We start from the raw sequence: 72,089 nt of genomic DNA on the forward strand, positions 1-72,089 counted from the left end.
AAAAACACCTCTCATTGCAGCTTATGAAATAAAAACACAAACCCGCCACTCACTAAAAACCAGTAATCGGGGGGGGGGGGTTGTTGGCATCCATTTGTCTTGGGAGACAATGGAGGAGTGTGCTTATGGAAAGGTTGCAGCACCTGTTGTGGCTGTAGAGACCGATGCAGGAGAGACAAGCTCTGTTGCAGCTGGGGCAGATGAAGGAGTCCAGTTGTGCTCCTGCAGATGCACCATGGTGTTTCTTCTTTCCACACTCCTCCCAGTGGTTATTCCTTCTACGGTCACTGCTATGGATACATGACCTGACTGTTTCCAGGCTGTGATGGCCTGGGAATCTGATTCAGAGGCTGAATCGGAGGAATCCCAGCCTGCACAGGAGTCCCCGCCTCCAGGGCCGGCTGAACTGGGGCAGGGCCTTGATTCTGAAGTGCCTGCACCTGTGCCGGATCCTCAGGAGCAGGCACCAGGTGAATCCACTCTGGCTCCAGAGGTGGTTGAGGACTCAGTGCCTACAGGTGAGTCTCCCCCTGGGCCCAGTAACCCTTCAGCCTCTCCTGAACTGCAGAGGCTCAGGGCAAAGAGGCGAAGGGAACTGGTTTCTCCCAGGAGGAGTGCTCGCCTTAAGGCCAGGAGAGGCGGGTCTCCTGGGGGCCGGGACCACCCCTGGCCTCAGAGAAGATAAAGGCGAGTCAGCCCAGTCCCAGGTTGCGGGAGCAACGTCGTTGTTGAGTACCTGTTCCTGCCCGGACCCAGACCTGACCCTCCAGTGTTCCTGCCGCCGCCCGGCTTCCGGCTTCGGACCTCGCCCCACTCCTTGTGAACTGTTTCCAGGCTAGTGACCCAGGACCGGACTTTGACTACGCCAACGGTAACCTTCCCCCCGGGACCAGCACACAGGCACTGCAATCACCATTTAGCCCATGAGTATTAGAACCAAACAGAACAGGGTGGGGAACCTTTGGCCCTCCAGAGGTTGCTTAAGTTACAGCACCCATCAACCCTAACAAGAAATACCAATGGACAGAGATAATAGAAGCTGCGGCTCAGCCATATCTGGAGGTCCAAAAGTTCCCTACACCTGCAATGCAAGATAATTAGGCAGCCATGCAATAAAACAACAAGAGATAGCTGCAGAAGGCAAATGGGCCCTGACGGTTTTCCTAAAGGGCTGTAACAACAGTCTCCAACAGACCCTGGGTTCATTCCAATGATGTGGGACCACTGCAGAAAACACACTGTTCCTAGGACCTGGAATCAATTCATCAATGGAATCTGAAAGCCTGTTCACGACAGAGCTAGACAGTACAAGAAATAAAAAGATGCTACCATTATATAATTTGTGCCCCTTCTCCCCAGTAGCATATTTCATAGCACCACACTGTGAGAGTGTCACGTCACATGCTGTGTTATACTATATGATCTTGGGAAGAACTGTGAGGCAGAAGCAACTGTCATGTTTCTGGTAACCTAATTTTATGGTTAGAATTACAGGCCATCGTGGTAGCCACTACAAAATTTTAATGTAAAACAGTTATCATGAAAGGAAGGATTCATAAAAGTGAGAGCAGGAGGATACAACTTCAGCGGAGAACCCTAAAGTGATTATTTGTAGATACTCAGAGTATCTCATTTTTACCATCCATCTTCATTGTGATAAAAACATATGAAGAACCCTGATAGATCATGCCAAATTCCTAGCTAGTCCAGCAGCCTCCTCTCACAGTAGCAGAATACAGCGGTACTATGACTTCCCTTGATCTAGACATTATACTTTTGTGGATACATTCTTCTGATCTACCAAACTTGTAACTCCACCAAAAAATGAAATGAAATTCATCTGATATAACTTGTTTTTGAAAAACCCATCCTGGATCTTGATATTCAACGCATCTAAGTGCTTACAAACTGGCGGTTTAATTACCTGCTCTAGAACCTTTCCTGATATCAACATCAAGCTGACCAGTCGGTAGTTGCCTGGGTCTTCTTCTTTTTCGCTTTTTGAAAATGGAGACCACATTCACCTGCCTCCGGTCTGCAGGCACCTCCCCTGTAGTCCAAGAATTATCAAAGATTATAGACAGTGGTTCTGAGTTTGCATCCACAAGCTCCTTCAGTGCCATTGGGTGAAGCTCATCAGGACATAGAGATTTGAATTCCTTTAAAGAAGTTAGGTGTTTCCTTGCCACATGTTTTCCTATCTTGGGCTGCAGATAGGTTGGATCACTGCTTTCTTTTGGTTGAAGACAGAGACAATGTGACCCTCTTAGGTCATTTGGTACGAGGAAAACACCAATTTTAACAGTTTGAAAATGGTGTTGTGTTTATTCTAGTCCAAAATAGCTCTCTCCCCAATGTTTTCTGTTTCCCATAATAGTCTCACTAATGGAGGTGCTACATCTATATATAGCAGTCTTTGGGAGTGTACCTATGTCTAAGCCAGATGACAGTTTGTGGAATTCAATGTGCTGTATATTCTATGAATGTTAGATACTCTCATAAACTGAGACACAATATGTGGATTTTAACAAATCCCTGTTCTGTGTGTGAAACTCATAGAACTGGCATGGTAATACTTAGGTATATCACTATTCATAAATTAAAAATAATCTTAGCTATATTTAAATATTTTTGTTTCTACTTTTGTAAGCTGCTGATCAAGGGAAAAAATATGTATATTTCATATAATCAGGCTTTGCTTATTGGTCTTTCTGGCTAAGATGAGATCTCTCTCTCTCTCTCTCTCTCTCTCTCTCTTGCCTTAAAAATATATCATCCGTCCACATGCCCTTTTGAGATATAGCTTGATATTTAATAATTAATGCAAGGCTGCCATCAGCTCCCTCTTCAAAACATGTTTTACATTGGGATTTTACCTCTCCATCAGTGGTTATCAAAAGGTCATTAGCCTTATTGTACTTCAGCTATTTAAGTGTCCTTTTGAACTACATCCTTGAATTTCAGGTCAATTATTCATTGTGCTCAGTGAATGTATAAAATGTTTCAAAATTTGGTCTCTCCATCTTAGGTCAGCAATACAGCATAGTGCATTCCCATTAGATTTCAATAACATCAAGAGCTTTCTCAGACAAAAGATTTAAGCAAATACCACTTTCAAATGCAATCTAAAAGTATCTAAAAGTATCGTAACTGTTGGCAGTTTTTTAGGAGGCATCATTCCTTCCAAAGAAATTCAAGGCAGAAAACAAAACAAGATGGAATATATATATTTACAGCTAAAATTTTCAGGGTTCCATGAACAACGTATTTTAATCACCAAATACCTGGAACAACAAGAAAGTTAAGAATAACCCAAATGTTAAAAATGAAGGAAACGGAAAACCTTCATTTCTACAGGAATTCCCTAAGTGGGGGACCACTACAAAGAAGGCCTTGCCAGAGTTCAGTTCCATCCAGAAAGTGTACAGTGGTGGCATTGCTAATAAAGTTTCTGTTACTGATTGCAAGGCCTGTGATGAATAATGGGAGTTCCTGCTTCATGAAGGTACTTTTTTGTGGAAAAAAGAAACTTGCAGTTGTGCTGTGTATATGCTCCCCAAGGCCCAGGAGTGGGGAATCCTGACCCATGGTCTCCATCTCTTGGCTCCAGCCATTGTGCAGCCATTTGACTTTTAAAAGCTTCCATTGTTAGCGATGATAGCTTTTTTTTACACACACATAATTGCTGTATTTTCTGGGGGTGGAAGGAGAGTTAAGGTCTAGGCTTTGTCTTCTGAGCTTTCTCAGAAATTGCTAAGACTGGCACCATATTTGCCAAGAGTTTGCTGAGAAAAACCTGAACTAATTATAAGGTAAGCTTAGGAAAATGTGTCCATCGTGAGTTCAGATAATAATGATTTGCATTTTAGAACCATATTCTAGGCTGAATGTCTTAAACAAAGGAGCTAACTATCTAAAACTACCATTTATTTACAAATTTCCTTGACAAGCTCCTTAAAAAAAATGAAAAAATGAAACATTTCTTTAAAATAATTCAATCGGAATTACTTTCTTGTGCTGAATAGGATTATAAAGCACATCAAACTGCTTTGCTTGGGAATTTAAATTGTATATTCAATGTCATTGTTAACTGTAAGTGGAAGATTTTATCCTCAAAATAGAATTATTGAAATTATAATAATGCAGTCTGGTCCAGGTGAATGGCCTTTTGTTGGTCTGTTGCTAAGGATACCATTTCAAGTAGAGGGGAACAATATTTTGGCATCTTTTCCAGTGTTTAAAATAGTTGCCCAATGAGATCAGAGGGTGGGGGAACTAACCAAACACATACATTAAAAAAAGTATTTTTTTAGTAAGGGGTTTAGCTTGTTTGGGAAAGGAAGGAAGGAAGGAAGGAAGGAAGGAAGGAAGGAAGGAAGGAAGGAAGGAAGGAAATAGCCCACTCTGTACCTTGGTTAGTAAGTTTTAACATTTGTGAAAATCAGTTAAGTCCTTTGAAGCCTCACTGGCTCAATGGGAGGAATTTAAGCATACATATATCTTCGACTGAAAACTCAAAAATTTCAAAGTAGTTTACTGTGATTGGGTTCTGTATCAATTTTAATGGTATCCGTGGTGCTGTGGGTTAAACCACAGAGCCTAGGACTTGCTGATCAGAAGGTCAGCAGTTCGAATCCCCGCGACGGGGTGAGTTCTCGTTGCTCGGTCCCTGCTCCTGCCAACCTAGCAGTTCAAAAGCATGTTAAAGTGCAAGTAGATAAATAGGTACCGCTCTGGCGGGAAGGTAAACGGTGTTTCCGTGCACTGATCTGGTTTGCCAGAAGCGGCTTAGTCATGCTGGCCACATGACCCGGAAGCTGTACGCCGGCTCCCTCGGCCAATAAAGAGAGATGAGCGCCGCAACCCCAGAGTCGACCACAACTGGACCTAATGGTCACGGGTCCTTTTACCTTTACCTAGTAGTAGTGGTAGTAGTAGTAGTAGTAGTAGTAGTAGTATTTCAATTCTGCCCTTCCTCCTATAGAAACCCAGGTTGGTTCACATCACATTTACTGTGGTAAAACATGACAATCACAAAACAGCAATTAAAACATCTGAAACTACATATCTAAAACCAAAGTGCCCAGGAAAGCAGATAATGCTGCTAAAATTGTTGGACTTCAGCTTCAGTGTATGCCCTCAATGCCCAAGGAAACAGATGCTGCATCTTTAGTTGAGGCCAAAAGGATGCACTTTCCTGAGGAAGTTCCATAACTGAAGCATCACTACTAAGAAGGCCTATTATTTTGATCAAATCTCCAAGATTCCTGAATAAAGCAATCATATTTAGCAGCACAACCAAACATTTCTAGCATGTAGCTAGAAATCTCACAGGTACCCTTCTACAGCAATGGATTAATCATTTACAAACGCAGTGAACAATTACAAGTAGAAGTACAGCAAGGACTTTTAAAAAGGAAAGGAATTCAAACTAAGGGATGCTATAAAACCATGGTTATTATCTTTTATAGAGAGAGCGATATGTTCAAGCTTCTAACTACATTGCTTTTGCAGTGGACAGATCCAAAACAATGCTCCTGAGCTTGTTTGTGGATGGAAAAACAGCTGCCAGTTGGATTACAATCTTCTCTAGATGTTCCAATGCATTTTCAGTATGCAAAAAAATGTGCACAAGAATTTGTATTTTACAGTGTGAAGGCCACTTCCTGCAAGGCCCTTTCCACCTGGCCTAGGGGGCGGGGCCCACACTCACCAGCCCTACAAAAGAGGCTCCTCATGAGGCCGGAGGAACATCGCCCAGCTGTGAGGCGTAAAGGTCACTCGCTGCCAAACCCTTTCCACCTGGAGGAATATCGCCCGGGTATTGTTTTATTTATTTATTGACTTAATATGCTTTAAACCACTTTGAGATTTTTATTAAAAATAAAATAAAATAAATAAAAATAAAAATGAAATGAAATGAACCTGAGTACGTACTATGTATTTTACTGGTGAATGCATTTAAAAGGCACATGCATTGCTCCTGTTTAGCCATATACTACGTGAACTTCTAAGTTAGGGCACTTGTTAAACATTTATAAATGCAAGATAGGCTGCCAAATGTTACACTGTGGAAACAGAAGTGCACCTGCACAAACAGGCTGGAAGCATTATTAGTGTGTGAACTTGACCCTGGAGTAAATGAAACAGCACCACTAATTTATTTTTAAAAATGTGAAAAATGGCTGAAATGTCTGTTCAGTGATCTGCAATTTATTGATGGAAAAACACATCTGTCCTTTTAATATTCATGACTGTTGCCACGTAGATTACATGTCCATGGAGGTTATTTATCTCCAAAGATAAGAGATCCAGAAAAGGACATCACGCTTTCCTTTATGGATTAGTAGGACTGCTCCCCCCCCCCTGCAATATCAAAGTTATATTCTATATAAAAAGCATTTGAATTGTTGAATTTTGGGCACAGATCATTGTTCCATTAAAGGGGAAAAAATAATTAATGTACATAAGCTTTTGATGAGAACACTTGTAAAAGTGATTTCCCCTTGACTTCATTGAGATTTGGCTTTGGCTTTTAGTTTGCTGTTTTTTTTTATTGTTGTTATGTTTTTAATTTGTGATTGTGAGTTATTCCAGAGGCTGCATGAGACCAAAAGGCAGCTGGTCCATAATTCATAAAAGGGATTGGGTAAGTCATAAATTATTATTATTATTATAGCTCGGGTAGCAACAAACAAGGGACGCGGGTGGCGCTGTTGTCTAAACTACTGAGCCTCTTGGGCTTGCTAATCAGAAGGTCAGCGGTTCGAATCCCCACGATGGAGTGAACTCCTGTTGCTTGGTCCCAGCTCCTGTCAACCTAGCAGTTCGAAAGCATGCCAAAAAAGTGCAAGTAGATAAATAGGTACCGCTCCGGCAGGAAGATAAACGGTGTTTCCATGAACTGCTCTGGTTTCGGTGTTCCATTGCACCAGAAACGGCTTAGTCATGCTGGTCACATGACCCGGAAAAACTGTCTGTGGACAAACACTGGCTCCCTCGGCCTGTAAAATGAGATGAGCGCCACCACCCCAGAGTCGTCTGCAACTGGACTTAACTGTCAGGGGTCCTTTACCTTTACCTTTTTTAGCAAGAAACAAACAAACAAACAAACAAAATGCCAAGAGTTTCTCCTTAAAACCAATGCAATCCACACTAGGGATGCAAGAAGGCATTCTTTTCTGTTTCACCCCATCCTCATTACATGCAAATGTGGCTCTGGCCAACTCCCAAGATACTGGGTTTGGGATGGGCCACACCTGGCGGATCCATTCCATCAACCTGGGGTTTGTGGAATAATGAACTGACCCTGGGACCCAATGCCATGCCAGCCCTTGCCCTGCCTGCTGCTGTCAATAAAGATTTGGCTTGATTTTATCCCAGCACCATGGTACAGTCTGGTTATTTTGCTACTGTCATGGTTCACATATTGCGCCTGCTTGGGCAAACATTTTTGCAAGCAATTTTCCCTAATGTGATGAATTTTATGTTATTTTGCACTAATATATGCATTTAATGGACACTCCCCTCCCCATTTTTGTACATGTTATCTGGTTGGGGAATCGCATCATAACGCTTGGAGAATTGCAAATTCTGAAGGCTAGCAGGGTTACAGTTTGCATATTGCTGCAGAAACTGAAAATTAGATAGCTTTGAATTTCTCCCCCATTTCTAAACTGAAGCATCAATTTCGGTCTCCTTCTTCCTATATGTAACTTTTTGTTTCTTGCTTACTATCTTCATGTTAGACTTTTCAAAAAAAAAAGTTACATTTAGGCACAAATAGTCACCGACACTATCTATTCTGTTTCTTGGCAATGGAACCTCAGCAACCATTTCCCCAAATTTTTCTAGAGCAGGCATCTCCAACCTGCAGCCCTCCAGGTGTTTTTACTGCAGCCCTCCTACAACTCCCATGATCCCTAGCTAACAGGACCAGTGGTCAGGGATGATGTGAATTGTAGTCCAAAACATCTGGAGGGCCAAAGGTTGGGGATGCCTGCTCTAGAGGAAAGATATCCATACAGTTCCTTGAGGTGGAGCTCACCATTAGCAAATAAAGCAACAGTTTCCTTCTCTCTCTCTCTCCCCTTCCCGATTTACTAAGCAGCAGCAACTGTGTGACAACCTAGCCTCCATTTTGTGTTCTCCACAATGCCCCGGGTATAGCTATCAATTGTAAATATTGTTTTTACGCTTTTTATAATGCTGCTGCTGATGTGGATTCTCATCTTGCAATACATTTCCCCTCTGAGATTTCCCATAGTGAGATCTTCTAGTTGGTGAAGAAACTATATTTTGTTGTTGTCAGAATCGGCTAATGATTAGCTGAGAGAATTTTAGTCACACTTTCATGCTTTTGAGACACCTGACGTATGGTGCAAACAGAAGCTTATAACTAATTTCCTGCCTTAAGATGTTAATTTGCCATGCATATAGAAGGCTGATTCTGATGCCAAGTGTGTATTATATTTCTTCTAACACTGCCTTACTTCCAACATGTGTTTCATACAAGCTGGGATATCTGAGTATTGACAGAATTGAGGCTAGAGGCGGCGGCATGACATTCAAAATAACTGCCAATATCATAATGTGGCTATACAGCTCTGTGCACGGTTCTGGTTGCCTCAATTCAAAAAGGATATTGTAGAGCTGGAAAAGTTTTAGAAAAGGAAACAAATTCTAGAGCCCTCTGAGGGAAACAACATTTGGGAATTTTTAGTTTTTTAAAAAGGTGAGAGGTGATAAAATTATGCCTGCTGTGGATAGACCTCTCAAATGATGCTAGAACACAGGGCCAAACATTGGTCTTCACCTGGCTCACAGCTTGATGCAAGGTGGGTCACGATAGGAGCATTACCACAATGAAAATATATAGTAAAAGATTAAGAAATGGATCCTCAAATGAATGGTTGAGTTAAAATGAGTTCTGAGTCTGAAAAGATTAAAGATACATACAATAAACTATTTTCCTTTTCCAGGTTGACACTTGTTATCCCAGGGATCTGTACTCTTCTGTTATGATCTGTTCTTTGGGGTTTCCAAAGGAACTTCTTCAACGTTATCTGTAATAACCATTAGCATCCAAAATCAGTGAAATTTCAATATATAGGCTATCTGAACTCCACTTTTGGTAGGAAACAAAATTATTCTCTCTCTCTCTCTCTCTCTCTCTCTCTCTCTGCTTTGCAACACTGCAACAAGAGAAAGGGGGGGGGATACCTTCAACAAGAAAGAACACTATCGTATCTTGTGTGACCTAGTTTTATGTAATGAATTTCAATTTGTCTATTTTCTTTAATTAGGCTGTAGGAAAAAAGTCTCTTACCTTGAAGATGAATTTCCTTAATCTTTTAATGTGACATGTGGAACTTTCATTGATTAGTAATAGTCTGACTTCTTATCATTTGCTAATGATATGTTGCAAATTTTCTCAGACTTAGAGACTTTGGATTGGATACAGACTAATAGTTAGCTGAACATAGTTCCCACAGAAATCAATGGGATAATGAAATTTTCATATTCATTTTAAGGGTATCTAAGTCCAACTAACAGACTGAATCCAATCCAATATGTAAATTACACATAACAAATTGAGGTGTCTTTAAGTTCTCAACAAATTAATGAAATGGCGAGAACAACTCAAAGATTAATTAGCCCTGAAATAGACATATGTTGTCCTTAAATAATAATAAAAAGTAGCAAGGACAATTTCTCGATTCTACTGCTCGCATACACAATGCTGGTAACAGATTTTGACTTTCTATGAGATTTCAGCTCACATTTGGGATGGGGAAAAAAGAAATCAGGACAAGGACAAGGTGATGGTGTGTACCTACTTACCTCAGATCACTCAGCTTGAAACCTGAGTGCCTTTCCCCAATGGCTTTTTAATTTTGTTAGGTGAAAAGCACTCCTAAGCAAGTTCACATGGAAGTGAGCCCCATAGGGTTCAATAGGACTTAGTTCCTCACAACCATGCTTAGATATGTGACCTTAGTAATGTAAATTACTGGTAACAGTGGCCCAATTCTGATGCAATAAGCTCAGTCTGATCAACCACAGTTTATCATACCAATAGCCAGCACTGTTCCTGCATGCTCTTTTTTCACATCTCCCTTCTTTCCTTCTTCCCCTTGTGTATCAGACATCAGTGCTTTTTTGAAGTGGGAACTGGATTCAAAGTTGTGCAATAAACAAACAAACAAAAACAAATGGCTCCCTGCAATTCAACTAGGCTGGCTGTGAAGACTTTGCTCGATGTCTCCTGCAGCTTCCAACTGTTTCTTCTGCCCTGGGGAAGAATTTTTAGCTCAGTGGTCTGCAAAGATGGTCAAAGGATGGTCAAATAGTGAACAAGGTTAGGGAAAATTATTTGGGCAACTCTATTGTAGTCTATTTGCCAATAATGCATCATTATTGTGTCAAGAGCATGTTGAAGTCTGGGATCTTATTACTCACATGCCCATACATACCTAAAAATACGAGCCTCTCAACTGAGGATGATACTTTGATGCTTTGGCTACAATAAATAAACATAGCTACCCTACTGGAAACTGAATGCTACTTTGTAGGTTAAATGTGCCAAAAGAACCTGGTAGTGTCAACTTTAAATGGTTACATTCCATTTAGCATTCCAGGAAAATAACAAATACCTTGGTGGTACCATAGAAATGTTTATCAGAGTCAGATTTAGGGGAGCACAACTGGTTTGCCCACACTGGGCACTAAACTAAGAGGGTGCCACCGATGATGTCACAACAATGACAAACAATATGAGAGGCAGGTGGGGTGCTGAAGTTTAGCAGAGCACAGGGGTGCCACTGAAATTTCAAAGCCCAAAATTTAAAGCTCCACTGTGATTATGATCACTTATTGGTTGTACATAGAAATTAAAGGATAGCTATGTTGTGCTGTTTCTGTAGATTTTCCTGTACTATATAAAGTATATTTTAGAGACTAATCTGAGCTCCTGTTGACATCCACACAGTGATGATTCCAGCAATGCCATAGTAGTCCATGTTTCTAAAGAGGCAGAAGCCTTATGAAACCCAGAAAGTGAAGTTTTGGATCATAGTGATGTAAAGAAAATAGAATGTTAGCCTCTTTCTAATAAGGAGTTTGATCTTATGCTTTAGAAAATTAGATCTATAAAGGAGTCTGAGAAGAAACTAATGTTCATTTGTCTGCTTTAGCTACATAGCTTAGCATATTCAAATCAAAGGTACAGCTTAGATTGGAGCCTTTCTGAATAGCTTAAGAAAATGTTAGTTCAACAACTTTCTTCTTCTTTTGTAGTCTCAAGCATTTTCAAAGACCAATTTGTCAGATGTAGAGATCAATAGGCTCATGTGGATGGCTTTCCTTATCCTCCTCACCCTGTGTGCTATATGCTCTGGTATTTTTTACAAAGTATCTGTTTATCTGTTATTGAAGCAAGAGTATTATTTTTCCTTTTCTTGCTCGGTGTGGACATATTTAGAATCACAACAAAAGGTTTAAGTTGTTTGCAGTTATGATCTACAGCAATGGGCATAAATCCTCACGGTATTGATTAGGCTCTCAGAGTGGATTTAGCTTCAATGGAAAAGCAAGCTTGAAAAAGAGTTGGAATCAACTCTCAAGATAATGCCATAATTACTAGGTATGCAGTCAGATTTCGAAAACCTGATTTTGAAAACAAAAATATATATGGGATAAAGAGAACGAACGACTGAACAAAGAAAGAAAGGTGGCCATCAATAAAATACTATTAGTACATGGAACAGGATTTTCTATTTCTGCTGTGTTAACAAGCTTCATTATAACAAATGAACATAGGCATCTTATCTACACCTCCTGCAGCATATTTTATTCTTTGTCAATATATACCTTTGCTACAGTAGTAACCTGCACACATTTTAGACAAGGCTTATTTATCCTAAACTTCAGAACCTGTTCCACATTTTTTATTTTATAGATTAGTATTAATCTCTGCTTCTCTTATTATGTAGTGGCCATTCTTGCTGCTGCATGCATTAGTGCCAGAGTCTTCTAGGAAGGCCCTTTGTGCCATCAGAAAGGCTGAACAGCGTTCTAGTCCTCAGTGCATCAATTGGTTACTCTTGCCTTCATATCAAAGGTCAGTGTGCATAGAAAATTACATCACAGAAGACCTGAAAGGGAAACAAAAGACTTACTACTCTGCTCTAAACAAGAATATCCTACTGTCTAGACTCTTAAGACAAAATATTAACCAAATGTTCCACTGAATTTAATTGGGCTTACTCCAAGGTAAGTGGGGTTAGAATTGCAGGAAGTTAAATAGGAAAGAGTATTATAGTGATTATGTGCCCCTTTTGTTCTTCCTATCAAATCAATTTCACATGCAAAGAGGAGATTCTGTACTTCTTACACATTGGATTAGTTTGTAGGAGGAATGTCGGAGAATTCCATTGGAATTGAAAAGCGGAAGCTGCCACTGTTCACACTTTTGACCCAGTTCTGCAAAGGAAATCAATTCAGCTAATCCATTTGGTATTTGATCACAATGTGCTTTTGAAAGAAAAGAGGGAGGAAGTGCTTGCAACCGATGCATAATAAATGACTTATTTTAAAAATCATTTTAATGTTCCCTTCAAATGGAAATAAGTGGTATAGGAATAGTTACATCATTATTTACATTCATAACTCACATAAATAATTATGTAGTGGACAGTGAGATGACTTATTTAGTATTTGGGGGGAACTGAACTGCAGTAGAATGGAAGCAACATGGCCTGTGGCTAAGCCAAGTAATAATGAAAATAGCATTTAATACTTTTCTTTTTCTAATAAGCATTTATTATTGTCTCCAGGCATTTAGAGGTTTCAACATCAACATCGACTTCCTGATGGTAGCAATTGATTACATTTCACAGACATGTGTAAAAAGGTAATTATTAAATCAACTCTCATTAGTTATAGGATGCACTGAACCAAGTTCTAATGAGAACATAGAATTTGATGTAAATGAAATTTGATTAGGATCACTTTATTAATAGTAACAGAACAGAAAATTCAAACAAACTAACTGTAGTGATGAAAACTTGGCATTCCCATTTGGATTCCTATATTTAAAATGGGTCTGCACTAGGGACAACATCATGTGAGCTCAGCAATTGCTATTACTGACTAGCACCTGCTTTCAGCCCTCACAATCATTTGATGCCTACAAGCTGTGTCACCAAGTTGGGTCTTTGGATTTTTGCCATTGGGAAATCTGACAATGTTCTTTGAACAGCAGATCCCCTGCCATTTTATAAAGCACTTTTTAGACTCCATTGAGTTTCAGAATTAAGCATATAAGTCCAAAGTCTTCTGGTGCAAGCAGAATGGTCACATGGTTCTGCGGTGTCCTATGTTTGCAAACATGAATGGACACTTCAGAAGCTGTGGTCATTTTGTGATCTAGAGAATCACGAGACAATAAAATTTAAATTTGAGAACAACAATAAATAGGATGTTTATACCATTCCTCAAATCATTATTTGAACAAGTCCAATCTCTGACACATGCCACCAAAAAAATGAAATTCCCCTAAGGCAGGCATCCTCAACCTGCGGCCCTCCAGATGTTTTGGCCTACAACTCCCATGATCCCTAGCTAACAGGAACAGTGATCAGGGATGATGGGAATCATAGTCCAAAACATCTGGAGGGCTGAAGGTTGGGGATGCCTGCCCTAAGGCTTATCTGAAGCCCCAGACTGCAATATCAGATCTGATATTTTGGTCCAATGCATGTCTACATTTTAGCTTATATTAGATATTTTTATTCAGTTCTTTTCATAATGTATGTGATGAATACGAATCCACACATAGACTAAACATAGGTATCTATAAACAGAATTCTGAATTTTTTGTTCTGTTACTATTAATAAAGTGATGCTAATCAAATTTCATTTCCATCAAATTCCATGTCCTCATTATAACTTGGTTGTGAATCCTATAACTAATGAGAGTTGATTTAATAATTACATTTTTTTTACACATCTGTGAAATGTGCTTTTACATAAAGTGTAAAAAACACACCAACCTGTGTATATTAGGGAAAACTGAGAACAAATATGCATCTGTCGGTGGAAATAACATACAAAAATGCATTCTGTTAAGGAGAAAATGCTCACAGCAGTATGTTCAATTGACAAAATAATGTATATAATCTATATATTTATAGATTAAAATGTTTACTTTTTTACTTTCGGTTAAATTGCAGGTTGAGGTGACAATGTGCAGTGAACTTAAATTTGGGAAAATGTGAAACAGAGAGAAACTGAAATTGACAGATGCAACCATCTCTGTTTTTGTTATCTTGGTCTGATTTTAGGGACCACTTTTCAAAACCGCAGACATTTCCACAATTTCCTGAAATTCCCCTCCAACGCTAATTCCGTCATTGGAATCCCAAATATATCTGAGAAAATCCGGATATATGCCAACACTAATACTAAGGACAGTCAGATTCTACTGCTCACTTTAAGGATTTTAAATTATGGAGGGCAATACAAGATATAGGGCACAGTGTTTTCTTTTTATTGTAATTTCATGAGTTTTACAAAATTAAGCACTGGAATCTGAAACTGCTTTTGAAGATATGCTTCAGTTCTACTGGTTTCTAGATGTGAACCGTTCTTATAACTATAAATATGAACATGTTCTTGATTCTTGATGACATTTTCAAATACTAATACATCTCACTTCACAGTCTAAAAAGTTAATCTCCCATTCATAGAATACATTCTTTTGACTCCAGATAGCAATACTACCAGGGGTGTAATATACAGTGTTCCTGAAGACTATATATTTTTCAAAAGGTAGTAAATGCAGCAGTTTAACGAGAGTTCAGTTGATTTGGTGTGTGTTATACAGTACCGCAAATTATATACTTTACAAAGGAATAAAGCAAGCCATCAAAATAAAACTGAAAATCGTTATGTTTTTATTTTTATTGTTTTTTATATAATTTCATTATTTATAACTTTATACATTTTATTTTCAGAGAACAAATGAGCTGCATAACATTCTAGACTTAATTATGCTAATATATGTAAATAGTGCAGGAAACAATAGAGCTTTGAATTCAGATAGAATTATAATGGCTCTAAAAGCTTTCTTAAATAATATAACAATGCACACACTTAAATGCAATTAAATATGTCATGGAACCATTGCAAATTAGGATCTCTCTGTCACACCCCACCCTCTAGACTAGGAGTGTGCACTGATCACAAGATTTGATTTCAATCTGTACTTTTCACTTCAGTAAGGAGCCTGATCTGTTTTGAGTTGCTCTGTGGTCAGTCGGATTCAACTTCTGCCCTCTTTCTTTAACAGGATGTTCCTTTACACTTGTAGGCCTCAAATGGCAGACAGCATCAGCAACTCTCAGTGGTCTGGAGGGCAGTTGTGTATGAAGTCCTCTCCTCACCCCTCTTTCTGTTTCACCATTTTTACCTGCTCTCCAACATGTTGTTGGGAGTCCCCAAACCAGGCTGCATGTCTTCCCGTCCATGCTCCCACACATGTCATGTGACAAGATCATGGCGCTTAAAATACATGATTTTTTTCCTTTAAAGCACATGATGGCAAAGTTCTGCTAACTGAACTCAATGTGTATTTTCTGGGGATTCAGTTGGGAAATGGGAGCTTACACTGCTATTAGCTACAGATGGGAAATACTTTTATTGGAAAAACAGGCTTTTGTAGCAAATTCACAGCTCTCTATAAAGAAGCTGTCCAGCTATTCTATGAATTGTTAAAGATTCCCTGTTGGGAGTGGCAGCAAGAACTTGCTGAAGCTGCCACTAAACTGAAATAACTGTGAGGAAGCTTTCCCAGATGGAGATAAACCTTTCTAGCTTGACATTAACACATTTCTAAATCTAATTCTGTGAATATGGTGTGGAATGGAGAAACTGCACAGTTAAGTGGGACAAAGAATGTGGCTCAAGAGGCATCCACAAAAATAGGAAGTAAAATGATACACAACTAGGCATTCTGCATTCAAGGAAATGCTGTCCAGTGAAGGCCAAATAGATGATGAGATATGATATATTGATAGGAGTTGCCATATGCTCAGGGACAAAGAAGATCTAACCTTATAGCCATTGCTGCAAAAAGGAAACACACTGATATTTGGGCAGCCAAGCTCTGATGGATGTACAGAGATAATAGCAGAGATAATATTTGCAAAGGCCAGAGGATTAAACATATTCCATATATCAGGATAGGTCTTGGTTTTGATTTACATTTTTTTTAGGGATTGTGTGAGTTTTGGGATGTGGAAAGACAACAAATTTATGATAACTGATGGTGACAGAAAGCATATAGACATGTGGAAATGTCTAGATGATTTGTCAAAGTCCTTTGATAGAATTGACCTAAAAAGGTTTATCTAAAGAAAGGGGTTTTTTTTGCAAATGGTAAAACAACCAGGCAAATGATTTATATGAAGCAGAAGTTTGTTGTTCACATCCTTGGTCATTTTTAACAGACTTGGATGCCCATTGATGCCCATCAAAGTACTTGCAAGGGGTCAGTACTGCAGCATGTACAGTGCTACCTTGGGTTACATACGCTTCAGGGTACAGACTCCACTAACCCAGAAATAGTGCTTCAGGTTAAGAAATTTGCTTCAGGGTGAGAACTGAAAATGTGCTCCGGCAGCAGGGCAGCAGCAGGAGGCCCCATTAGCTAAAGTGGTGCTTCAGGTTAAGAACAGTTTCAGGTTAAGTACGGACCTTCAGAACGAATTAACTACTTAACCCGAGGTACCACTGTATAAAGTTTACAAGCCATTCAGAATAATGAGCAGGAATTAGGACAACTCTGGGAACTGACAGAAAACCAGAAGGTAAAATGAGAGGAGCAGAGGATGGACAACAGAGGTCAAAGAGACAAATGGGCTGCTAGTCTGAATGAGAAATGAACTTGCCTGATCATATTAATCAGTCTGTGCTGTGTCAGACGAAACAGGACATACAGGTGTGCCTTTATCTAGAGCCGAGATGGGGGACCTCAGGCCTAGGGGCAAATTCAGCTCTCTAGGCCTCTTTATCCAGCCCCTGAGACTCTTTCCAGATCATGCCTTCTCCCCTTATTGTCTCTACTATGCAGCCTTCTCTAGTGATTTTACCATGCTAGAATTTGTCCTTGAACTGTGATAATTCCTCTTGCTTGCCTACATTGAGGATGGAGAGTCTTGCTAATTCCAGTTTTGTGACACCCAGGGCTCTTTTTCAGCTGGAACTCACCAGAACTCAGTTCTGGCACCTCCAGGTGGGCACCATTGCCATTAAAAGAAAAAAGGGGAAGCTGTTCATGGTGAGTTCTGCCATCTCTTTTTCTAGAAAAGTATCTCTGGGAACACCCAGCACTGTATAGCTTAAAAGGTTGGCTATGAGGGAATGCAGCCCAAATCCTGATCTAGAGAGAAATTTTGTAAAAATGAGATAGTAAATACTATTGGCCTGTGATAACTGTGGAGTGTGTTGTTGTTTTTCATTGAAACAAGGCATTTTCTACAAAACACATGACAGTGTAGAAACTGCCCATTTGCATTTCCCTGACATTTCCTTACCTGATACTTTTTTCATATTTTTTTCATGATCTTTCCCATGATGTAAAATCCACTTTTGGAAATCTAGCAGGACTTTTAGTGCTCATTTCTGTGCTGCCTGCTTTCAGGAAAAAAAATCAGCTTGCAACACCGTTAACCTGGAAAATTGTGGGATTAAATCTGGGGTGGTATTCTGGTGGTATTTCTCGCCATTTTCATGGGGGAATCATGGGGAGACAGAAGCCCACACGCACATGAATTTTATATATTCATTCGAAAATTTATAACCAGCTGTCATAACATATAGCAAGGTGGGTTACGCCATATAAAACATAGTACAATAAAATGATTATATAAGTGGTTGTAAGACATAAGTAAAAATATTAATATATATTGGTTAGTTTAAATAATAATAATAATAACTATGTGATGCCCTGTCAAAACAGTACAGTTTTCAGAAGACATTTGAAATAATAATAGGGGTGTCATGTCAGAAAAATCTGCTGTTCTGTCACACAACCGGAAGTGAAAACCACAAAGTTCTGGAGATATTAAAGGAAAGCATGAAAAGCCATTTTTACACTTTGCTTTCATTGTTCTCCACCCTCAATACAGTCTGATTTTTGTCACCACAGATTAGGTGGGGGTGTGTGTGATAAAATGATTGAATGCTCTCTCTGGGATCATAGCTCACCAATGCAAACAACCATATTCAAATGGTCAATATTGTTCATCATTCATCTGAACATTAGTAAACAGATGGGATTTGTTCAGCATGTTGGTGGGGAAGATAGGTGAGAATTGCTATATTGTGGGGTCTGCTCTCCCCTCCCCATCTATAACTGGCTGTATATTTTCATCCTCAGATTACCAGAATTCCACTGAAGGTAACAGTATATCTGTATTTAGGGGGCTGTACTCTGCAATTTTTGAAGTGATGCCAATTCTTTTTATGATAGGCTTTACTGTGCTATTGTGTGGGTTAATCTTCTAGGGTTGTTTGCTTCTGTAAGGTATTGTTATTCTGCCAAGGATAGTGCTAGATGAACTTCATGTTGCTCTGAGTCCTTTACAATTGTGAAACTATGACTTTGTGAACTGCACATTATAAATGATTTCCCAGGAAACGCATCACTTTAAATGCGCATATACTTCTGTAATTGTCAAGTTCATTTTTTCTGGTTCCTCCTTTTTTTGATGGGGGAGTGTCTGTTTTTAATTTGTTATTTCATTAATTATAGTTACTTTTACACATTTTAAAGACAGCTACAAAGTGCACCTAACTGGCAAAGGAAGCATAAAAGCAATGTTTGGATTAATGATTTCAAAGGGGATTCAGCAAGGATTTGAGAAGCCATTCACAATACCAAATCGAGATAATAGCGACTTAATGGACTTAATGGCATGTGAACAAAGTGCTTGAAAACAGCACACTTTGGGTTTGTCACAGTCAATTTCATTTAAAACAAAATATGTTCTATTTTTACATTTTACATTTAAAGCTATTCTGCCTTAGGTTTTTATTACAAACGTCAGCTTATTTGCTTCTTCTGGTTTTGTATATATTACTGTGACTATTCATAACAATATCAGTGCTTAAAATCTATACATTGTGGCAGGGTGGTGATAAAATTCACTGTTCCTTCCTAATTTGGAAGGAAGAAAACAAACATTGACACCATAAATCTGTACTGACCCATCATATCTGAAAGTCACTGTCACAATTCATTGTCCTGACATTGACTAAATAAAAGGGAAGGATTGTGTTGTGCATGAGAGGAATTTTTGTCACAGGTTACTTCCTTTTATGAACCAAGGTGGGACAAAATGTTGGCTCTCAGTTTGCTACCCCATTCACATGTGGTGTGAATTATGGATATAAATGAGATGAGGAATATTGTTGAAATCTGCACTGCACAGAATAAATTTGGAGGGGGTGGGCTTACCATTTTTGTGCACACAGATATTTGGTCTCCTTGTTTTTAAAAGCGCTCTCTCTCACATCCTGTTCTCACAGTGGCCATCCATACTATGGGAAGCCCATAATTAGAACAGGCTGGTGCTGAGCCCACAACTGCCCTCTCCCTACACATGATCCCCATCAACTGATATTCAGATGCATATTGCCTCTGACAGTGGAGACCATCTCTACCTCTTGTGGGAGCAGATTCCATATTTTAACTAGGTGCTGTGTGAAGATGTATTTTCTTTGTTATTAACAGGGGTGTCATCTTGAATAAAATATTGGGGAGCAGGTAAGCCCTGCCCTGCATAATCAATCACAAAACTTGGTGTACACACACACACACACACACACACACACACACACACTATTTAAATGGCAATAGCCATCAGCTTTGTGGAGGGCAATGAGACCTCAGCCCCTAGGAGTTGGCTCCTACAGTCCTGAATATTCCAACATTTAGCTTCATTGGATGGTCCTGGGTTCTAGAACTGGAAGGGAGACTTAACATCTACTTTCTCCTCGCCCTGCATAATTTTATAAATCTCTAACATGTAACACCCCTTACTCATCTTCCCCCTTCAAAATAAAAAAGCGTCAAATAGTATAACCTGTCTACATAGGATAGTTGTTCAATTTCCTTGATCATTTTGGTTGCCTTTTCTCTGAACTTTCCAAGCTATATGACATCCTTTTTGAGGTGAGGCAACCAGAACTATACACGCTATTCCTAGTGTGGTCACACCATATATCTGTATCCATTATGATATTGACAGTTTTATTTTTGATCTCTTTCTTAATGATCCATAATGTGGAATCCACCTTTTTCATAGCTGTTGCAAACTGGTTGAACATCTTCATTAAACCTAAAGTATTGTTTCTGGTCAATCACCACCAGTTCAGATCCCATAGGCGTATATATGAATTTAGAGGGGGTTTTTGCCGGGAAATGCATTACTTTACACTTGCATACATTGCATTCATTTGCCATTTTACTGTTCATTTGCTCAGTTTGGAAACATTGCAATCACAGAGAAACCCCAGAGCAAACCAGATGAGCAGTAAAGAAATGAAATGGGAGAAATCCCCTTGTCCCTAAATAAAAGTTTACATGAATCATAGCTAATTAAACAATGAGGCTTTCTCTGCATGGAGAAAAGGCTTAAGGGAAATTTGACAACAAAACTGTTGCGGTGGAAAAATGAGAAGAATGACTGATTATCTTCCAAGGCACTGGTGCCCACAATCAATAGATTCAAACTGAAGTACAGCAGATGTAGACTGGCTATCGGGGCGGGGGGAATGATGACTTCCTAATTGTATGAATGGCTGAGCAACGAAACAGGTCTCCCAGTGAAGTTATATAATTACCTTTTGAACAGATTTGGATGGAGAATCTATCAGGAAAGGTTTGTGCATAGGATATCTTGCCAGTTTAGAAGTGTGAGCTAAATGACCCTTGGTTCTCTTCCATCTCTATAATTTGAATGGCGTACACTCTATTAACACAGTAATAAAAGATACGTTACAGGGAGAGCTGCTGATAATGTCAACATTTCATTAGTGACACTGCGATTAAATTTCTGTCAAGCTTAGGAGCATCAATTAAATGTTAGGATATGAATCAAAATAAATGGCAAAATTGATTTAAATAGTCTATGTTCGCTATTCCTAACTTAGTTCTTGCCTACAGTTAATATTTTATGCTGTAAACCTGTTCTTAGCAATAGTACTTCATACACAGATTACCAGGTTGTGAAGGATTTCTATCATCATCTGAAAGCACAGGCACAAGTGGCATGTGATACAGTGCTCCTATATGGCTCCCCTTCCGGTCCTCATCACTGTTGCAGGGAAAGGAACCATGTACTCATGCAAAGACTCATGCCACATAATCCTTTCTGTTGCAGTCAGCAAAGAGAAGAAGGTTGGGTAGGTGACCCTTCTTCCTCAAGCTGCCTTAGGGTGTTCACTGGGAAGCAAATATTAACATCCCTGACTTCTTGTACCACCTACCAGTTATGAGCAAGGTAACCATGCGCATGCATGCATCCAGTTAGCTAAATCAACCAGCACCACATCCCTGCTTGCTTTAACACTGAGAGGTTGGTGGGAAAGGTGTCCTCTTAGGCCAGTTGTTAACCTCATCCCCAAATATCCTGCTCAGTCCTCAAGCAGGAAACTATCTAGTTCACCATGGATATATATTAGGATGGGTGGGTCACCATGTTGAATCCAGAGACACAGTTGAGAAGGTGGTGGTGACACATTAAGGATGCCTCCTTTTGATTGCTTGGCCTTCTCAATAAGACATTGGCTCCAGGCTAGTGTGGCTTTATCCCAGTTTTGGATCAAAAAGCAAAGAGCAACATCCAAGCAGCCAGTATTATTCAGGGAACTATTATTCAGTGAATGTTCACCATTAGGTAGGTTAGCTAGATGGATGGATGGATGGATGGATGGATGGATGGATGGATGGATGCATAGTTTGGCATAAACCCAAAGAAGATTAACAGGCAATTACGTTGAACTATGGCAAGAATTAATCTGTCGGTGCAAGACAGATTGCTAAGTAAATAAGAAAAAGAAAATGATTCAAGAAACTTAATACATCTGATAAAAGCATCCCTGAAAGCTCCAGTTACACAGCTCATTTAAATCCCTTTTCAAAAACAGCAGCATCACCAAATTACTAACTGGAGCCTAAAAGTTCTCTATTGGAAAGCTAAGCAATTCTACGGGGTTATTTCAAATTATATTACATGTGCAGGAACTCAGTGAAGAAGGCAAATTCTGCATCCCACTTTCCCCTACAAGACCTTCTGATACAATAATGCAATATGTTTAAGGAAGAAACAGGAATATTTTATAGACCAGCAAGACTGAATGGGATTAGGATTTTATATGATTTCTTACTTATCTCACTTTCAGGTACAAATTTATGAGAGTTCTATATTAAAGTTGAAGCATTTCTTCATAGTTGCTAAATTGAAATGTTGTCTGGCATCTTTAGTTAAGTTTGCTATAACAATTTGGCTGCTGTAATGCTCTACGATTACATCTGCACAGGCGTGCAAACCTGAATAAAATAGGGTGGGCAGGTAAGCCCCCCCACATAATAAATCACATGACACGGTACACACACACACACACATACCCCATTTGAATGGCAATGCCCATCAACTTTAGGGGGGCCCAACCTCAAATATTTTATTGGAGGGGATGAAGACCTTTTAGCCCCTAGGAGTTGGCTCCTACACATCTACATAAAAATATTCTGTCACTGCCACTTATGATGACTATACCAACTCTGCTATGAACACTTGAAGGACTGCTGGATCTGCTAAAATGAAGGATGAAGCAATAGCATCTTAGAAACCAGGAGGGCCTTGTTGGAAGCTGATTCACAGAATGTGTTACTCATTTCCCTTTCAGATTTCTCTACTAACAAAGACTAACATAAACACAGCATCAAGCTGTGTTACTTTTATTGTTGTTAGCTGCTCTGAGCCCGGCTTCAGCTTCAGCTGGGGAGGGTGGGATATAAATAAAATTGTATTATCATCATCATCATCATCATCTACTAGTTTATTATATTAGTAGCTTTCAATGTTAAAGATGCTTTCCAGAAATCCCAGATATCCTTAGATTAGGTAACACTAAAATAGTGACTTGATCTGTAATAAGACTGCGATTTTCAGCACAGTGGCCTGGTTCACATGACACACTGAGCCAAATGTGTGGACTTTCACAGATGAGCTCACAGTTGATTTGTTTCTTTCCAGTTTTTTTTTTTTTTTTTTTTTTTTTTTTGCAACTCTGAGCTAAGTGATAAGGCTGAATAGCTTGAAAACCATTTGGCTAGGTCCAGTTTGAAACAAACATTATTTCTTCCACTGATTTCAACTCATGACATTCAATGCACCAGAGTCAGCATGTAAATTAGGAAAATGCAGAATTCATTAATCCCAACTTCTTCTAGACAATGGATCACACCTAATTATGTGCAGCCTTAAAGAGTTATGTGACAATCACAGGACATTTTTTTTCCTACACTGCAGTTAATGAATGTGTATGAGAAAAAACACATGTTCAAACCTCTGCATTTCACATAATACATTAAAGCTATTCTGTCAAAAAAAAAATGACCTTAAATGTCTCCTCTAAATTCATAAATACGTGTTTCAATTTTCTCTGAATAAAAATCTGCTGAGTAACACTGTTTGTCAGGCATCACACAAATAATAAAAGTACTGGCACCCTTTTAGCACATTTCTTTTTCTCTCTTCCCCTCCACAAATCAACAATAAAATTAATAAGAATAGGGACATTACCTGATTGTGTGTTTTCTTCAGCAACCCAAATGTGTTAAAAAGTAATTTTTCATGAATATATTTTCACATTTCATTGAACACCTAGTGATACTGATGAGAACAAATACAATTTGATCGCTGCCTCGCATAAACCTGTAAAAAATACAACAATATTTTCTGAACTCTGCATTATTTTCTGAAATCTTAGCATCATTGGCAGTCAGATCCACATCACTCTAAAATGGGGCACAATGGCTGAAAGTATATGTGAAATAAATTGACTCCCCCATTCAAATAATAATAACAAGAACCCAGTTATTGTATGGAGAAAAGGAAATCAACAGCAAAAATTAGATTAGCAAATCAGGGACTGTTCAAAAATAAGAAAGTGTCTGTCTTACAAGTGAACTTTGATAATATTTAAAATATTTATTCTCAATCATACATGCATAATAGGAAAAACTTACATAATGATTGCGTAATGCTGGTATGAGAGCGCAAACACTTTAAAAGGGCTGTGCTTCAATGTATTGCTTTTTTACACTGGAGATGATCAAGGAGGAGATGATCTGGCAGTAAGTAGTCTTATTTCAATAATTATTTTATAAATATTTAAATAATTATAACTGGACCTTGCCTAATGATAAAGTACATTGGTTGGTAGCTTGGATCCTGAAAGCAGCTGCTAAATGCATATGGTAGGTGAAATCTGCAAGGTCTAGGGCTACAGCACTAAAACATTATCCTTTCTTTCTCCCTGGCATGTGGGAAAGGGGCTAAAAATGAGAGTTCTGACACACAGGGGTGGTATTGATCAGCGAATGTAATAAAACCCCAATTTCCAAAACTCAACTATTACAAAATTCATCCTGTTGTTAAGTCTAATGTGGTATCATTCCTAAATTAGATGTATCTAAAAGACTGATTCATATTAATAGATCTTGATTTGCATTATGAAAACAACAACTCAGGTAATAAGCATGCGAGAAACACAAATATGGAACTCCTTGCGCTGTGATGCCTCCCAATAGCTCCATAGTGTCAACATCAGTTTATACGTTAATGCAGTCTTTCTCAACTTTGAGTTCCCAGGTGAACTACAGTTCCCATCATCCCTGACTACTGGCCATGCTGGCTCGGAGTGATGAGAGTTATACTCCAACAACATCTGGGAAACAAAGGTTGAGAAAGGCTGTGTTTAAGAATAAGCAACAAATTGGCAAACTGTGGTTTGCACCATTTCCCAGTGATGTAGCACCGTTATCAAAAGATTACACATAATCCCAACACAGGTTTATGGTCCTATGTTATGGACCCATGGAGTTCAATTAAGTTCACTCAGAAAGGTAAAAGAAATTTGTGCACAGATGATGATTGCAACAACCTATCTCTTTAATCACTCTTGTAAGAATCTGTCTTGAATTGCTTGATTTATATATAAATATAATGGTGAACTTTTAATTTGAAGGTTGGGGATTTTTTTTTAGGTGGGGTGTTGTTTAGTTTTCCTTAGTAACTAAATTAAATTGTCCATCAAATTTAATCAGTCAGTTTGTGACAAGGTATCCCATGGGCACGTTTTACTGTAGGTGTCATTATCATTGCCTTCATAAATCACCATAATAGAACTCCATAGTGCCAGGCTGTTGCAGAGCATCACATGATAAATCCCTAATAAATTGGTCTGGATTTTCTAAAATAAGAACAGCTCAATCTTCTGAACATAAAGATACAAGAACAATACTGCTTCCTGGCGCAGAAACAAACAGGTCGGGGGGGGGGGAACGCATTTGTGAGACAGACTGGAAATGTAGCATGAAGCCACTTCCAGCTAAAAGTCTGGTGTAATTGCCAGAGGTTGGGAGGAGTGAGAAGACGTTACTTAGGTGCTGTCCCATACCTCCCCACCCCTTTATTCTCAAGCAAGGCAAGAGATAGATCAATGAGAGACAGCCGGAATTGGGAGTGGCCTAGTTTGGAGGTTCTTTTGGACAGAAAAAAAACTTTGTCAGTGGCAGCAGCTTGGCAGTGGCATAGCAACTGCAGAGGCAAACTCACTGGCCTCATAGAATGATAGAATTGCAGATTTGAAAGGGACTCAATAAGTCATCTGCTTCAACTCCCTACAGTGCAGAAATCGCAGCTCAATAATCATTTCAACGTAGTCCATTCCACTGTTGAACAGCTCTTATAATCAGAAAGTTATTCATAATGTTTAGTTATTCATGATGCTTGCGCCATCTTCCATGTGGCAGCCCTTTACATATTCAAAAATATATCTTTTCTTAGTCACTTCTTCTCCAAGCTAAACACACCCAGTTCCCTCAAACGTTCCTCATAAGGCTTGGTTTCCAGACCCTTTGTGAACTTAGCTGTCCTCCTCTGTGCATGTTCTAGTTTGTCTTCTTGAACTGTGGTGCACAAAAATGAACACAATATTCCAAGTGGGGTCTGGTGAAGGCAGAAAAGAGTGGAACCAATGACAGATCTTGGGACCTCAATTTTTTTTGGCAACCTGTGTGACACTAAAATTCAACATACCCACCCTTCTTGCCTTCCATTCCATCTGCCCACAGACTGTCTTGCCAGAGTGGTGCATGCTCCCGCTTGGACTACAGCAATGCGCTCTACGTGGGGCTACCTTTGAAGGTGACCCGGAAACTACAGAATGAGGCAGCTAGACTGGTGACTGGGAGCAGCTGCCGAGACCATATAACACCGGTCTTGAAAGACCTACATTGGCTCCCAGTACGTTTCCAAGCACAATTCAAAGTGTTGGTGCTGACCTTTAAAGCCCTAAATGGCCTCGGTCCTGTATACCTGAAGGAGCGTCTCCACCCCCATCGTTCAGCCTAGACACTGAGATCCAATGCCAAGGGCCTTCTGGCAGTTCCCTCATTGCGAGAAGTGAGGTTACAGGGAAACAGACAGAGGGCCTTCTTGATAATGGCGCCTGCCCTGTGAAACGCCCTCCCTTCAGATGTGAAGGAAATAAGCAGCTATCTTATCTTTAAAAGACATCTGAAGGCAGCGCTGGTTTAAGGAAGTTTTTAATATTTAATGCTGTATTGTTTTTAACACTCGATTGGGAGCTACCCAGAGTGGCTGGGGGAACTCAGCCAGATGGGCGGGGTATAAATAATAAATTATTATTATTATTATTATTATTATTATTATTATTATTATTATTAGATTTTTGGTATCCTCAAGGCTCTGCACCTAGTGCAACTGAACTGGTCATGTTTGCCTAAATCTGCCTCTGGTGCAACTATTACCTTCCCATTCCACATTAGGATTATAAATATTAAGTGGATTCCTTTCATCCATTGCCCACAACTAAACATGTTCAACCATCCACACCATGCGGTCAGGGCTTAACCTATCCAAGGGCATATCACTGCCAAGATTTCAGGCTACCTAAGTGTGGTTCTGGTCACAGTCTTTAATGGCACCTCCTCATACCTCTATCAGTCCATCATCTTCAGATGCTACCCCAGCCATGCCTGTAGCAGTGATGTGGCTGGACATTCAAGAAAAAAAAGGAATCCACATTGCAGGTAATAAAATAAAACATCCTATTTGAGATATATAGGTAGGCTACCTAACTAGGAATTAGCTGAGGCATGGTAAGCTTAGGCTAGAAAGTAGTGGGAAAGTTTGAAAGACTGCCAGAGAAATGTATTAAAGAGAGTTAAAATTAATACTGTTTGTTCAGTCAATTCTTTTAGTCAAGCAACAAGGCTTTATATTAATGTGTGTTCTCTGGTAATTGTTTTGAATACAAGGGAATGATTGGAAAGGGGACCAAAACCAAGTAAGTAAACTATTAGACTCTACCGCAAATCAGTGATGCACAGAAATGAAATGAGGTGGAAGCATTAAAAAGATGCCACAAATATATCTTTCCACTGCCCCCTAAAAAAGTTAAAATTAATATGCTATGTCAAAAACAGGATTAACCATAGACAAAAATTCAACATAAAGAATTATGTTGGGGTGGATTCTAATCAGATGAATCACAACTAGGTTAGTAGTTGCATAGGATATGTTCATTAGAGAAAGAGGAAGAATTAATTTCAAAAGGATTTATTCATGGAGTTTGGTGCTTCTGACCAGATCAAGATTTTCCTGCTTCAAACTGCCTCTTTCACTTATGTATAAGCCACTCAAGGAATGCCATTGTCTTTTTAAAAAGCAGCTTAAAACCCCAAGTATATTCTGGTAATAAGGATATCATATCCAAATCAATTTATCATCAAGTTTTAGAGTGGTGTGTATCTGTTCTGAAATTTGCACATCATTCACAAATGCCTGGGTTAGGCTGCCTAAAAGCTTCTGCAAATGTTCATCAGGAGTGACATCATCATTGTCTACAGCATGTTGCTTGCCCGCACCATGTGACTGTAACATCATTTCACAGTCCACATCCTCTCTCATGGGTGCCTTCACTTCTTACCAAACTCCAGGATATTAAGCTAATTGGGGAATAAGAAAACACTGGGACATCGATCCACTATCTGCTCCACAGCAAGGACATGACAGGGTGGGAGGGGTACTCATGGACTTCCTACTTAGGTTGATGCTCTGGCTGTGGAGGAGATCTTGAGTTGGTGTGTCAGGGCTTTGCCTTTCCAGTCTTCACTCTCCTCCCAATAGGCAGAAATCACCATTGCTAGAAGGAGGCATGTCTGGGTTGTTGTTGTTTTTTGCAGGGGTGCCCCCCACAAGTGATAGGCATCTTTTCTTTCAAGGATAATAAGATCCTGTTTTCTACTCTGACCTTCCTTCCAAAGGTGAAGTGGCTATACACTTGTACCCCACAGATACAACTTCACACTTCTCTGAATTCTTCAATGCAGATGTACAGCCAGGCAAAGTGTAGGGAGGAAAGCATTTGCTTTAGAAAACTGTGCACAAACATACATATATTCATGAAAATCACTTTGCAAAAGTTGCTATATTAAACAAAATTTCATAGAGAAATGTGCTTATTAGAAGAAATTCACACAAAAAATGTTTATGGTCCCCCCCCCCCCCTTTTAAAATTGCAAACCAATGTGGAAATGTGGATCCATAAATTTAAGCCAGGAAAAATGAGAAATTGAGAGAAACTGAAATTGAGAGGTCCACCTAAGGAATGAAAATGGTGGCTCTGTAAATGAAAATATTCATGCAGATCGTATTGCAACAAACCATCTCTTTATAATTCCATTAAAACATTTGAGGAGGTGTCTTATATGCTCATTTATTGATATAGTTTCATAATGAAGAACAGCCACATTGTGGTTGGCAGTAGTAAAAACATCTTTACAATGCTGAAGGCGGTATTGTTAATGGTTGGTGTGGCTGGGTGGGGGTGTGTAGTAAGTATTGTGCCAATAAAGCACCTTGAGTGCTACTTTGTAAAAGGTAACAGAATCAGGCAGTTAGATTATTTCAATCTTCACACAGGTTTCTGTGAAGTGGAACTATTATTTAAAAGTTGCACCCTCTTAACATCTAAAAGATCTGGCTCATCAGTTCTCTGTATAAGCAAGTATGCATAGCTGTCAAGCGTCCCTTATTTGGCGGGATAGTCCCTTATCCCAGCGCCATGTCCCGCTGTTGTCCCTTATTGATGATGTCCCTTAAATAAGCTACTGAAGGTAATGGGGCCCTTTCTATGTCCAGCTGTCCTTTGTCAACAACAAATTGTTGCTGTTTTTTTGTGTTGAATATATGCTATATGGTAATTTATGGACCTAATAGGTATCTAAAGCCATTTGCATGCAACAAAATATGTATTTTATCAAAGTAATTGTTGATCCCTTATTTTGGCTGCTGATCCCTTATTTTCGAGGCTGCTGGTCCCTTATTTTCAAATCTGTAAGTTGACAGCTATGAGTATGTGACTTAAAGAAAATCCATGCTCAGGAGGTCAAAATCTAAATCAGAGATGGGAAGTCTAACTCAAATCATTACCATGTTGGATAAGGCAAAATGTATGCAATGACAACAGTGTGATGACTAAAAGCATGCAGGAAGCAAGCCATTGGCTCAGTGAGGTTTCAGGGTGTCTGCCAGCAGCTCAGATCAAGATTCTAAACCAGTCTGCAATTACATAAGGGCCAGATCCAAAATAGGTGCTATTGTTCCAGGTCACCTGATCCTGCTGGGCTAAAGTAACAATTCACATGCAATAGGCTGCAGGCATCTGAAGCATATATCCAGCTGCATTACAATATTGTGTCCACTTGGAGTATGCCAAGTGGTCCAAGAAATACATTTTCTTCCACCTTTCTCATCACAGGAAGAATGTGGATGCCATGAGTGCACCTTAATCCAAGATGCTATCCTTTTTTCTCTCTTTTTTTAGCAACATAAATAAACTTTCTCCTCCACACCAGGACAAACTTCTGCCACTGAAGTCAAGAAGAAACAAAAGTAAGCAGGTAAGGCATTTTGTCTCTTGGCAGAATTGGGATCACCACAGGGCCATAGCTCATCATTAGAGCATTTTCTTTGCACGGAGAAGGTTCATTATTGGCATCTCCAGACAGAGCTATCTGAAACCATGGAGAACCATGGACAGTCAGTGTGGACAATATGGACCAATACTTGGTATATGACAGCTTCCTTAGTTGCTATGATGCTACATACAATTTTTATATGCAGTGTATCAAAAAAATGTAGATTGCAGAAGAAACAAATGTATAATAAATGCAAAAGAGTTTCAAATTATTATTATTATTATTTATTATTATTATTATTATTATTATTATTATTATTATTATTATTATTAATTCCCTACCCATCTGGTTAGGAACTGTCAGGTGGAAGAGAACTGATGATAGGTTATAAGCATCCTCACAACAGAGGCAGTTTTAGGGTGGCATGACCAGTGTGCTCCCATTGGGTGATGTGCTGCAGGGGCACCATACAAAGCTGTAGAGGAGGGTGTAGGAGGCAGGGGGGATGAATTCTAGCATTGTACAGGGTGCTGCTAATATAGTGTGAGATAAATGGAATCACTTCCTAAAGAGAGGCACATATCTACCTGAACTGTGCATATTTGCTGATTGAAATTGAAAATGCTGGTGAAGACAGCTTAACAATTATGTTGTCAACTAATGCAGTAGTGTTGCCAATGTAATAATATCACTGTCAAAGCAATTTCTGAGCACAGAAGATTTAAATAAGCTGTTGCCTAAATAAAGCTATGTATGAACCAAACTGTAGACTTATTGTCTATGTGGTAGGGGGAACGATCAATAAAAAAGCTCAGGTAACAAATGGAATAGGGTGGATGTGGAGGAACTCCCTGAAACCACCACCTTGAAATAGATCAAGCTGATCTAGCTGAAACTTAGAGGGAGTCTTGAGTTTTTTAGGAAGGTCACAAGTCACATAGATGCTGCAATCCAGCACCCTAGGAGGGATCCCTAATGAACTCAGTGGGACTTACTTCTGAATAGATATGCTCTGGAATGCACTGGAAAAACTCCAGAGGGCTCAGATGTGAAGGCCAGTGAGAACTCCCAAGGTGAATTAAACATATGCTCCAGTTTCACAAACTGCTTTTCTGCCTCGTTTTCTATTATGTCACTTCAGCAACACACGTTTATTCAAGCCTAGTCAAAATAACATTATATATTATTAGTACGGTAGTTAGTGTTAGCATTATTTGTGTTGTTATTGTCCCTGCTGTTTGATGGTTGTTGACTTTCTCCCATTCTTTTCTGAATAACAATAGTTTAAAAATAGCTTGCAGTGTAGCATAGTGAGGAAGTTGGTATTTGGGGGGGGGGATAGAAGTGGCATACCTCTTCTTGATGTAGGGTTGCAACCAATACTGTAGGTTTGCAGAGCATTAGCACTGCACTCATACAAAGTGATCTACTTCTCTTAACCCTGCTGCCCTCTGTTCCCTTTCAAAATCTGCTCTGGAAGATTGCAGCAGCAACGTCCTCTTAAAATTAAAGAACTGGCTGTCTCTGCACAAACTTTCAGCTAGGATTCTTCCTGTAATTCTAGAACCGAACTCATAGTCCTACTACGGAAATCCTTTCTTGATGTTCCAAACCTCCAGTTTCTTAATCACAGCTGTCTAATAAAGAGAACACCTTTTTATTGTGGCTATTGTTAAATAATTGGGAGTCAGAATTCTTGAGGATTGGCCGCAAACCTGTCAGAGATCTACCAATATGTATGTTGTATTTTTAATTCTTTTATTTCTAAGCTGGCCTGAAAATGTCAACTTGCAGAGAAGGGTGAGGCATCCATTTTAGAAAATACCTTGCCCGGTATTGGGTAACCTCAATAATTTGGACTATCAGAGCAGCGCGGCTAACAATACTGGAAATTGCAAGTATGGCCGAATCAACATATATGGTCTACTGAAGAAATGGGCACATTATACAAATTGAATGCTTTTCAAAATGGGATTACCTCTTATAATAATTATTATGTGTTTGGGAGATTGGGTATTTTATGTTTAACACTAGGAGATATATAAAAATGCATGTATAATAATTATTATTAAACTTTTCAATAAGCAAATAAGTGCAAATTTCCCATATGGGCTTGTTTGGTCCAGTTCCAATGGTTCTTCTTTCCTAAATAATAAGACAAATTCTCTTGTCCATTCTGCACTAAACAATATCATAAACTATCATAAACTAATATCATAAATTGAAACCTATGTAAAAAAAAATACACTTCCCTCAGTGCAGAAGACTTTTGTCAAAGTCACTAGCTGCAAAGGTCACCAATAAAGAGAATGCTGTAGACATGACTTGACAGTTTGAAACCAGATGACTGGCAGACACAATCGAGGCTCATGATGCACTTGGTCTGTTTGTTTGCTTCTCTCCTGAGAAATGTCCTGGGAAGTTTAATTCAGATAGACCAAATATACACTGAAGTACACTATCACCCATGTTGTGTGTAACTATACAGAGGGGTATTTTCGCCCTCTATTTGACCTCCCCCTTTCAGTTATATTTTGTTCACATACCTTAACTGTGCATCCAATATATCTTGTACCACTGCCTGAAATGGGACTTCCAGTAAGCCGACGCCACAAAATATCTTTCTTTGTAGTTTGAGTCTGCAAGGGGTGGGGGAATACTTTGGGTAACCTGATGCCATTGTAACACCTACTGGTTCACAGATGGGCAGTCTCACCCACCTGTCAAAATGCCCCGCCAGCTGAAAAAAGGTCTCAGCCCTGGAATAAAGTAGAAATGTTTCAATGATCTGGATGTATGCAGATACCCCATCCTACTCAGAATGCAGATTCTAAAATTAGCACTTGGATCATTCATGGTTTATATATTGAAACTCCAGAATATTCATTTTTGCAAGGAAGAAGAAAAAGAACAGCATTTGTATAATTGTTTAGATTTTCAGAATTTAGAGTAATGTGTTCAGCTTCGATGAATACAAAGCTCATAGAAGATGCTGGATTTTTTTATTTTTAAAAAAGCAATTTCCTTTGTTTTTTATATCAGTCTATTTCAAAATAGCACAATGTTCTAGCTTTTAACACAACTCAAAAAATAAATAAATGATTTTTGGATTGATTTTTTTTTCCAATTGGGAAATTTCTAAAGTTCTTTCTTTTCAGTTTCCCTAGGCCAATGTCTATTAAGTTTATGCAATTGTGTCCTAAACACTCATATATTGATTACAGTGTTATATTTAACTGATGTTATTTCAAAGTAAAGTGGAACGGCACTATACCTTGAAGGGCATCAACTTGAAGGATGACAGCTGACAGTTGTCTGCTGTATTCTCCATCAGCTCTAGACAGCTTTATTCAGGAGGGCCTGGGGTCATCTGAACCTGACACATGAAAGATCTTGTACTGTGTTTACATCAACTTCTGTCTCTCGACTGACAAAGCACTTAGGTAGCTTTGTAGCTGTGCGAACACTTGTCTGAGTGTAACTTACATCCTTCAAGCATTTCCTGGTCAAAGGTCTGTTGCTTCTGATAATCACTGAGGTGGATAGATTGTGACATAAGTTGGTTGTATTCATGGTGAATTGAATCCCTCTTCATGGAAATAAGTGAAACAAATAGTTGCTTCCTGATAGAAATCCTGTGTCTGGCATAACAATTACGTTTTTGCATTTCACCAGAAAACTTTCTTCTTTACTTTATTTTGTGGTATTTAATCATTTGAAGATCTTTGTATATGCTAGGGGTGTATGTCTGCTCTGCAAAAACCCCTAATCAGAAACAGAAGTGAGCATGGTCTGCAGCAGATGTGCACCTCAAGAGGAGGAAGCCAAGCTCCCGTGGGGCATGATAGGGTGGATCAGGGAACACAAAGAGCATCATCTCATGGCATTTCTGATGTGGATGTAAAATGCCAAATGGGGACAGCTTTGCTTGCAAATTTCACCCAATTATTATTCTTGAAACTAAAGAAAAGTTTGAGATGTTTGTTTTCCCTTTTTTTTTAAAAAAAAAAAGCATGTCATTCTCATATCCTATCAGAATTAAGAGAGGAAATGTGGCATATCCCATGGTACATGGAAATATTCTAGACTGATTCACCTTTGACCACTTGGAATAAGTTCAACATCACTTTTGCCAGTGCTGCATTTATCAGCGACTTTTTGTTGAGGACCATTTAGACAAGATTAAATACTTCAGACCCTGAAGTTGTGAGGTCCTGCTCTTGCCATAACAAATCTTCTGCACCTACATAAAAGTTGGCAAAATACATACGATGCTCTGAATATAATTCAAAAGTGGTTAGGGAAAAAAAAAGCAAAGGAGCACTCCTGTGCCTCTTTACAGTGGTACCTCAGGTTACATACGCTTCATGTTACATACGCTTCAGGTTACAGACTCCACTAACCCAGAAATAGTGCTTCAGGTTAAGAACTTTGCTTCAGGATGAGAACAGAAATCAGGCTCCGGCAGCGTGGCAGCAGCAGAAGGCCCCATTAGCTAAAGTGTTGCTTCAGGTTAAGAACAGTTTCAGGTTAAGTACAGACCTCCGGAACGAATTAAGTACTTAACCTGAGGTACCACTGTAATTGATTTTTTGTTTTGTTTAGAAAGCCACCAAAATTAAGCTTTTTTGATGGGAACCTAACCCAAAAATAGTGATTTTAAGCTTTTTGAGCTGTTTCTGTTGCTTTTTCTATCACGTTGCCATACATCCGGGTATTTCCTGACATTTTGCCAGTTCAGCAAAAATGGAACCTGCAGACATAATCTACCTGATGGGGTTTACAAATCTGCCAAATTTCAAGCCAATCCAATAAAAATTGCAACAGATACAAGTTTAAAAATGCTGAGAATTGGTTCCAATACAGGACTAAGACAATACAAGACATCTTTGCTGGTCCCAGGCACTCTATACCACCCACCTGAATTTTGACCTGAAAGACCAAGGAAAAGTGTAAGGTAAAGGTAAAGGGACCCCTGACCATTAGGTCCAGTCCTGGCCTGAAGGAATGGGTTTCCAAAACTGGCAGTTTTTAAACTGCACCAAAATCCCCATTTCTCCTTAGCTAAAATGCATAAACTTTAGCCGTTGGGCAAATGCAAAACAAGAACACAGCTCTCTCCCTTATCAGTTTCACGGCAAGACTGGCCTTGACTTTACCAGTAGAACAGACACAGACATATCTTATGTCCTGACCACAAATGACGCAGAGACCCAAGTCTGGGACTAACGCCAGAGCATGTTCTGGAAAGTAGTGACCTCTTGCTCCAAGATAGGAGTAGGAACAGGAATATCCTTTTATGGTCAGGAGTGCAGGAAGGAAATCCCTTTTATGGTTAAGAGTGCTGGAGCAGGAACATATGTGATGTCAACCTACGTATACAAGCTGACGTGGTTGGAAGGAGGGAGAGGGTGCCTGGAGGATATATATCCTGCATGAAACTTGTCATTTCTTTGGACTTGCTGTGGACTTGATCACGCAAGTGCCTTCTGCTATCTGGAGAGCAGAATAAACTCTTTCTTTGAATCAACCTCAGGTGTTGTTCGACTTCCTTCCTCCTGTCCCGGAGCAACGCTGACCCAATCGGTGAATTCCAATAAGGCTACATTTCTTGGGGGCTCGTCCGGAATTCCGCGTTCTCCAAGGACAAGGACGAAGGACCGAGGCATCACTGCTTAGCGAACAGCTCGGTCAGCGTCAGTGGCTCCAAGCGTGCACCCTACCATTTCTAGGGGGAGCCCCCCACCCCATACCTGAGTGGAGACACAGCAGAGACGGAAGAAAAACAGCAGCTGCACGGGAAAAGGGTGCCCAAGGGAAGGGAAAGGTAGGCTCCACAGCTTGTTTTGTGGGAGTCAGGGGCCTGATCAGCCCCGCCCAGTAGGAGCAGTAGGGTGCCGCTGGGTTAAACCAGTAGAGAGCAGTAGTGTGCCACTGGTTTGCCGGTAGAAGAGCAGTATAAGTGCCACTGGCGTTGGGAAGTTTATGGGTAAAGGGGATTGGGGAGGTGAATGGGGTTTGTATGTGTATGGGGGGGAATTCAATTGGTGAATTCCAATAAGGCTACAGGCCGACTCTGGGGTTGTGGCGCTCATCTCGCTTTATTGGCCGAGGGAGCCGGTGTACAGCTTCCAGGTCATGTGGCCAGCATGACTAAGCCGCTTCTGGCAAACCAGAGCAGTGCACAGAAACGCCGTTTACCTTCCTGCCAGGGCAGAATCTATTTATCTACTTGCACTTTGGCGTGCTTTCAAACTACTAGGTTGGCAGGAGCAGGGACCGAGCAATGGGAGCTCACCCCATTGCGGGGATTCGAACCACCGACCTTCTGATTGGCAACTGCTAGGCTCTGTGGTTTAACCCACAGCGCCACCCAAAAAACATTTTTTGACATTGCACAACACAGTCATGGATCATGTAACATGTACGTTAAGGCACTAGTCATAGCTTTCCTGTCTTTGTGGAGCTTGAGCCACCGTGAGATGGGATGGCCTTAGCTCTGAACTAATTGTTTTGTTTTGTTTTTAATCACTGAATAACAGCTCCCAAGCTTTTTACTGTGAAATCCTGCAGTATGGCAAATAAGAACTGAGGGTGACTAATTATGTACTCAGATACTTGCTAAATTGGAAGTCTTTGCGCTGATTAGGGATCTTCTTTTGGCCCTTGCAAATCAATAGATAATAAGCCATTAAAAGATGCATGGAATATTTTACAGTGTCTTTTCTTGAGAGTTTGTAGCTTTCAGGAAAGAAAGAAAGAAACATGAAACCAGACAGCTTTTTTGTAATTTAGGATCCTGTTACTCAAATGTTTGCACAGTTCTAGTAAAAATAATAAATAACAATGGTGGCTATGAAAACACTTGCCACACACACAACCCATTTAACATTAAGCGCTGTAGTAATTTTAATTAATCAGAGCACAGTATCAACGTCAGAGAACTAAAGTTGTTAATGATGCTAAGCTCTGTGTTAGCAAAGACAAAAGAGCCTGATTCTGCTTGCTTTATTAAGTAAGGGACCCTAATATCTTATTCCCTAAATGATGCCATTGATTTTTAATGGAGCTATTTGCTGAATAAAGTGCTGACTTAATGAGAGTTGGATTTGCCTAATTTGGTGATGCATGGCATGTGTCATTCCTACGAAGGCCTTGCAAAATGTTAAGTAAAATTGGCATCCAGACTAGTTGATGGGAGGTGTTGTTATAATAATTGACTTACCTTATTTTGAATGTATGAAATAGTCTGTAAACAATATTTTATCATTAGGCTTTGTATCTGCTTCTGGATTCATGCTATTCAGAGGAGGAATGATTAAGGAGGTTATTAGTAAACCTACAAAGAACAGGACACAGAGCAGTTAAACATTACCCCATCATCTGCGCAAGAAATGTTCGGCATCATTACATTCTCCACAATAGTAACTTGGCACTGCTCTGTGGGGTAAGCAATCAATACATGCAGGCAATACTTATTATATCAATAGAAAAATGTATGATTTAGATGGCTTCAGCACTGTAAAATCAATATGCACGTCTCTTTATAAGGCCAAGCATTAGTCTCTGCTGCAGCTGAGAGTGACAATGTATGAGCTATAATTAATTGGGGGGGGGGGCTTCTACAAGTTTTAATTTGGTTTTGTGCACACTTTCGGTCCAACTGTTGCTGAACATTAAATATAAACATTGTTCTCATCACTATCTATTGTACAAAAAGCTGCCTGAATGCTTTTATTCACATTAGAACTATCCAGTGCTATTTTTCTATAAAAACAGGTGCCAGAACTCACGATGTTCTTTTATAATAGCAATGGTGCCCACCTGAGAGGTGAGTTCTGGCTGAAAAAAAGCCCTGGAAATATCGCTTCTGCAAATATCCCCATCATTGCTATGGTGACTGAAAATGTATAGCAAATGGGATTCTTGCCTTTTGGCTCACATACGTCTGCTTTGAAAAAGGTGAACCAGAAAACAAAAACCAACCATAATGTCCCCCATGTCTTGTCTACAGCAAAGGTAATCTATCATGATTCCGGTAGTTTTGGCTAGTGCTGTGTGGGAAGTCCACATACCTTTTCTGGTGGGTGGTGTTGCAGCCAGGCATTGGGGGCCCCACAGTGGTCCAGCTGGGGGCAGAGATTGATGCCCCTTCGTTGCCATCTGGGCCACGTTTCCGGCTCTGGGCAGGGCCCCTGCCCAGTTAAGGCCCAGGAAGAGTCTTCTACATTTCCCCCTGATCACTCTTCATCAGTTAATGGGGTGGGTGGGTGAGAGGTTTTGGTAGAGCACTAGTTCTGGCCCCCAATGTTTTCAATATATTTTGGACACTTGAACATTATTTGCTTCTAAATCTGATGCCATATCCGGAATACTGAATACTGCAGTCACAAGCAGTGATTTCCAGGTGGAAATCAGCCAGTAAAAAAAGCTGTCTAGATTTTCACTTTTTGAAATATACATCTGAAGAGGAAAGGAAGGAAGATCTGAAACATAAGTTGCAACTACAGGATGGCAGACTTGTCTATAATATTGATTTACAGAACTAGAATGAAAATGGCACTCACTGCACTCCAGCATCTAAAAAAAGTCATTATTATCATCAGTTCATTTGTATGCTGCCTTTCCATGGTAAACCATGCCTTGCAGCTCACAATAATATAATACAGTATTGTAACAGGATAAGATAACAATATATAATAAAACATAGAAACAGCATTGCATGGCAATTCAAAGCATATCAAAAATCTCACATGAATACATTCAGTTTGTACTCAACAATCCCCTAACAATTCACACTAAAGCCTATAAATAATTATCCTTCCACACACACTAATGATGGAATCCAAATTAACAGAGAATTTATAGCAGCACATATTAAAAAACAAAAACAACACAATCATATAAATAAAAAAGTAAGATTGCATTTCTATTTCTAAACAAATGAGAAACATTTCAGTCTACAATCAATATGTTTCTCTAAATTCTCATCTAACAGAAATGAAACTTCAGTTTTTTAAAGCTAAACTATAGCAAACTTTTTTTGCGGTTCCATTTACATGGAAAAAGTGTGAATTATTCAGAGTAATTTTACCTAGACAGGGTATATCTATTGCTCATAATACTGGCACATAAAAAGATCATTTTCATTGAACAGAAAGGAAATATATATATATGGTGACATACTCCTCAAAGGACCTTTGTTTCTGGAAATATGTACATTTTTGGCTTTTTATCATTACCATATTTTAAATGAAGATATGGCCACAATCTGCATTTAGGTGTGCTTAATCCTACCAAAAACAAGGTGTTTAAGTACAACCCGTAATGTGGAGTCATTTTATCTGTGCCTTATTATAAATAGAAGTTTAATTTTAAAACAATGTGCTATTTAATGCTCAATCACTATATTATGTAACTTTTAAAAATGGAACACACATTGCTAAGTTATATAACAATCCTGTGTATGACTTCTCAAAAGTTTTGTCCTACTGTGTACTGCTGAAGCAAAGCAAATGTCAAATCTTCTGAAAATCTGATTGATGTTTATTCCAATTCAGCAGTAAACAAAGGTTTGTCCCAGTGAAAGCAGCAGGACAAAAAAATCATCATCATCATCACTCGGACTGTGTCATGAATCACAATACAAATGAAAGTGTGTTTGGACCCTTACTGGACCCAAGATGTGTATAGGAGTGAACCCTTAAGTTCTAACACCGAATTCAAGCAGAAGCAAAATGAGAAGTATATGTTAATCGCCAAATGTTCTCCAAATGATCATTTGGTCCTTGTGACTTGATTTTGACATTGATGATGCTAATTTAAAGTGACTGACCAAACTTCTCAGTGTGATCATAAAACTACGCACTATAATCCAATGAGCTGCTACTTCAGTGATTTTTGTTTTCTGTAAGGCAGCTAGCATTTGGCCTTTCTAAACACATCAGCCTTGATGTGCAGGGCAGTCCTCAACAGGAGCTGCCAGTCCTCTGCAAAGAAGAGCTTCTAATTTGTACTGTGATAAGAAAGCAAAACAAAATGCTGGGAATCTGCTCACATGCTTTTGAACTGGGGAGGATGACCCAGATTGCATTCAGTAAGGTGTTATTTGTTTAAAATGTTACAGCAGCTTATCTAGAGAGGGGTAGAATTTTGCAGTACACTTTTAATGACCTGGAGGGAGGCATAGTTATCTCTTATTTTTTGTCATTTTTGTTTCATCCTTTTCTTTGCCTAATTGGTTATTTTCAGCAAGTCAAACTCGGTTTTGGGATTTTAACTCAGACATAGGCATTTTGTTGCTCCCCAAAATATCAGTAAGATTAACAGCTCAAGGAGGGGGGAGTTATGTTTTAATAGGTCACATAGTTCCACTTCCGCAGAGTCTTAAAGGCCAGTATTTACATAATATAATGCTATGTTATTTGCATGGTCCTGTGCTTGCCCAAATGGCATCTTGAAAGGAAACTTTATCTTTTTGATTGTAGATATCTATAATAACTTCCTATGGAAACAGGTTTTTAAACCAAATCTACTGCTATTTATAAGGAAACAATAAATAAATAACAATTCGGGTCACATATCTAGCTTCTGCAAAGTTTGATCTTAGAATTATTTTGGCCATTTCAAACTCTTCCATGCTTTCCTTGCTTCTAGAATAAGCATTAATTATGATAATAATATGGACATTTTCAATTGAATCCAACCTTCTCAAACTAAGCCATTATATTTTCAACCAAATTTTAATTTATTGAGTGAAAGCTGGTTACTTTAACGTTGCCATACGACACTATATTCTGCAATGATCGAAATCTTTACATAAGATTAGTGCATCATTAGTTACATAAAATTAGTTACATAATATTAGTGGAAATGATTGTTTAGGTAGCCTTACAACTATTAAAACCTGTGCACAAAAACCCCTAGGTCCTTTAGTTAAAAGCCCTACCTTCATATCGTTGAGTGAGCTGGTGTATAATTGAAACACAAATCCAAAGCCTTTTTTCCATTAAGCAGTCTCCTGCTCCAGATTAGGAAACAAAACTAGAAAATTAAATTCTTCAAAGGATTCATGCCCATGTAAACAATACATTGATCCAAATTTAAACAAAATGTTCATCAAATTTGTTCCTGGAAAGCTGGGAAATGACATACAAGAAGGAAAGAGATTTTTACAAAAATGAAATAAGAATGAAATGAATAGGAAGGAAGAAACTTTAAAAGACATTAAATGAAGTTGGGTGGGCCACAGTTTGCCCACCTGTGGTCTAATGTGTACAGTTAGAGCTTGTGCTGTCAAGTTCCTGTTCTAAAGGAATTCCACCTTCAGAGGATATCAGTTCCCCAAAACGAACACACTCTGAATTGCAGCTGCATGACAGTCAGAAAACAGAAGATAAATTACACATGTTCCTCAATAAAGTGAGGTGGGACACAGATGAAAAGTCAAGTCACACGTGATAGCATTATATGATCAAGAAGTTAAGCATATAGAAGAACTGGCTTGCAAACAGCACCTGGCTTAGAGATAAGCATTTACTACCAAAACTAATTTTTCAGGAGTGAATCAGACAAGAGAGAATTCCTCAAACATGCAGGAGGCCACCACTGCCAATTGACAAAACAAGTCCATTCAGGAACAGTAACTTTTCCTCTCCCCCAAACGCAGGCACAACCACAAATAGATTATTTAAGGACTGCTTGATTCTGTATATCCTTACTTGATAGCTGAGGTCTTTGAGAGAGTTTTTTTAATTTTTTATAATGGTCCCCCATGGCTCAGATGCGGAGATTGTATCCACCATAATAATAATAATAATAATAATAATAATAATTTATTATTTGTACCCCGCCCATCTGGCTGGGTCTCCCCAGCCACTCTGGGAGGCTTCCAACAAAGATAAAAGATACACTAAAATGTCACTTATTAAAAACTTCCCTGAACAGGGCTGCCTTCAGATGTCTTCTGAATGTCAGGTAGATGTTTATTGCTTTGACATCTGATGGGAGGGCGTTCCACAGGGCGGGCGCCACTACTGAGAAGGCCCTCTGCCTGGTTCCCTGTAACTTGGCCTCTCGCAGTGAGGGAACCGCCAGAAGGCCCTCGGAGCTGGACCTCAGTGTCCGGGCAGAACGATGGGGGAGGAGATGCTCGTTCAGATATACTGGACCAAGGCCGTTTAGGGCTTTAAAGGTCAGCACCAACACTTTGAATTGTGCTCGGAAACGTACTGGGAGCCAATATAGTACTGGGAGCTGTACAGTCAGTATTGTGGACCCTCCCAGCTGAGATCCGACACTCCCTGTTGAACGTTTGGCATCTAGCAAAGACCTTTTTATTTCATCAGGCATTTTAAGTAAGTTTTCTGGTTTTGTGGTCAGTTTTAACTGGTTTTCTCTTTATTGAACCTTTTTAACATTACTGTGTATCACTTAGGCATCAAGGCAAGGGGGTGAACCTCCAGTCCTTAGGCCAGATTTGGCCCAGCACAGGATCTTCACCTGCAAGATCCTATTCTGCATAACACATGCATCTGCCTTGCACCTGGCATCATAGGTGAGGGGCAGGTAGGGATTTGGCTGACTGAATTCCTTTTGGGGGGCTTGATCACACAGCTGAAATCTGCAGGAACCTGGGTTGAAATTACAAGCCATCAGCTCATGGTTGGTAACTTCATCCCTGCTGGATTGACTGCATGACCAGGCTCCCCATGGAGCTTAAGCAGTTAAGTAGCATATAAATTGTTGAAATGCAGGAGATGATAGATAGAGATAGATAGATAGATAGATAGATAGATAGATAGATAGATAGATAGATAGATGATAGATAGATGATAGATGATAGATGATAGATAGATAGATAGATAGATAGATAGATAGATATAGAGATAGATAGATAGATATAGATAGATAGATAGATAGATAGATAGATGATAGATAGATAGATAGATAGATAGATAGATAGATAGATAGATATGATAGATTGTTGTCTGGGGACTGTAATTGGGCTAGATACAGATGGGTCATGTCCTGAATACAAGGTGGAGATCAAATCTAGTTAATAATCCATTCAGTCAACTGTCAATAAAACCCTGTGAAGACCCTGCAGTCTGATCATATCCTCATTGTCAGAATTCAAAGGCACCACAACATTTCTATAGCCAAATTAACCTGGAGTGGCTATGTGGGTTCTTGCTGACTTCATCGTGCTTCTGAATGTTCTTTTATAATGCCTTGTCTATGGCCTCTTGAATATCAATGTTCTCAGCACTTTCAGCTTCATGGCATTATCCCTGTGGCTTTTACATGATGAATGCTTTTTGATTTTCACAGTCTGATGTGCTAGGATATTAACTGCTTTGTGTGTCCAGCTGTTCTAAAAATCCAAAATCAGCCATGAAAGCGAGAGCAAGACAGAGGGAGAAATTTGTCATTGGTCAACCACAAAGCTACTGGCTGCCCCCAGCATATTGGTGGAAAGGTTATATTTATTAAAATGTAACAATTAGAAGATCTGCAGGATAAAAGTCAATCAAATTAATTGCAGGCAGGTGAAGTCAAAGTAACCTCTGGGCATGTGCGCTCATGCATTCTGTGGCTTCCCAGACAAGGATTGGGATAAATTTCCCTTCTTTCAAGGTGAACCCTGGGTATGTGAGTTAAAAATGTTCGCTCAGAGATTCCACTGAGGCACACATTCTGGCCCTATGAAGTACCCCAAAGTCACAGGCTTTGGGTGATAACTCTTGAGTACTCCCAAACTACCAATACCTCCGGGAAGCTGTCAATTACAATCTTAATTTCTTTCCCCAGCCCTCAAGAACAATTTGACCAAATGAAGAAAACTGAAGTCAGGGGCTCCTAGCAAAATTCTTACTCAGCCCATTAAAAGGCAGCTAGCAAAAGCCTACATTGTTAAGGGAGGGCACCACAAGTATCACAAGGGTGAGAAAGGGGCAAATTGATGTGAAATACGGCCAAATATATCCCCTCCTGGTTGGACAATCCTACCCAGATGACTTCCCGGGAGAGATCAACTCAAATCTCTTCTAAGGAGAGGGTGGGTAGGGCAAACTTATCCTCACTGTAGGTAGGAAGACAGTTTTTCTCATAACAATTTCTGCTAAATCTTCCAATGCATCATTTACCAGACTATTTAACCTCCCAATCTACCTGCTTCTGAATATTCCACATGTGAGACAGTATTTTCTGCTGTTCCTGTCATTCATCTCAAGCCTAGTGTATATGGATGAGACAGATGCTGAAGATGATAAATCTCAACAATGTAGATTTGTAGAACATTAGAAAAAACATTTATTTAACTATATTGATCATCAGGGTTCCCAATGAAAAAGAGGATAGTAACTGCCTACAGCCATATATGCATACAGTTCCACTTCATACTTTCCCTGTTTACATAGGAAAGTTTCGGGGAGGGGGTCCCCATGACAACTCCACAGATACAATTTAAGAGGGCCATGGATCACTGCCTTGCCGTGGCGAAGGGGCTTGAATAACTCAGAGAAGCTATGAGCTATGCTGTGCAGGGCCACCCAAGATGGACAGGTCATAGTGGAGAGTTTTGACCAAACGTGATCCACCTGGAGCAGGAACCGGCAAGCCACTCCAGTATCCCTGCCAAGAAAACTCCATGGACAAAGACAACAGGCATATAAAAGTTATGACGCTGGAAGATGAGCCCCTCAGGTCGGAAGGCGCCCAACATGCTACTGAGGAAGAGCGGAGGACAAGTACAAGAAGATTCAGAGCTGATGAAGTGGCTGGGCCAAAGCCGAAAGGACGCTCAGTTGCGGATATGCCTGGAAGCGAAAGGAAAGTCCAATGCTGTAAAGAAAAATATTGCATAGGAACCTGGAATGTAAGAACCATGAACCTGGGTAAGTTGGATGTGGTCAAAAGTGAGATGGCAAGAATAAATATTGACATCCTGGGCATCAGTGAACTAAAATGGACGGGAATGGGCGAATTCAGTTCGGATGACCATCACATCTACTGCTGTGGGCAAGAATCCCGTAAAAGAAATGGAGTGGCCCTCATAGTCAACAAAAGAGTGTCAAAAGCTGTACTGGGATGCAATCTCAAAAATGATAGAATGATCTCGATACGAATCCAAGGCAGACCTTTTAACATCACAGTAATCCAAGTTTATGCACCAACTACTGGTGCTGAAGAAACTGAAATTGACCAATTCTATGATGACTTACAACACCTTATAGAAATGACACCAAAGAAGGATGTTCTTCTCATTATAGGGGATTGGAATGCTAAAGTAGGGAGTCAAGAGATAAAAGGAACAACTGGCAAGTTTGGCCTTGGAGTTCAAAACGAAGCAGGGCAAAGGCTAATAGAGTTCTGTCAAGAGAACAAGCTGGTCATCACAAACACTCTTTTCCAACAACACAAGAGATGACTCTACACATGGACATCACCAGATGGGCAGCATCGAAATCAGATTGATTATATTCTCTGCAGCCAAAGATGGTATCTGAAGAAGTGTGCATGCACACGAAAGCTCATACCAAGAACTGACTTAGTTGGTCTTTAAGGTGCTACTGGAAGGAATTTTTTTGTTTTGACTATGGCAGACCAACACGGCTACCTATCTGTAACAAGCTCTATACAGTCAGCTGGAGCTGACTGTGGCTCAGATCATCAGCTTCTTATAGCAAATAGAAGGGGAAGAAATGGAGGCAGTGAGAGATTTTACTTTCTTGGGCTCTATGATCACTGCAGATGGTGACAGCAGTCACGAAATTAAAAGACGCCTGCTCCTTGGGAGAAAGGCGATGGCAAAACTAGACAACATCTTAAAAAGCAGAGACATCACCTTGCCAACAAAGGTCCGTATAGTAAAAGCCATGGTTTTCCCAGTAGTGATGTATGTGAGAGCTGGACCATAAAGAAGGCCGATCGCCGAAGAATTAATGCTTTTGAACTGTGGTGCTGGAGGAGACTCTTGAGAGTCCCATGGACTGCAAGAAGATCAAACGTATCCATTCTTAAGGAAATCAGCCCTGAGTGCTCATTGGAAGGACAGATCGTGAAGCTGAGGCTCCAATACTTTGGCCACCTCATGAGAAGAGAAGACTCCCTGGAAAAGACCCTGATGTTGGGAAAGATTGAGGGCACAAGAAGAAGGGGACGACAGAGGACAAGATGGTTAGACAGCGTTCTCGAAGCTACAAACATGAGTCTGACCAAACTGCGGGAGGCAGCGGAAGATAGGAGTGCCTGGCGTGCTCTGGTCCATGGAGTCACGAAAAGTTGGACACGACTAAACGACTAAACAACAACAAATCATCACAATATTGGTGACCATTAGTATGTTCAATCAAATTTTATTAAACGGTCACAGACCAGGTTGACTCGTACAGCTAGTCAGCGAAACATAACACCGGAAAAAACAAAGGACAATTTCAATACAAATTAGGCCATAACAACAATTTAAAATTGGACAAGATGAATAAAATTAAGTATTTGCCTTCGCCTGCATGTTGACATTGGAAAGCTCTTGTTTTCTGCGCCTGATAGCGGCTGCACAGAATTTAGCAACATTGATCGTGATTACAGGGACCTTATCTTCTACCAAGGCTCTCATACATTGAAGTTCTGATTCATTTTTAAACTTTCGTAGAACTGGGGCAATAAAGGTCAGGCGTAGATCCTCGTAATAACTACAGTGCAGCAATACATGCAAACTTGTTTCCACTTCCGATGAGTCACATGGGCAAACACGTGACTCATATGGTTTGCACTCATATCTGCCTAGCAGCAGGGCAGAGGGCAGAACGTTGAATCTGGCCAGGGTAAAGGAATGTCTGTACTTAGGTATTTGTAAATCAGCCAGATAGTTTGCGGGTGAGAACCCTCTCCCAAAGTCTCTAATTGTGGCGTGTTTATCCATTTTGCCCATATGACATTGCAGCTCTATGTCCCTAATGCGCTGGAGCACTTGACTTCTGGCTCTCTCATATCCTGCCGCTATCAAAATCTGCGGGGAGAAACCCAAGCTTCTTATCTTTTCAAACAGGGAAGCTTTCCAGGTAGAATGAAAGGTGTCTAAGAGTGTTAAGGGAGCCAAACCGGCCGGGGAAAAAATAAGTTTTAACCAGTAGTGTATCTTTAGAATCCACAAACACGCGTTAACAGGTAGTTGTCCAACTTCTAAGCGGACAGCTATATTAGATACACAGGGGGGGGGGGTCCCCAATAAACACCGGTAGAATTTTGCTTGGAATGCCTCCATAGGCGCAAAATTTTTAAAACTGCAAACCTGGGATCCATAAGTGAGTTGTGGGAGTATTTTTGCAGCAAAAACCTGGGAGGCCGCCGGAATGTATTAGTATGTTAAGAATATAGACCAATATTGTTATCAACATGTTGAAAAGGGTCTGGTTCTAAGGCTCTGTTCATGACAGTGCTAAGATATCAACTGGAACTATCCGGTTCATAAACATGCGATATTGTTCACCATTCTGCAGCAGCTGTTATGTCTGAATCATTGAGTCAAAATGGCAGATTCAGCCACAAGTAAAGTTAGGCTTAATGTCCTCCTGCCATGTTTTAAGTAGAACATTAAAAAAAAAAAAAACACCACAGGAGTTGTAGCCACTTAAATCAGTCATCTCACTTAATAGCAATGATGAAGAGGACTTTAAGTGACTTTCAAACGATGCACCAGAGATCCCAAGTATGTTTTATTCCATAAAGTTTATGGCATGAATTAAGGGCAAAGAAACATGAATTAAGGGCAAAGAAACAAAGTATAATAGACTGAAGCAATAGCGGCAGTATCCATGTTGTCAAAGAGTACTATCTGTCCTTTTAAAATAAAGCATTGTTTTTTATCATTGGTCACAGGAACACCGACTGAGATCTGATCATGTCAGGGCAAAAAATGCAGTTCACCAGCTTTGATTAAAAAGGGGGGAAAATGCAGTTTTGCTGTTTGGAACTAAACTCAGATCTTAACACCATCCTGACTACAGGAGGAAATGGTGTTTGATTCTGTTGTTCCAATATTTATTTGAGAATAGTGTCCTTTTTTATTAAGGATAATATATTTTAAAACTAAAAACAATGAAATAAGCATCTGTTACGTGGGTGGTGCTGTGGGTTAAACCACTGTGCCACTTGGGCCTGCAGATCGAAAGGTCAGTGGTTCAAATCCCTGCGACGGGGTGAACTCCCATTGCTCGGTCCCAGTTCCTGTCAACCTAGCAGTTCAAAAGCACGCCAGTGCAAGCAGATAAATAGGTACCGCTCTGGTGGGAAGGTAAACACCGTTTCTGTTCGCTGCTCTGGTTTCACCAGAAGTGGCTTAGTCATGCTGGCCTCATGACCTGGAAAAACTGTCTGCGGAAGCGGACAAACGCCGGCTCCCTCAGCCTGTAAAATGAGATGAGCACTGCAACCCCAGAGTTGTTCACGACTGGACTTAATAGTTAGGGGTCCCTAACTTAAAGCTTTTGCAGATGACCTAGTTTTGACCCTGCAGGAGCCAGAATCTAGTACAAAAAGAGTTTTGGAATTGATTCAAGACTTTGGTCGGGTGGCGGGATTTAAATTAAATAAACAGAAAACTAAAGTATTAGGGAAAAACTTGACAGACATAGAGTCAGAACGGTTTCAGAAAGAAACAGAACTAACATTGGTGAAAAAAGTTAAGTACCTAGGGGTAAATATAACAGCAAAAAATCTGAGTCTATTTAAGGATAATTATGAAAAATGCTGGTCTGAAATTAAGAGAGACTTGGACTGTTGGACAAAATTGAAACTTTCTTTGCTAGGCCGAATTGCCGCTATTAAGATGAATGTATTGCCAAAGATGTTGTTTTTGTTTCAAACATTACAAATTGTGGATAAGACGGAGTGCTTCAGGAAGTGGCAGAGAGATATTTCTAAATTTGTCTGGCAGGGCAAAAAGCCTAGAATTAAGTTTAAGATACTAACTGATGCGAAAGAAAGAGGTGGCTTTGCCCTGCCGGACTTAAAGTTGTACTATGAAGCAGCAGCTTTCTGCTGGCTCAAGGACTGGCTACTTCTTGAAGACACGGATGTGTTGGATCTGGAAGGTTTCAACAATGCATTTGGTTGGCATGCATATCTATGGTATGACAAAGTTAAGACCAATAAGGCCTTTAAGAACCATATTGTCAGGAAAGCTGTATTTAATGTCTGGACAAAATACAAAGACTTGTTGGAAAATAAAACCCCAAGGTGGCTTTCACCTCTGGAGGCTAAGGCCCGGAAGAGACTCAATATGGAGGCCAATTGGCCAAAGTATTGGGAAATATTAGAAAAAGATGGTGACAATTGGAAATTGCAGAGTTTGGAGAAAATGAAGGGTAAAGTGCTAGACTGGTTACATTATGCTCAGATTAAAGAAGTTTTTAAAAATGACAAAAAGTTAGGATTCCAGGTGGAAAAATTGAAGTTAGAGACAGAACTGTTAGAACCAAAGAGTAAGATATTATCAAGAATGTATAACTTGCTGTTGAAATGGAATACACAAGATGAAATGGTTAAATCTGCTATGATAAGATGGGCACAGGACATTGGGTATAATATTATGTTTGAAGACTGGGAAAGGTTGTGGACCACCGGACTGAGCTTCACTGCATGTAATGCTCTGAAGGAAAATGTAATGAAAATGATATATAGATGGTACATGACCCCTGTTAAACTTGCCAAAATATACCACTTGTCCGAAAATAAATGTTGGAAATGTAAGGAAAATGAAGGAACATTCTTTCACCTCTGGTGGACTTGCCCGAAAGTGAAGGCCTTCTGGGAAATGATATATAACGAGCTGAAAAAAGTATTTAAGTATACTTTCACTAAGAAACCAGAGGCCTTCCTCCTGGGTATAGTCGGCCAGAAGGTGTTAAAGAAGGACCGAACATTCTTTATGTATGCTACAACGGCAGCAAGGATACTCATCGCTAAGAACTGGAAAACTCAAGATTTACCCACACTGGAAGAATGGCAGACGCAGCTGATGGACTATATGCAACTGGCGGAAATGACCGGCAGAATCCGAGACTTGGGAGAAGAAAAGATTGAAGAAGATTGGAGGAAATTTAAGATTTATTTACAAAAATATTGTAATTTGGTGGAATGTTAAGAAGGGTGCTTGATTACAAAAAACTGGCCATCACTAATCTGGATTTGAATTGGAAGATAAGTGAGATTTTAGAAAACAAAAATTGCTGAAGAATTGTTATTTATCATTTAAAAGAGCGACTATAAATTACATGATAATTTGCTTGGAAAAATGTATTGACAATGTAAGTGTGAACGGGAAATGTGAGGAAGTCCAAAAAGGTTTGAAAATTTGTTAAGACAAAAGGAACGTTGTTTATTATTTTTGGTATTTTTTATAAAAAAACCTAATAAATATCTTTATAAAAAAATAATAATAGTTAGGGGTCCCTTTACCTTTACTTTGTATATGTCTGGCCTGCCTCTAAACCAGCCTTTCTCTGCCTTGGGTCCCCAGATGTTTTTGGCCTACAGCTCTCATGATTCTTAGCTCACAGGACCAGTGGTCAGGGATGATGGGAGTTGTAGGCCAAAAACATCTGGGGACCCAAGGTTGAGAACTGTTTTGAAAAATAGGAAGGAAGGAAGAGACCAGGTGCTGAAGTTGGGCCTGTTTGCCATGACCTCCTTCATCTGCTCTCTGTGTGATCATGGGCATCCAAAATGATCAAGGGGATTCAGCAAAGGTTACGAAATCTGGCTTTTTAGGTAAGAAAATAGTAAGAGGAGATGTAATAGAGGTGTATAAAGTTGGGGATGGTGTGGAGAAAGAATAGTTTTTCTTCCTCTTTCATATTAAACAAAGCCTGGTAGGTCATCCAGTAAACCTGACTCTTGGAAGGTTCAGGACACGCTAAAGGGAGCACTTCTTTGCACCAGCACATACTTAAACTATGGACCTCACTAGCACAATATGTAGTGATGGTCACCATCTTGGATGACTTTAACAAGGGATTAGATAAATTCATGGAGTGTAAAACTATCAACTGCTACTAGTCATGCGGATTCTGTACTCCCTCCAGTGTCAGGGGTGGCATACCAGTTGCTGGAGATCATGAGTGGAAGAGAACTACTGTATTCAGCTCATGTCCTGCTTGTGGCCTTCTCATAGGTATTTGGTTGATGGAAAAGGATACAGAATACTGGACTAGTTGGTCCTTTAATTTGACCCAGCTGGGCTCTTCTTACGTTCTTATGAGATTCAGATAATGTATTTTTATACTAAACTTCTGTCCCACACCAAAACATTACTACTTCTCAGATTATCATCACAGTAATTCCCCTTCCTGCTTATTCTCCTGCGGTTATGTGTCCTTTCCTATATCTTCCTATTACACCTTTTGCTTAGCTCTGTTACAGTTTCTTTGTTAAAACTTTAAAAGGGAGCATACACTGGTCTGAAATACTCAGTTTCCTTGCTCAAAGATAGTCAAAAGTATGTTCTCTCATAAATGCCCTCTTCCAAGATAGCTCTGACCTTGGATAGAATCATTAATTTCTTTTCATACACTGGGAGGATACAATGGAAAATCAATCACATATTACCATCACGACATCATTAAAAATGTGATATACCTTAATATATATCTATGTACTGAGGACGAAAGGAGGAAAAAGGTTAAAATGGCAATCGTAACTGCAGTGCATGACCAGCTTAAACTATATATTGACAACTCTCAGTATATTTAACTATTCTAAACTGATCACAATACATACAATTAACTAAACTTCTGCAGGCATTAATAATCTATTAAAAATGGAACAGCTGAAGTCAGAGCTATGATCCTTGTTGTACTAACAGTCTGGATACTGCAAATAATTATAAAGCTCTCAATGAGAAAATGTGGAAACAGCATTCTTATAGGTTTTGTGATTAATGGAGCTCAAGTGGTGATTTATGTTCATGATAATATATAATAATTGCCTTGCAAAATGATTTCCCTTTATGCTTGCGAATTAGAGGCAGTGCACAACTGTGATATAACACATCAGTGCCAGCACTGCACCTGCTTGGAAATAGTAGGGGGATTCTCTTGCATGGTTGCAAATGATGACATTAAGTGGCCCTTGGGTTATTTCTGGTTCGCTATTGAGACCCAGTGCCAGTGTGCAGATGTTGTTTATGTGGACGACCTAATTTATGTGATTATGATGGCACCTTTTAAAAACTGCCACAATTTGCAAACTCCAGCAACTCCTTGGACTGCCGAAGGGTTGGGTATAGTGCAGATGAACATTGGAAGCAAGCTGACCATTGGTCCCTCTAATTCATTCATTGCTTAATTTCATCCAGTTCATGGAGCATGCCCAGTAGCAGTAGTTGGCCAGCTTGGCTATAGACCAGGTTCTCCAGCACCTCAGAGGAGCACCTCATTGGCCTGCCTGGACTGTGCAACCTAACCACCTTCCTTACCAGGCAGCCATTTTAGGAGTGGGCAGGCAGCAGTGCAGCTTTTGTCATGTTTTTTCAGCTGCATTCTGCACTAATTGAAGCTTCCTGGGCAGCTCCATAAGCAGCACATTACAGAAGTCTGATTGGGAGGGTACCAGTGCATTGATTACCATGGCGAAGCTATTTCTGTCCATAGGCAGTCATGGCACTTCATGACACAGAAGTTCCTTGGGCTCTAGTGACAAAGTTAGATCCAAAAGTATTGCCAGAATACACAGCTGGCACCTGTAGAGCAGGGTGAGTTGGCAGAGCTTGAAATGTGGTAAAGGAGCCATCCCTCTACTCTTCCATAATCCCATTTAAGATTTCTTCCCCATTATGGTCTTCTTGAGATGACTTGCCTTCCTAATTTCTTCCCTACTGGTAAATCATAACCTTCACTTCCTTTTGGGCAGGTTTATGCTGCCACAGAATTTATAGAGATGTTAATATTCAAAATAGTTTATGGAGATGCTCTGCGTCAGTAATGCACAGAAAAACCTTTTCCCTCTTTCCTCTTCTTCCAGGAATCCAAAAACTTTCTGAAGAAACTATTCTCGAGGGAAGTCTTAAAATTTTGACTGTGTTAATACCTGCACTATAGAATTCCCTTTAGTTTTTCCACTGCATTACAGATTGAAAATTAAAGTAACTTAATGACTCACTGCTTATAAAGTTATTTTCATTATATTACAAAGTGCGAACCAGTCCCCAAGTGGCTAGAGCTTTAGTACAATTTGTATGTTTTGTGCTGGGAACTTAAGTTTTCAACTAAATTAAAGTCTTCCACCTAGTTACAGATTGTGCATTAATCTGCGCACAGATTCATTTGATGCCTATAATGCACTGTTGATCATTTCGAAATGTCTGAGCCACCACAGCTGAATCAACTCATGCCTGATAATAGGAGGACTTTTTCATAAAGTACTATCTAGATTTATTTTTGATTAATTGGAAGCTAAACACAAAAGAACTCATTTGTGCATCTCTATCAAAACTCACACAGTCATTGAAAATATTCCTGTCTTACCTTTTTAGTTATGCAATAAGCACTTAACACAAGAGTGACATTTAGGGAGGCATAGAATTTTCCCTGGTTTTGAGATTTGAATATAATATCTGATAAAATTAGACACAGGGTTAAACAAGAATATTATGAAAGCAGAATGTATTCACATTTCCATGAGTTTTTGTGTTTCACACTACTGTTCATTCATATTTATATTATTATCATTATTTTACAGATTGACATACTGCCCTTCGAATCAGATTTTCCAGGGCTGTGCACAGAAAGCTCTTTCCATTACTCTGATATATTTTACTATGGTTTCTGTATAATTGAGTAACTTTATTATTATGTGCAACATATACTTACGATGATTGCATCATTTATTTATCTTTATTTGGAAATAAAGAAACACTGGAAAAGACAAAAAGAAACAAGAAAAACCATGCCATTTTTTAAAAAGAAAAGCAAACAATAAAAATAAGTTACCATTGTTTTATTAATGCAATGTTTTATACTATGTTATAACTATGAATGTTTGACGAATTCAGTCTGCAAATTCTAATATTCTGCACCTCTTGGACTAATGCTAGGAATGGTATGCAGTTATCCATTAGACTTCACACTTCCCAAAAGTTGCAACATTATACTTAGCTCAAAAGGGGGGGGGGGGTAAATTAGTGTTTTGAAAGGAAGCATATTTAAGATATGGATTTAAATCTGTATTTAAATACAAAATTCATTTAGGATAGGGGCCACCACTACAGCCTGGAATTGGGGTGCCCCTGAAAAAGCATACAAACAGGCCCAGAAATCAGCCAAACGGGAATGGCATTTAAATCGTTGACAGACTATAATTTCTGCCTCAAAATCTCATAACTCCTGGAAATTTTGGTCCTTAATAAAGGGAAGAAACACGAAATATCCCTTAACGGTGATCCCGGCCCCTACATGGGAGCAGTTCCTGAGAAAATATTTCTCAGTGGCAGAAGCTCCGGCCACTCATTGGAGACCTTCTAATCCCCTTCCTGTCTGGCCTAATACCAACCCTGCTGAAATCCTAGAATTGATAGCTGAGCTGAAAACTGGTAAGGCCCCTGGGCCTGATTTGGTCTCTGTTGAGGCTATAAAGCTTCATCCTGTATGGTGGGCAGGGATTTTAGCTAAAACGTTCTAGGCAATAAATGCCACGGGCTTAATACCAGGAATGTGGAAGGAGGCCATTATAATTCCTATCTACAACAAAGGCCCTCCCGGTGACCCAGGGAATTACCGGAATATCAGTCTGCTATCGTCCATTGGGAAAACATGTGCCCGTTAATTGCTGGCAAGGTTGATGAAGTGGTCAGCTGAGACTGACCTGATTGGACATGAGCAAGCTGGATTTAGATTAAACCGATCCACAACAGACCAGGCAATTATTCTTTATCACTTAGCCCGGAAATACTCGACACCTCGACGGGGCCAACTTTGCGCAGCTTTCATAGATTTGAAAGCTGCGTTTGATAGTATTCTGAGGAAATTACTATGGGATAAACTTGCCGGCTGGGGAATAGATAGAAGGCTTCTGTGGCTTATCTCCCAACTTCATGCTGGGTCCGTGGCCAGGGTGAGAATATCCCCTGCTGGAGACCTGACTAACCCTGTGCCAGTAAATAAGGGTGTACGCCAGGGTTGTATTTTAGCACCTCTTCTTTTTAACTTATTTATCACTGATATGAGGAACCCATTAGCCGTCTCACAAAAATTTATCCATGCCCCTCGTATAGCAGATTACCGTTGTCCTCTACTTCTCTACGCAGATGATGCAGTACTACTCTCTTACTCCAGAGTGGGTTTAAGGAGGGCACTAAAGATTTTTGCGACATATTGCCATTCTAATCATCTGTCTATCAACCACACCAAGTCCAAAGTACTGATATTTTCAAGGAGTCGAAAACTTTATTCATGGAAACTGGAGGGCACGAAAATCGAACAAGTACATAAATTTAAATATTTAGGAATTTATTTTCAATATAATTTAGGGTGGAAAGCGCACGTTGAATATCTTCAAAACAAGACAAAAGCCCTATCACACTCCCTCCTCCGTTTTTTCTACTCTGAGGGGGCCTTATTCATCCCTGCGGCCTTGAAAGTGTATAGCATCAAAGTGATGGCCACAATGGCCTATGCTGCACCTTTATGGGCTGCCTTTGCAAACCTCTCACCTTTAGAGTCACTTCAAAGCCAATTCTTACGCCGACTTCTAAAATTACCAACATGCGTAAGTAATGCGGCTATCCGCTTAGAAATGAAGATCCCCTCAGTGGAGTTAGTTATATGGATTAGAGTTTTGATTTATTGGATATCCCTATGGCATAAACTCCCGAACCACTATCTCATTCAATGCATGTGGCGTGATGACTTCACAAATTTGTGGTCAGGAAAAATCCCTGCCAAATTGCTGTCCTATGAGATCTCGCCCACTGAACTGCTCAAACTGGATCTAAATGTGGCAAAAAGGTGTATAAATCAAAGGCTGGATGATGCGGAGCTATACCAAAATTTCGTAGCTGGTGGTGGAGCCTGTTCACCGTTAAATTTCGGCATAACCCCTATCTACCGCACTCCGTCCTACTTAACATCGCTTATGGCCGCGTCTCACCGATATGCCTTCATTAGAGCTAGGTTCAATGTCTTTCCAACAAATCTGCTGAGACATAGATTCACTAAGGGCCAAGTCTCTTCAATGTGTGCTTGTGAAATGAAAACATCTGAATCTCTACATCATGTTATGTTTATCTGCCCTTTGTACAGTTCAGCCCGTGCTAGTATACTAAACTCCATAATCCAGCCTATGGCTGACAAACCAGTAGGCCTACAGCTTGCCTGGGTTCTTCAAGATGTGGATCCTTATATTACCCTACAGGTTGCTAAATTTCTAACAGCCGTCCTCTCGTACAAGAGACGGAATAGAATGTTAGCTGATTATTGATAGTTATAAGAATTTTCTATAATGACATCAGATATTGATTTTAATGTAGTGCCTAAAATTTTTAATCTTAATCTTAATCTTTTCTTATGAATGGCTAATATCTGCCCTTGTGAGTTGTGAATTGTGTTGTATTATTTGTGGTTTGTACGAGTCCGCTGTTTTATTTGATTTTTTTGTGTGTGAGTTTCATGATGGGTGTAAAGCCGAATAAAACATTTTAACTTTGGTGCCCCTGTGAGGGATCAGTCCAAGTAGTGTGTCTGGTTCTCGTTGTCTTGCCACAATTCCTGGAGTGGCTCCAGGGCGAAGCCTTTCTAAAAGGTATAGCCAGATTGAACAGCCATTGGCCCCTTCTTTTAAATGTGCGATATAGAATGAAACAATCCTCAGCTACTTTGTACATTTAAAATAATCAGCAGTTCTTCTCTCTCGGGGACCAAGCCGCCTCAGCCTTCTTGGGAACTAGCTGAAGTGCACAGAGTTCTTAGGATGATATGGGTCCCTGTTTTTGTGCTCCTTTGTCCATCCCCAGTGGGCCACTGCTAATACCATTGCCTTTATCTTTCTTTCTTTCTTTCTTTCTTTCTTTCTTTCTTTCTTTCTTTCTTTCTTTCAGAATCATGTTTTGGATAAAACATTCAGGCCACATGTCCTTTGCTTTGCAAACCTATACTGCTGATAGAAATATCTTAAAGTAGAATACATTTTTCTCTTTTCTTCTGATCTCATTTTCAGATCCGCTCTTTATCAAGCCAATCTCTTCTGAGAAGAATTGAATATAGTGTAAAATGAGGCAATAATTATGCTTCATTTTAGGCATTTAGAATAAATTGTTTAATATGAAGGCACTGAGTTGTATCTGAGTTTGCAAGAAGATGAGTTTGGATTCCATTGTAGGGCATTTAAAACAGCAATTTCCTCCCTTTTTCTTCACCGAGATGAGGCTAGCCATAGCATCCATCTAATGAAGACTATCCTTATCTGTCGTATTAATAAAATGCAGTTGGTGCAATAATTATTTTTCATCTTGCTTAGGCAAACAGAATAGAAACCCTTTGTCTTGCTTCATTTCCTTTCAGCCACATAAACAGGAGAAAATGGAAACGTCACATTTGTTGGTGAGATAATGCTAAAATGTTGGGTAAATTCAAATGATTGAAAGAACTAGGTGTGCTTAGACTGGAGAAGGTTGAGAGGAGACATGAAAACGCTCTCTAAAAGCCTGAAGGCCCACCACATAAAAGAGGACAATGACTTGTTCTCTTCTGCCATAGGTGATAGAAAATGGGTCTAAGTTACAGGAGGGTAGATTTTGGTTGAACATTGAAACAAGGCTATGCTGAGTGTAGAGCATCTCCTTTGCATACAGAAGGTCTCTTGCTCAATCTCTGGCATCTCTATGAAACCGTGAGTGCATCTTCCAGTCAGTGTGGACTGTCCTAAGCTACAGGGGCCCATGTTCAGACTTAGTATAAGGCAGCTTCATAGGTTTCTTCCTATGTTTTCTAAATAGCCCAATTCTTCATGTGTTTAGAGCAGGCATAGGCAACCGCGGCCCTCCAGATGTTTTGGGACTACAACTCCCATGATCCCTAGCTAACAGGACCAGTGGTCAGGGCTGATGGGAATTGTAGACCCAGAACATCTGGAGAGCTGAGGTTGCCGATGCCTGTCTTAGAGGAAGGGTCATAGCCCAGTGATAGAGCATCTCCTTTGCCTATAGAAAGTCTCAGCTTCAATCCTCAGCAGTTTCAGATAGAACTGGAAAATACCTGCCTGAAACGCTTGAGAGTAACTGCCTGTCACTGCAGATGAGCTAGATGGGCCAATATCTGGAAACTTCCCATGTTCCCCAATTTGATAGTAAGAACAGTTTAGAGGGAGACCTAGAAGGATGACATGCTCTCCTTTTTTTTAAGGTATTCAAGTCAAGACTAGGCAGCCATCCATCAGGATGGTCTAGCTTTGGATTTTATGCATCAAACAAAGGATACTGAATGATTCTATGATCAAAACTGCTACCACGTGGCCCAGCTATCTTTAAGGCTGCAGTCACATGAAAGGAAGAACCACATGATCCACCTTATTCTCATGGATACAGTTCTAATAGCCAGAACATCAAAAGCTTATTCTCATGGATACTGTCCTAATGGCCAGAACATCAAAAGGGGGTGTTTCAGTCATATGCAGTCATATGCATCTGCAGCTATTGGCAGGATTACTGCAGCTGCCTGTGTTGGGGTGTCAATCATTATGCCCTCTACACAATCAGACATGCGGGCAACTAAACATTATTTGTACTATATTGCAATTAATATGCCTCATTATACCAGTGAGGAATAATGTCATTTGACTAAAGAAATCTTAGTTAAATCATTTCTTGTTCAAAAACAACAAATTATAGTTCAAATAACCCCTGTGTGTTTGGTGAGGATGATGGAAGTTGTATTCCAAAACATCTGAATGTTATCATGTTGGCAAAGGCTGGTCCAAAGAATTAACCATCTGACACCCTGATCCCAAGCCTGGCATTCTCGTTGATTTCCATATAGCATATTCCTAATTAAATATGCTTGGGACTGCATCCTAAATGTTAATTTTTTAAAAGTGCAAAGTATCTGTTCTCTGAGCAGCATTAATTTTGATGATGCCACCACTTAAATTGATGGAGTTTTGCAATTTGCAATTTGTGTTAATGGGATGAGCACTGAGACCCAAAAACATGTGTTCATCTTTGGAAGTTAATGAGACTTGTGTGTGTGTTAATCAACAGGGAAATATACCAAAATAGATGGAACCTGTGAATTCTAAATGCATCACATGGTTGGAGTATAATTTAAGGGCATTTCTCCCCACAGGCTGCCATTTGAGTCTAAATGTGAGATGCTGAGGATGCCCACACCTTCAGTTGTGTGTGGGACTTTGTTGTGTCTTTAAATGTTAAGCAAAATCACCAGGCGTAGTGCATTACTATTGCTGGGAAATAGAGATATTACAACTATTTGCTGTAGACACTTATGCCCACACCTGCAAAATGAACAGTCTGAAAAGAGAAGATGGAACAGATGGGAAAAGTTCCATCATCTCCATGAAAAAATCAGATCAAAATATTACACAAAAAGTTACTCATCTATTTCCTGTTCTTTCCCACCATATTTTCCCCATATACCAAAACTCATTTATGCTTTTTTCTCACATTTAGTTCAAAATATGTATGCTTAGCATTTCCTTCCCTCCCCTTGCCCCAGTGCACCCTCAGAAGTAAAGTTCCAAAACTATTTCCAATTCAGGTTCACTTGAAGAACTACTTTTTTAAAATATTTAAAGGAAGTCTCTCCTTTCTGACAATTCATTACATGGTGGACTATTCTACTAAGCTTCTACATTGTTTTGTGAATGAAGTGATTGCCTGTCCACATACATTCTGTATACATGATGGATCCAATTTGGTAGTGGAGATAATTAGTTTTAAACTTTGCCAAACTTTATTTGTTTGTTTGTTTATTACAAATGTGTGCAACCTGCCCTTCACCATAAGGTCCCAAGGTGTTTCACATACAAAATCAGTATAACAAATGAAAACAACATATTCTATAAAACTTCGATGAAAACTACACTTGGAATTATGATTTTTAAAGTATCAATGAAAAAATTTCATGCTAAGCAAGTTCCTGCGCTAAGCAAGGAAATATCAATTCAGCTTGATATCCACTCGCAGATGTCTGGGCAAAAATATGTGTCTTGCCCTCTCATCGGAAATTAAGCTATGATGAGGCTAGACACACCTCAGAAATGGGAGGGGCATTCTGAAACTTGTGGGCCACCACAGAGAAGACCTTCTCATGTGCCACCTTCTTTGAACGTCACGGGTGATATCCAATCAATTCGTATGTAGAGCAGCCTCATTGAAATTAATGGGTGAAGTACAGTTGTGATGTCCCACTTGTGCAAATGGTATCCCTTGTCCTTTTACTGAAGCTCCGGCTCCCCTCATAATCTACTCTGGTGAGTTACAGGACCATGCAGACCAGACTGGGGACTCCATGGATGTAGAAGGGAGAATGGGACATCTCACCTCACTCACTGACATATTGGATCTCACCCAAAGTAACTGAAGTCCACAGATTTCAGTGGGTATACTGTGAGTTTAACTAATATTGGATGTTACTCAAAAATCTGGGGGAATATTTTTTGAAATGAAAACTCACTGGAAATTATGTGTGTCTATACTTGCAAATAAAAACATTGCATGTATTTGCATGTAACTATTTCTTACATGAGATGCTATTTAATGATAGATAAGAGAGACCAATGCCCTATGTTCTGCTTCAGATAAAAAGCCCATTGGAGAGTTGAATAACTCACAGTAACTTTCCATGTTGTATTGATTTCACTCTTTCCCCAGGACAGAGAAAAAAATATTGTGTGCATCTTTGCTGTTGTGTCATCTTCCTTTTCTCCACTAGGTATCTGATCCATTAAAATAGAGTCACTTACTCTCACTGCGCTATTACATGCAACAAATATCACCAACACACTGTCTGAATGCATCCACTCACTGTGATTTTACAAGTGTTTATATTGGAGAAAAGAAATGTATCATTTTAGACAGTTGACAAACTGTAAATGCTGGCTAGCATGTCTGAGGAAGCTGTGAGGTTCCCTATTCCCTTCACATTCTGCTGGCATGCTCCTTGCTCTCACCATCTCCACGTTTTCTTCTCCCTGAGCCACTTATAATTCTACCTCCACTGCTTCTGTCAAGCAGGGGAGAGAATGGAAGCTAAGCCACAAAGCACAGGAAGAAAGCAAGTGTAGGCAGAGGATTTGGGGCCACATTTCAGGGTGACAGTTCCTGGGGTGCCACATTAAGCACAGCTCATTAATCAAAGAGTCTTCCCCATAGCCAAAAACCTTTGTTGTGATTTAGACATAAACTGGATATGAGCCCATTGGCTATCAAGATCTCTGGCTAGTTTATTTTGGAGGTTTAAGCTATAGAAACCAAATATGAAGGTGGCAAAGTTAATACATGGTTATAAGTTGGGGATGCCCTAAACCCTAGAAATTAATAAATGGTAGGATTTTGATTATTTGGGATATGAATTCCTGGGCTAGCCTATGCAAAGCAATCTGAGGGCCAGTAAGAGAACTGCCCTTCTCCCCTGTCCTAATTTATGAACAGGGACAGGGGATTTGGAAGGCTGCCAGGGTAACTAGGTGTGATGTCACCGGAAGAGTTTGGGCCCTTTGGCATGAGGCTTGGTATAGCTGAAAGAGAACAGATCCATCTTGGGCAGGCTGGCTGAAGGCAGGCTGGGCGAGATGCTTTGGACTCTAGCTTTGGACTCTGCAATGCTGTGGGAAACAAGCCCACAGTACTCTCAATGATACTCTTTTTATTTCAATACACACTGTCAAAACAAAAGATTCCAAAAATACTTCTCATGCACACACTCAATTTAAAATGCCTACTTCTGGCTATCTCTGTCATGGTTGTCCTTTTGCTAGTACACTTCTAAAAATACTTTCCCTAGTGCCTATTTATCTAGCAGAAAGTGTCATAATTGTTCCATACAGTAACTACAAATGCCTGGATGGGGAGGTAATTTACCAAAAAGGATTGTATTATAAGCAACAGATGCTGGAATTCCCTCTCCTATACCATTATTAAAGGTACAGGAACCCTGTTCTCTTTTGCATCTGACCACATCATATCCCTATGCATTGTCTCCTCAGAAGAAAGGGTTGTTGGCTGATGTAGATAGTAAGCTTCCTGTTCCTTCATTAATTCTCTGTTATCCATAAGATGTTCTCCTATAAATCACTACATTCCCCTCCCTCAATCCAGATCTTTCCATACCCTCTTATTTCCAGAGTATCCTTGGTATGAAAAACCCTGTATTGAGGGAAGGAAAACTGGGGGTGCAGTGATCTGGAGGAAAACATATGAACAATGGAGAATTAACAGAGGTATAGAAAGATTATCCACATGAAACAGCAATATGAATGAACTCCCTAATTCTGGACAGGAAGCCCCCTTATATAGTAAACAAGTCATTCAGGTCAATTTTTTCCCTTTGTGTTCTTTTGGTATGTTAGCAAAAAACATATTCCTATTGGTTTTTCCCCCTAATCATTGATACTCCACTGTTTGCCATCCATAGAACTTACTCAGATTCAGAATTCAGTCTCCCCAAAGGTAGATCTCCTCTAGAAGAACAGACTTCATTTGGCTTTCCAAAGTTACTGTATTCTGCAAATCTTTGGCACATGAATGTCCATGCTGTCATATATAAATGAATATATATTTTCAAAGATTTTCCTTATACTCCTTCTGATAAATAAGAAATGCATTTTTGAAAACAGCTCGGTTATTTCTCTGCTTTCTGCAATGAGGTTTTCTTTCTGGGTTCACCGTTTCTATCTTCCCCTCGATGAAAGCTAATTAGTAAACTTGGGACAATTACTGTTGTAATTAAGGAATCCAGGTGAGGCATATTAAAGGGAGTCACACTACAAAAAGAGGAAGCAGATAAACATCTTCCCACAGCCAATCATGAGAAAAAAGAAATAAGTAAGCTACAAAAAATTAAGTTATATAGTCTGCCTTGCAGTTGCTAATGTGTGGTCTGTTCCAAAGCTTATAACCTAAAATTTCACCCAGAGAAGACAATAGAGGGATGGAATAAAAATTGGGGGGGAGGGGGAGGTAGAGGGAAAATGTGAATTTGTTTGTTTGCTTGCAGTTAGTGTATGGGTACTTAAGGGGCTGTAGGTAAAGGTAAAGGTGCCCCTGCCCATACGGGCCAGTCGTGTCCGACTTTAGGGTTGTGCGCCCATCTCACTTAAGAGGCCGGGGGCCAGCGCTGTCCGAAGACACTTCCGGGTCACGTGGCCAGCGTGACAAGCTGCATCTTGCGAGCCAGCGCAGCACACGGAAACACCATTTACCTTCCCGCTAGTAAGCGGTCCCTATTTATCTACTTGCACCCGGGGGTGCTTTCGAACTGCTAGGTTGGCAGGCGCTGGGACTGAACGACTGGAGCGCACCCTGCCACGGGGATTCGAACCGCCGACCATGCGATCGGCAAGTCCTAGGCGCTGAGGTTTTACCCACAGCGCCACCCGTGTCCCTAAGGGGCTGTACTAAAGGCTTAATGATTTGAGAATGAATGTGGATGGTTAAATGGGGTTAAAATGTCATGAAACACCACTTGATGCTTGTTCAGGCTTATGATATATGCTATGCTCTCCATTTCAGAAGATGATACTTGTAAGAAGATCAATATGAGGTACAATGGTACCTGGGGTTACAGACCCTTCGGGTTACAGACTCTGCTAACCCAGAAATAGTACCTCGGGTTAAGAACTTTTCTTCAGTATGAGAATGGAAATCACGCGGTGATGGCGTGGCAGCAGTGGGAGGCCCCATTAGCTAAATGGTACTTCAGGTTAAGAACAGCTTCAGGTTAAGAACGGACCTCCAGAACGAATTAAGTTCTTAACCCGAGGTACCGCTGTACTTGGAGATAGAAATGACAGAGAAATTCAGTTAGAATTTACCTAGTTGGGTGGTTCCCTAGACCAGATGGAAGGGAGGTAGATGAACTAATATGTACTTCTATAATTTTTGTGAGAGAGTTCTCCATTCTTTTCTAAGCATACAGAAATGAGTCCATTAGGAAGAAACTTACATTCTTGTGAAAATTTTATGAGATATTTCTAGTAAAATGCATAGGAAAAGAATGCATACAAAAAGGTGTATATCAGGAAGAGTGCACTAAAATGCTGACACGTTTTTGTGAATAGCTAAAAAAGCAGGTGGCGCTGTGGGTTAAAGCCTCAGTGCCTAGGACTTGCCGATCGAAAGGTCGGCGGTTCGAATCCCTGCGGCGGGGTGCGCTCCCGCTGCTCGGTCCCAGTGCCTGCCAACCTAGCAGTTCGAAAGCACCTCTGGGTGCAAGTAGATAAATAGGGACCGCTTACCAGCGGGAAGGTAAACGGCGTTTCCGTGTGCGGCTCTGGCTCGCCAGAGCAGCGATGTCACGCTGGCCACGTGACCCGGAAGTGTCTCCGGACAGCGCTGGCCCCTGGCCTCTTGAGTGAGATGGGCGCACAACCCCAGAGTCTGGCAAGACTGGCCCGTACGGGCAGGGGTACCTTTACCTTTACCTTTAAAAAAGCAAAAGCAAACTGATGAGGAAATGTGGCGAACCAAACTTTAGAGTAAAGAATGGCAAAATGTGAAACAAAAATGGACAGATTTGTCCATTCCTAGTGGTAACACTAAAAGTATTCATTTTAACAGCAGATGCTGAATTTTTGAAGATGGAAAAAGTTGGTTTTCCCACAGTAGAAGAAAAAGGCATATTTCCCCAGATTATTTACTTCAAGTCCTTATTCACAGTCATCGTAACTAGAAGATGCGTGTAATGTCATGCAGCTACAACTGCTAACAGATGTTCATTATTTACCTGTACTATGTGGCAGGTCTAACAAGCAGCTTGTCATCCTGTGCATTCTAAAAAGACAGAGGGAGAGCGATTCAGAGCAAAGTAGGATAAGCAGATGCCTGGCACTTGACGGTAATATTTGATTTAGTACCTAATGAAAGGTCTCAGCCTACATACCACACTCCAACAAGAAATCCAATTTACCTCACAGGAGTTGTTTGCATCACTAAACATTGTTTGACAGAGCCCTTAAAAAGCAAGCACCTGACAGTTGCCTCCTGAGCCACTTCCCCACATTTTGGCATTTGCTCCATGCTGTTGGGCGCAGGGAGGAGCATCAACTGGCTCCAGCTGCCACATCCCTATCCTTAGGTTTATCAAAACAACTTATATCATTACAGCCAATAAGCCTCCAAATCTAGGGAGATTTCCATTACTAATTGTAATAAGTCCTGGAAATATGATATGCTACCAGTGTACTCACAAAACTTCCCTAATTAGCAGTTGTCCATTAACTGAAATATGCACCTGACTCTGCTCCAACACAAACACGAAGAAAATACCCTACCCTATTTCTTCCCTCAAAAGTGTCCCTTAATAATATGCCACTGACATTATACTCGTGCAATAAATATGTTAATAAAGTGTCTCATTAGGATTTGAACAGCAAAGCACAGTACAGATAAATCCGCTGCTGCTTGAAGCTAAGGATAGTCCCCAAAAGTTTCTACATTTAAAGAGTGGGGTACTGCAGTATATTTTCCATATAAAATTATACAACACTAATGCAAGACATTCTCTGGCTGATTGGATATCTAAGATAGGGATTCTGCGGTCCTCCAGCCATTGTTGAACTCAGCCAGCATGGCCCATAGCCAGGGATTATGGAAGCTGTAGTTTGGCAACAGAGGGTTGCAGGTTCCCCACCTCTGCTGTCAATGATAGCCTAACTTTAAGCTATATTCTGTACATGACCATAAAACAAAGAAAACAATATTGATTGTTGATATATGCTGATGTTCAACTATCTAAATAAGTTTGTAAAATCAGGGCATCTTTGATGATTAGAAGAACTCTATTTAGAAAGGGGGCTTCTTGAGAAGGCTCAGGCTATAGTCAGATAGTTGGACTATGTAATCTATGTAGTATGCACCATACTGAATTCCATCTTAGAAGCAGAAAGCTGGAATATGGTTTTCATGTAATAGATGATAAAGCTCACAGTGATTTTTTTCACCACTTTAGGAAGTATGAGAGCCTAGATGCCAGTGGATTCTCCTTTCCCCCCATCTAGTTCCTTGAACAAGGATAGAGCTCTAATGGTAGAGACCCCTTTCCTGTCCTGTATGGCATATCCTCCTTGCTACCCTGTGGAATGTCCCTCCTAATATGCCCATCTCCAAGCTAACCTACCTCAGGATTGTTGTGTGGACAAACCTGGTTGGGGGAAAGCCCAATGTATGCCACCATAAGCTTCTTGTAGGAAGAATGGAATCCAAATATGATGGGTATAGGAGGAAACAAAACACAAACAGTAAATGGTGATACTGGGACAATAATTTCATTAAGCCTAGTATGAAATAAAGAAAATGAATACAGAATCCATAACACAATAGAGAGATAATAGTGACACCAGTATTTAAATTCTGCAAACAACAGTTTTATTGGGGGCATTTTTTTACTACAAAAATGGGTAGCAACCAAGGTAGCAACCACTTGGGTAGCAACCAAGAGGAGCCTAGATAAGGGACATTTACATTCCATTAAAGAAATAAAAATAGGGGTAATGGTGGGTATAATTTGGCCCAGTAAGTGCACTTACTGATCTTTTCCACTGCTGTTGAATGTGCAGTTATGGGGAAGGTCTAGGCAGTGAGACACCTTCCCCATACAAGCTTTCAATGTAAATGTGTGGTATAATGACATGAATGAATTAAATGTGCAAGGGTCTAAATAACAAGGTTTGTTCACATATATACTTCAGCATTGGTTGATATTGCATAAAGTACTGCTGAATGTGTCACTGGCTGATGTTTGCTAGTTACAATGATAAAGTTAGAAGATTCAACAATAAGAAAGTGAAGCACTTTTCTTTTGGGTTGCTTGAAAGGACTGTGTAAATGAGTCAGGAATAAAGTATATAACTTTTCTGTTATATATCTAGGGGCGGAGGAAGGGGAAGGGGAAGGGGGCGGTCCGCCCCAGGTGTCTTCACTAAGAGGGGTGACATTCATCATGTGGCATGCTCACAACTCCCAAGCCTACCCTGAGCTGTCAGGGGAAGGGGGGAGCTGCGCCGTTTTGCCTGCAGCATTCACCCTTCATTTTGACACCTTGGGAGTCACGGGCGGGCAGCGAAAGTCCGCCATCAGCGACTCACTCCGCCCCCGGCTGCAGGGCGCGTGCATCACTCCATGCACCCAAGCAGCTATCCCACACCTGGGAGGGCACCCTCTGTGCCCCGCCCCCTTGGGAGCATGCCCGCCCTGGGTAGCGTGGGAATATGCTCTGCCGCTGTATATATCCTGGACAAAAAGTGTCATTTTAGTGAAGTAATGCTCAATAAATCAAGGATAACATTTCATGTGAACAAGCCAGAATGGAACTGGTGATAACCTTTAAGTTAAGTTAGGACAACTCTGATATCTCTGATAGTATACAAAAACAATCAAGAATATGTTGGGCTGAAACAGTTCTCTCATGACATAACAGCATAAACTAAAAGGACTTTATAGATTCAAATGCAAGGTACAAAGATATTGCTTATTAAAACAGTTTTTAATATGTCTTGTAAGCATAAGCATTGTACTATGCAAATGATTATATTGATGAACCAAACAAAACATGAATCTTCTCTATTTATAGCAGCACTACATTACTTCAATTACTAGCTGAACCTGAAATACTCATTTCTATTGACATTGTGCTGGATGACCCATAAGCTTTTAAGTCATCTCCTTCTGCCCTCTGAGGTCCACCATGATCCATCAAATGCCCTCCCAGTTCATTTCAAAGTTGCCAAGTTCAAAACAAACGTTATTGTTTCCCTCACCTTCTGACCTTGAATTCTGTCAGATGTGTCCATATGACCCCAGTTCAAATCAAATCCCCAGATTTCAAAACAAAGGACATGCAATGCTCTCAGCTCATATAATTTCTGCACCTAAAGAACCCTGGCCAGTATATAGATAGATTCCCTCCAGCAGCTGGGCATAAAAATATGAGCAGTTATGTTATATAAGGAATGAGTGAATGAACTAGGAAACAAAGTTGATTTACTAACAAACTGGGAGTTGCCTCTCTGGGGATTATAACGTGCTAAGGCTATTTCAAGTACTCTAGAGCACTTGAAATTGATGTACTGATATTTTTAATTATCTCTCTTTCACACAAAATGCTAATATTTTCATACTGGGACAAGCGATTGATCCTTGAACACCTACTGTATAACATATTAGCATACTATGGGATTTGAAGTTTTTTTACACCCAGTTTCCATTATCTGTTTTTTTACCAGAATCGACTACGAGGCAAAAGAACACAGAATGAGTTGAACTAGGGTGACATTTTATTCAAACACTTTCAGAAGGAATGAATATCATGGGAGACGAACTTAATTCAATGTGATGGGCAAGCCCAAGGGTCTCAGCAGGGCCATGACTGCTTTATGTGGACCACACCTAGTGAGCAAGGATTGTTTCCTGATGCCACTCCCAGCTAGGAACCCAAAATTCAGCCTGCCTCATCTTCCTCAAGGGCTCCTATCTCCTACCATCTGGCCTCCACAGATGTCCATCACCTTTACAAGTGCCTAAGTGCATTCATCAGTACATTTCTTCATTTTGCACCCTCCTTTCAAATGTGACAGGTTAGCCTATTTAAAGATGCTGGTTCACTAGTCCTTTAACACCCTCCAGCACCCGGTACAGAAAAGGTATGTATGTGTTTAGAACCTTCCTGACAAGGCCGATCTATGAACAGCCAAAAAAAAGTTCCTACTAAGCCTCAAAACAACTGGAAAAAGATCCTGCACTACAATTGAGGGTAGGCTGGCCAGGTGCCAAAAGGTCCATGAGGCCCTAAAGGAGCCTGGCTCAGACATCAATAGCCAGCTTCTGGCACTGGTGTGTGTATACACTGATCCTGTGTATTTCCTCCCCACAACCCAGCCACTGGCATTACGCAGTCCAGGGGAGTTAGCAGAGCTCACCCTGCTGGTTCATGCGACCCGTCATTAGCTTCTTTAATTGGTTCTTAGCCTCAATGGAAGTATGCAAATGGGGCACTGCCCCTTCAACCTCCGTTTGCCTTCAACCAGCCCACAATTGCTTGTCTTCTCACTTACAACCAATCAGGGACTGACTCTTGCCTGTCTTTGGCTCCAGCTACACCTCCTGTTGGTCTTCTGTCCTACCAGCCCCAACGGTCACCACCCGCTGCTGCTCAAGGCCAGACACTTTGTTCTAGCCAAATTCACATTTTGTTAAGCTCTGGATTTTTTCTTTGAACCTCTCACTTTATACTCCCAGGTCTAGACTTCATCTCTTTCCATTTTTACAGACACAGCACAGTTTCCGATCAGGAGCATTGATGTGTTTTCATAATGAAAAGGTTAAATGTATTTGGCAGAAGATGTCTGGTGCAAACTTAAATGATCGCAATGTGAAAACGTTGAAGGCATATGACTTTTCAATTATTTTCCCCGTTTGGAAAATAAAAAAGAAAAGAAAAAAGTTCTATTTTGGAGCTTTCGTTCTCCCATCCTGTGGCCCACAGTGAGATATATAGAACCCAGAGAACAAGGAGTTTGAGATTAAGTTCAAGCTGGACCACAGGGATTTAAATTATTAAAACATCTGTGGCTACATTCACAGTGGCTGTATCTGTGGCTACATTCACAGTGGCTACAATCTGAAGCCCATTTGTGAGAACCTCTTCCCTTCAGAGTCAATGAGTGTAGGTATGCATATCTGGCCACAGTCTTGCAGCTAGAGTTATCTTAAAACTCTGCTTTGCAAGGGGGGGGGGAGGAGCATTTTCACATAGAACATAGGGCAGGCATAAAGTTAATGGGGCAATAAGTGCTTTCCGTTGAACCTGAATAATTCCAGTATATATATATTTTTTAAAAAACTGACTCGACTGTAGCTGACAGTTTCTAAAATTGCCCTTACTACATGCTCCTGGCATTGCAAATGATCTAAACTTTTTCTGTGTGGTCAACACATTCACTGAGATAAATGAAGTGTTGGCAGGAGCATTTAATTTAATTACCCTACTGGTGTTGGAAAGTTAGTTCACTGCTAGAGAATTTGGAAACAGGAGCATAATGCAATGCAAATTCAGCTTTAGAACTTGTACCCCTTCCCTATCAAGTCTCTGGTTAAAACAGCTTTGAAATCCCTTTCCATGTTTTGTTATCCAAAAAGGATTTGCCTTAGGCAGCGGTGGCAGACTTGGGGGGACGCCCGGTGTTGTTGGATTCCCCTGCTACCATAGCCAGGGATAATGGGAGTTGTAGTCCAACAATGTGTTTTTGCTGACTGTATTTTTATATGTTGTATGCCACCTTGATTTTTTAAAATGAAAGTGTGGATTATAAATCTGTAAGTGAATAATAAACATCTGGAGGGCCACTCAGTTTAACAAGCGCAGAGCACTGGGATTTGCCTCCTTCACTGTATGAGACTGAGGGGTGAATAAATGTAAAAAAAAAAAATTCTTTTTGTTGCTGTTTAGTCGTTAAGTCGTGTCTGAGTCAATTGTTTTAGCCTTCTCCAAAAAGTAGTTAGAACTATGGACAAGGGCCAAATAAGCAAAACTTTCCTGTTTAGACCCCCCCCCCACCCACACCTTTATCCAACTTTTTCCATTGTGTGTGTTTCAGGGAATTGGTACAGGGACAAAGGGTTAATCTTCCTTCCAGACTCACCATAGACTGCAGACTATTATTGTTCAGTAGTAAAAGCAAAAGCATTAAACAGCTACTGTGAAAAATAGGAACGCTATCAATGGAAGGAAGTACTTTTTACTCTAACACATCTGAGCTTCCGTCAGTTTTGCAGCTGGGTGTTTAATGTGGATGGGAGAGAGAGGAACAACCTTCATTGAAAACAGTTTGATTTCAGGACAGGTTAGGATGAGAGAGACCCACAAAAAGGGTAATTAATGGTTAATAGCTTCTATAATGATAGATGCTGATTTGACAAGGTTGCATTTGCTTCAGAAAACATGTGACCATTGCTTTGATGGCAAAGTGAACTGCTCCTTTCCCTTCCTGACAGATTTTCCTTGTCCTTAAGAAACAGGTGGTATGATTAACTGGAAAGCCAAGACCTGGGTCAGTCTTTGAGGGCTGGAGACAGTGAAACTTCCAGCTAGCTTGTAGCTGTTCTCTTCAAAGGCTGGTACTGTTACTCAATGCGATCACAGCAGCGTGACACCAATGATATATGACCTGACAAAAATGTACTAAATGTAGAGGTTGAGGGGAGAGCTCTCAGGTCCTACTTGAAGATGATAGTTTCCTACCTCCTCTAAAGTTTACATTTGTTTCATCTCCTGTCAATTTGTGGGCATTGTGCAGCTACACATTAGCTGCTAGTCTCTTTTGTGCTAGTTTCTTATTGCAATTATTAATTCTGTATTTGTTCTTTTAAAAGAAAATAGTTCAGCCCTTTCAAGAAAAATGAAATACAGTAGATATAATGAGTAACCCCCGACTAATCTATAGTCTATAACAACATTTGTTAACTACCTTATTTGTACTAAAAATGGTGAAGACCTTTTGTTGTTATTTTCTCTTCTAAGTGGACCTGTGCCAGTTCTCTTTCTAGGTGGGTGGGGAGCACCCCTCA

The 72,089-nt window shown here is 40.0% G+C and overlaps 1 long non-coding RNA gene across 1 annotated transcript; it reads right to left on the minus strand.

The window, feature by feature from the left end:
* Positions 1–19,983: 19,983 nt before the first annotated feature.
* Positions 19,984–33,719, minus strand: LOC310842867. Its single transcript, XR_014563361.1, has 4 exons — positions 33,576–33,719; positions 31,655–31,938; positions 23,874–24,005; positions 19,984–21,038 (listed from the first exon to the last, which is right to left on the minus strand). It is a non-coding gene; the product is annotated as an uncharacterized lncRNA (long non-coding RNA).
* Positions 33,720–72,089: the final 38,370 nt, after the last annotated feature.

This window comes from Podarcis gaigeae, assembly GCF_964106915.1.
Source record: "Podarcis gaigeae genome assembly, chromosome: 4".
In the NCBI taxonomy this organism is placed as follows: Eukaryota; Metazoa; Chordata; class Lepidosauria; order Squamata; family Lacertidae; genus Podarcis; species Podarcis gaigeae.